We start from the raw sequence: 71,492 nt of genomic DNA, 5'->3' as shown, positions 1-71,492 counted from the left end.
TCAAATACTGGAAACTTTTAAAAACAGAATAAAGGGGGCTCTATTTTTGGCTAAATGTTTTTCTTCTGTTTATCCTCGAGACAGTAGGGTGTCCAAATTCCTGAGGACCCGGCCCACGTAGACCGCGAAGGCGGTTTATCTAATCTAATAACTTTAATCTCAGCCAAACCGATTTACTCACGAACAAATAAAACACTGAAAAAAGCCCAACAATAACATTTTTAGGTTGTCTAAGTGACTTAAAAGTCCGCGGTGATCTGAACATGATGTGCCGGGAGTTGTGCCGTTCTCTGCGGCTTCAGTGACCCTCGAGCTCCCGGCTAGCTGTCGAGCTGGTGGGTAGCAGACGCCTCCGAAAACGTCGAAGCACTTTTGCAAATATGCGATATCTTGATAAACCGAGCAGATATTTGATGTTTACACAGCTACATTCTCGCCTGAAAATATGTTAAAAGTTTATTTTGTGACCCAGAAAAGGTAATAAGAGTAATATTAAAAACTTAGTAGCGGCCGCCATTGTTGGAAACTGGAGTTTGGCTGGGCCGCGCTATGAATTCTGGGATATGGTAGGCCACGAAGGACACACCCGACCCATCCTTCAAATTCGGGGAAAAGGAGGACGCATTTGTCGGCTGCATTCGGAGGAGTCTACGAATTTGGAGAAGCTGAAGGACAGAAGAGTTGATCCATGTCAGCATGCTGCCCATTCAGGACTCCCTGAGAGCGCCCCCTGGGGGAACTGCAGCCAACAGGACCAGCTGTGAACACAGTGCACGTGTTAAATGTGACATCAGGGTCTGCATGTGAACAGAGCTCGTCCTCACGGCCGCGTCACGGCGAGCTGCGCACCAGTTACTGCTCATAAACCGGGGGCATAGTGTGACACATCCACCTGTACAGGTGATTCTCTGCAGTCATGAAAAATGGATTTTGTCACGTTTCCCACAGCCAGGAGGCTCGCTGGGTTTCAGACGAACATCAAAGCTCTTCATTAAAATTTAAATTCAACCCTCGAGTTTCTCCAACAGGAGGGCCCATCCCAGTTTGAACCTTTAAAATGAAATGAAGTGAAACATTCCAGCTTCATTAAAAATAAAACAGTGAGGATGGCGGCGGCGGCTTCGTGGTCATGACTGTGTGAATATCCACGCTTTCACTCCTGTTTCTTTGTGTTAGAACAGCAGCTTCAGCTCGGATCACACCTTTCACGTCCTTGTGATCATTACAACCAGTTTGGTCTCCGAGGCCTTTGATTGGTCCACACCCACTGATCCCCTTCGTGTCCTGCTTCCCACCCAGGATCAGTTCCACTTTGGAGAACCTGCCAGGAGCAGCACAAACGTCTGCTCTGACCCAGAGACTCGGTCGACGTGTGGCTCGCTGACAGCTGAAGAACCACAGACCTGCCGCGTATGACACCAAAACGCTTAAATGTGTCCGAGCAGCTTTCGGGAATGAGACTCGACTGATCAGTCAGAAACGCAGGAGCGTGCGAGAAACGGGGTTTCCCGCAAAACACAGCAGGGGTGCTGACTGTGTTATTTGAAATAAATGATTTTTATCTGCTTCTTTGTGTAAGCTCAGTTGGAAGCACCTCGCCGTGGGCTTTAGCGTTCATGGAGAAACTTTGTCCCAAAATGGCACATTTTCTGTGGGTGTGAGGATGGAGTGATCAAGAGACACAGGTGGGAGTGGAGCACAGGTGGAAACGATAAAGGTGGAGCTGAAAATCCAAAAAAGGAAAAACAGCAACAGGAAGAGCAATTCCCAAAATAAAACAGGAAGCAGAACAAACACAAACAGAAGGCTAAGCTAAAAAAATGCTGCGGCACTTTGCTAGTTTACTCAAACAGGGCTAGTTGCTCAAAGCACATGACAGCGTACGCTCACAGCAGCTGTGGTGTAGATGGGTGACCCTGAGGCAGCCTCTGTTAGTTTTTGTGAGTCATACGACCCATCAGGGAGCGACTACGCCCTCACCAGGCTGAAACAGAGTCAGCAGCTCGCATCAACTTCCTGTTCCAGACGACATAATATACCGTCGCTGTCAGCACGAGATATGAACGTATTAAACGTCATGCACTTTGAAACGATGGCTCCTCCCTTTGTGTCTGCAGTGAACACTACTGCATGCAGGGGGCGCCGATGAGGCCGTACTCTGCCGCTTCGCTCAGAGCTGCAGGCAATTCACGAAACAATAAGACTGACTTTTTAGAAACGTGCGCTCTCCTCCCCTGCAGCCACGGCGCTCTGCGCCTTTGTCTTTCACACGGATGAAACTGAGTCGCCACGGAGACGGCACAGAGACAAACAACAACAACAGCATCACAAACAGAAACGACAGTAGGACACGAGCAGCACTGCTGGCTCCTGTTTGTAGACAGACGGTCTGGTGTGTAACACTCACACACACACACACACACACATTTCTCTGCAGCTCACATTTCCCAGTGTGTGTGTGTGTGTGTGTGTGTGTGTGTGTGACTGTGTGTGTGTGTGTGTGTGTGTGAGCTATAATTGGTGCTGAGTGAGTATGAGGAGGTTTTCTTCACTAAGTCGAGACTTGAGAAAATCTTCCTCGTTGTTGTTTGTCTTGCAGCTGTCAGCGTGCAGCTGCACAGATGTTCAGTTTCCTGGCTGAAAGCGTCCAATCGGCGCCGCCGTTCTTTGCGTTTCTGCAAACCGTCCTCACAGAAAACTCCAGAGTTTGATCGTTGAGCGAGGAGTGTCTGTCATCAGTAATTTACACGTGTAAACGTAAACTGGACCAACACTTCAGTGAACACCTGAACACCTCAGAGCTGAGACTACGGAGTCACATGATCACATTGTAAATGAAAACAGCAAAAACAAGGCAACACACACACACACATGCAGATGGAGGGACTGCCAGACTCACCAGTGGTCGTGTGGCATTGTTGCGTTGCCGACGGTTACTGAGCATCTCACTCAGCTCTCACACACCAGCAGCCCTCCCCTCTCTCTCTCCTGTAACGTCAGGGTCCATTAAGCTTATAGCGCCTTAATCTTTCAGAGAGAGCGAGCGAGAGAGCCAGTAGCAGATGGAGGATGGCGGGGAGGGGAGGGGGGAGGGGCGGAGGGGAGGATGCTCTAACTGGATGTGGTGGAGTTTGAGTCCGGACCGTGAATGTTTGCACATCTCTCCCCCTCATCAGGCTCTGAGCTTCAGCACGTTCAGCCTGAAGTGAAATCCCGATGACCTTAAAGCGTCTCTGTGCAGGTGAGCGTTACAAACACTCGCCATCACTACCGTCAGCTTCCTGTCACACTCACTTCATCCTAGAGTAGTTTACATCGCAGATTACCTGCACTCAGTAAAGGCACAGCCACACGCTGCAGTTCCTCTGGCGTCCAGCAGAGGCTCCAGCGGAAATAAACATGTTGACAGCTTAGAGATAATTTCACACTACGCAACTTTTTAATGACATCATGTGACAAATAACATGGCTTCTGTGAGGTTACTGTACTAACAGGCCAAGAATGAGGCGGAGGTGATGAAGCAGCTCACACACAGACACCGCGCCTCTGCAGGAAGACGATCCACACCACCCAACCAACCAATGAGCTTCTCGGGGTGACGAGCAGCACGTGTGGACGTTGAAGTGCGAACCTGCTGGAGGGAAAACAGCTGTCGGACACGCGGTCACCTTCCCCACAGACGCACAGCGGGCCACATGTGGGCAGACACACGGGAGGAAGACCTCTGACGAAGGACTTACAGGCAGTGCGTGTTATTGGATTATTAAAGACGTGCGTTACGAGAGCTGTCCGCACATTTCTGGCGTTTAAGCTACGTGCTCGTTCTTCAGGTGTACGATGTGCAAAGTGAAGCAGCCAAAACGAGGCATGCACGTGAAGTGAGCGTGCAGACTTGGTGTGACTGCTCATGCATGAGTCACGCACACACCGCCCGATGGTAACGATCCCGTTTACGGAGGCCTGATTGCACCATGTGCTTTTATGGCTGCTCTGTAATATCACTCACTTGTCGGTTGTAACGGCGAGCGTCACCTGTGGAACATGTCCCATGATCCTCTCCAACTCGCTGTGTGGCCGCGCTGCAGACTGACACCTGGGATCAAACCTGTGACCTGCCCTCTCTCTCAGGTTTCGGGCTCAGTCGGGAGCAGCGAGCGACTGCAGCTCCCAGCACTCATCCTTCCGCTCCACCGCAGAGAGCATCTTCATCTTCCAGCTGAAATCAGATCAGTCTTTAGGCTCACAGGAAGACAAAGAGCTTCCAACGTGCTCCGTGTTTTTCTCCTGATGTGAACGTCGGGAGCTAAACCAGCGGACGTCCCAGAGACTAAAGGTTAAAGGTCATCATGACCTTACTGAGCAGGTTTTTGGCATGTCAAACGTTAGTCATGACAAAACGTCACAGAAAGGTCTCACAGGAAGCAATGACATCATGATGACATTTAAGGTCAGCTTCACCGTGACATCGTGACGTTCTGCAGTAACTCTCCTCGTGGCCGTTCTGTGACCGTATGGCAGTAACTCCTGTTCCGGACTCTGCGGTGTGACGTGCGAACGCACCCAAACAAACGTCTCTTTAAAGCTTCCAGGTCAAAGTTTTGTTCGACAAGCTTTGGAGTAAAGCAGCAGTCAGCCTGACTTTAGTCTTCAAACTTCTAGTTGACGGATGTCACAGGTTTTTAAAAAAGCAAGTTTAAGTGGACATGCAGGCTACACAGATGTGGAGGCTCCAGCACGTCAGCACAAGGATTTCACTTTTTCATCCTTGTTCCTGCTAAATGTTCAAAAACAGATCAAACTGATGAAAGAAATAAGCAGAGGAGCATAAACGCAGCGTCCTTATCAGCATTTCCACAGTTCTCAATATTTGGCTCATTAAGAACAGTATAATTGCTTCTTTTGTTCACAGTAATCTGCTTCACCTTTGAAACCAGCTCATATCGATTTCCTCCTGTAAATCCTGCATGAGCTGAGCGGCGCTTCCTTTTCATACTGGAAATATTTGTCTGCATACAAACAGCAGTTAGAAATGTTTTGAGCTCATTAAATCCATAATCAGCATCTGTTAGCGTCTCGCTCGCCTCCAGGTTGTGTGCTCGATCCTCTCTGTGGGCAACAGCAGTCGCCTGAATCTCACCTGGAGTCTTCTCGTGTCTGTAACAACAGCTCGTGTGGATCTGCGTCAAACCGCCGCAGATCTGTGCGCCGCAGTTTGTCAGTCTAATTAAACCATCAGGATCATCAGGACCATCAGAACCATCAGAACCATCAGGACCATCAGAACAATCAGGATCATCAGGATCATCAGAACTATCAGGACCATCAGGACCATCAGAACCATCAGGATCATCAGGATCATCAGAACTATCAGGACCATCAGAACCATCAAAACCATCAGAACCATCAGAACCATCAGGATCATCAGAACCATCAGAACCATCAGAACCATCAAAACCATCAGAACCATCAGGATCATCAGGATCATCAGGACCATCAGAACCATCAGAACAATCAGAACCATCAGAACCATCAAAATCATCAGGATCATCAGAACCATCAGGATCATCAGGACCATCAGAACCATCAGGACCATCAAAACCATCAAAACCATCAGGATCATCAGAACCATCAGAACCATCAGGACCATCAGAACCATCAGGATCATCAGGACCATCAGGATCATCAGGATCGTCAGAACCATCAGGACCATCAGAACCATCAAAACCATCAGGATCATCAGAACCATCAGGACCATCAGGACCATCAGAACAATCAGAACCATCAGAACCATCAAAATCATCAAAACCATCAGAACCATCAGGATCATCAGGATCATCAGGACCATCAGAACCATCAAAACCATCAGGATCATCAGAACCATCAGGACCATCAGAACAATCAGAACCATCAGGATCATCAGAACCATCAGGACCATCAGAACCATCAGGACCATCAAAACCATCAGAACCATCAGGATCATCAGGATCGTCAGGACCATCAGAACCATCAAAACCATCAGGATCATCAGAACCATCAGGACCATCAGAACAATCAGAACAATCAGGACTATCAGAACCATCAGGACCATCGGGATCATCAGAACCATCAGGATCATCAGAACCATCAGGACCATCAGAACCATGAGGATCATCAGAAGCTTCAACAAAGTCACCAGATCACCCACCATCCCTCCTGGGCCTACAGGTGCAGGTCTGGATCCATGGATGGAGGAAGCAGGAAGCAGGGCTTCATTTGCACGGGGTGGACGAGCAAACACAATGGACTAAATATAAAGGAGCTGAAGTGAGCACAACTGGTTTCATTGACAGCTTCGGTTTATGGCCTGATGCTGACTCTGGGCACCACCGAGGGGTTTCACTGCTTTTTGCTGAGCAGCTGTGTAAAGTGACCGGACCAGAGCCGGTTCCAGAGCTTGGTTTAATGGACCGGCACAATAAGGAACCATCCTCTATGAGCAGATTGGCCCTTTAAAAGGAAGAAGCTGCAGATAACAAGCTGTTCTCCAGAGCCTGAAACACAACATGCTAAATCAAACACATCAGAACGATGTTTGGTAGAGTGAAGCTCAGGCTGAGGGAGGTGAAGCTGCTGCTGCTCTTATTTTATTTCTGGCAGTGAAACAACTTGAGTGCGGTCTTCGTGTGATTCAGGGTTGTTACTCACCGAGCTCTCAGAGTGCTGACTGTAGACTTATCAATCCTACAGAGAGAGAGAGAGAGAGAGAGAGACACCGTTAACATGTGGTGCACTGAGCGCGCTCTGATAACAGCAGGAACGTTAGGACGTTGCCGAGGTGGAGGACGAGATTTCTATCTGCATTCTCTATTAACCTCAGTAACCTGAGTGAGGTGTGAGGTTCACAGCAATAAAACCTGTTTATTAAAGTGCTGCAGCGCCACCGAATCAGGCGTGTTTCTGTAATGACGGCTGAAGCGCAATAAAACAGCACAAACCAGCAGACGCATGAACCACTGGATGACTTCACAGAAAGTCATCCAGTGGTAGAAAGTGGGTTCCTGAGGCTACGTCCACACTAAGCCGTTTTGTTTAAAAACACCGTTTTGGCCTCCCGTCCACACTGAGGCGGCGTTTTCCTCAAGGAAAAACGCAGCGTTTTGGAAACGCTCTCGAAAAACAAATACATTTCAAAACGGAGCTGTCCCGTCGCAGTGTGGACACTCGAACACGCAGACTTTCTAAAACGATGACGCATTTTAGTCGTGTGATGCAGTCATGTGACCAATTAAACTAAGACAGCGGAGGGCGTTACACAGCAGTGGTTTTGATTGGTCTCAGCTTTGACAGCCCTGTTACAGATTAATATCAGTCTGTACGTGCTGCAGATTGCTTTCCTTCTAATTCTTTAATCCTCACTGGCTTTTGCGCATGTGCAGGACTGCAACGTAAGTGTTTTGGACCGTTTCAATGTGGACGCACAACTCTTTGAAAACGCTACTGTGGACGCGGAGCGTTTTCAGATGAAAACAGCGTTTTCAAATCTATTTGGGCTGGTGCCTGAGGCACAGAGGTTTTGACGTGACGTATAGGGACAGAACGGGACGTTTGTCTCTCTGTCACCGACTGCGTTTCCATAAGTTCGACCTGAATGGCTGAGCTCCTCAGCCTCTCTCTTTGCCCCACTGCGGGGTGACCCAGGGACTTGTTTGGGCTGAGCACGCCCCCTTTCACCGGGCTCGGTCTCCTGAGCACCACACACAGGTCTGACTGAAGGGTGGAGTCCAAACCACCCAGGGTGTGAAATAACCGCTGTTCATCAGTACCTGCATCACACCTCACTCACACGGTGTCCTTGGAAGTGCTGATGATAAAGCATCCAGACGCTGCAGAGACATGGCTCATGTCTCATGCATGCTGTAACACAGGTCTATCTGTCATACACACCACAGCGCTCGTCACTGATAGACTCTGACACTAGAGCAGGCGACATGACCAAAAATATTTATCACGATATACGTTTGAAAATTTGCGATAACGATATAACTGATGATATAATTGACATGAGACAAAACACAACTCCACAACTTTATTAGTGCAAAAACCCATCAATGTATTTTCACTTAACCCTCCTGTTATGTTGGCTTGAAGGAGCACTGATTACGTTCCTGGTCAATTTAGATTTTTTTCGCTTTCTGTAGTGATGCAGATGACATGTGACATCTCTTCTGTTCTGGGTCAATCTGACCCGCAACATAACAGGAGGGTTAAACAAGCAGCTGTTTTTTTATGTGCATTAAAGTTATACAAAAATGTAACAGTGCAAATTCCTCGCTGACAGTTTAACCAAAAGGCATTTCCACTGGAAACTGGCCGACACATCCTCAGCATAACCATGTATAACATCCACAACACTTAAAAAGAGGTTAAACACACACAACACGGTAACATTATGTTGAAGCACAGCACGTATCACTCCGCGAGGCTCCGCCTACAATAGCTGTAAAGCTCCGACAATCCATCAAGCGGTGCGGCTTCGTAGCTTAGCAAAGTCGTACTGAAACATGTGACAGATTTTCGAGCGCCGTGCACATAAAATCGTTTCCAGGTCAGTAAACACAACCAGAGTTCATACATAAAGCACACGGGATTATAAGGGGCTCTGTCGACTTTCAGAAAATCAAAGGATTGATTTTAAGTGCGCCGCATTTTCCAAACAACACGGTAATAACGACGGCCCGCTAGCATGCGCTACCAAAAATAGTGCTTTGTTGTGTGTCCGACGGACGAAAGCTAAACCAGTTCCACACCAGTGAAGCTGCAGCATTTTTACAAACCAGTTCTGGTTCATCTGTTTCATTCAGCGATCCACTCTCGCTCTTCTCATTCTGCGTCGCCGCCATGTGCGTATGTAAACAAAGGCACTGCGCATGCGCGTTTTACCCAAATTCTATCGCCATATTTCATTTTCCTATCGTTGCCCAACATTACACCGGTATTACCATGAACAGTATGATAGAGCCCAGCCCTACCTGACACAGATGTTAACAACCTCACTGTGACAGGAAACAGCCTGAAAACCACAAGTGAGAGTTAACAGGAGACACAGATCAGGTGACAAGTGTGGAGGAGAGGAGGAGAGGAAAGAAGGAAAGGAGAGGACAGAAGGAGATGAGAGGAGAGCGTGTGGTCGAGCAGAACTTTAAAAGCCTGAGTATGATGACTCTGAGAAAACTCCACTCCCACAGGCCATAAATAACTCATCCAACAACACACACACACACACACACACACACACACACACACACACACACACACACACACACACACACACACACACACACACACAAAGATGGCCGACAGTAGAGAGTGCAGGCATGCTGCTTTATTTTAAAGCACAGGAAACAGTTGCCTGTGTGAGTGTTTGTGCGAGCGTGTGTCTCTGTGTGCGTGTGTGCGTGTGTGTGTTTGCGTGTTTGTGTGTGTTTGTGTGTTTGTTTGTCACCACTGCGCTGAACCAAACTCGTCCCTCCAACCCAACCTGGAAACAAAGCTGACATCGTTCAAACCTGCACTTCCTCCAGCGACCAGCAGAGGCTGCAGCAGCGACTCAGCCCCCCTCCACTCCCACTAACATGAGTTTGTTACACAAACAGCTGATTTCCTGCTTCAGTGAACAAACATGATTCAGCAGATTTCTCACTTTTATTGAGTTTTGCACTTTAAAATCGTCACGTTTAGAGTTCTTTGTTTGAAAATAAAATAATTACAAACTCCTCGAACAATAAAATGTCTTTGATGTCGCTTCAGTCTGACCATCACACTGCTCATCTGGGCTGTGACCTTTGACCTATCCGCTCTCAGACACTGAGTATGGAAACAGCGCTAACAGAGCGACCTAGAAGTCTGAACTAACACGTTAAACCAACATGGCGTCCTCACATAAAGGATAAAACATGTCGGCGTCTCGGGGTGAAGCTCCAGCAGCTGCTGCAGCCACAGGTTTGAGTCCTGTGACTGTTTGTGATGACAGCGACAGTCGAGCCATCAAAGAGAGAACGAGGGTGGAGCAGGATGGGCGGAGCATCCCGGGGTTTGATATAAACGCTCCTGCAGCCGCCCGAGGCCGGTCCTGCATTATTTAATAGTGCAACTCTATTAGTCGTCTTGGTCTAAATGCTGGAGGACAGAGGAACGACGAGGAGGCATGAGGTAATCTGTGAGGGCGTACCATCTGTTATTTTATTATGATGAGACAGAGAGGAAGGAAAGGAGGAGGTGGGGAAGGACAGGAGCTTTTCTTTTTATGTAAGGAAATCATGAGCTATAAAAGGATGAAGAAACAGAGATGGAGGAATCAAGAGTGCATGGAAGGAAACCACAAGGACAGATGGAAAGGAGGAGGTAAACAAAGAAGTAAACAAGGAAAGAAGGAAGCAAAAATGATGCATGAATGAAAGGAATGTGACATACATGAAGGAGGTATAGAAGGACACTGCAGGGAAAAGAAGGTTTGGAAGGATATAAGGACAAACGCAAGGAAAGGACAAAAGGAAGGAGGTATAGAACAAAATGAGGAGAAAGTGTTGAAGGAATTCAACTATTAAAAAAACTAGGAAAGGTATCGCCGAAGGAAACAAGGAAGCAATGAAAGAAGGTGGAAAAGAAGGGGGAAAAGGACACATGTCTGAAAGGACCCAAGGGAGCATAGGAGGAAATAACAACAGAATCAGGAAAGTGTGCAAGGGAAGGGAATATGGAAGCAATATGAAGGAAATGAGCACACAGGAATGTATTTAAGGGCATAAGGAAGTATGAATAATCCCAAAAAGATATTTAATGAAGTAAAGAAAACATAGAGGGAAGGAAAGAAGGACACATGAATGAAACTAGAACAAGGTCTAAAAGAAAACAAGGACAAACACAAGGAAAGGACAGGAAGGAAACATAGAAGGAAGCAACTAATTTGACCTGGAAGGAAGGGATAGAAGGACACAAGGCAATGAAGCAAGAAGACTCCAGGGAAGGAAGGAAGAAGGACAGGAAACACAGAAGTGGACAAGGAAGTATGAAAAGGAAGAAGTATATAGGGAGTGAAAGAAGGAAACATAAAAGGAAATAAGGACAAAAAGTTTTTAAGGACAGAAGGAGGTGTGAAAGGAAATAAAGGCACATGAATGAAAACAGAATCAGAGCAAGGAAACAAGGAAAGAAGGACGAAGAGAAGGAAAGTAGAAAAACAAAACAAGGATGTATAAAAGTAAAGAAGGGGATGTGGAAGGAAACAAGGAGACACAAAAGAAAACAGCAACAGAAAAGAAGGAGGAGAGAGACCGAGGTCTGAGGAGAAGGAAGGATGAAACACCGAGGGGTAAAATGAGAGGAGGTCTGAAGAGGAGGTCTGAGGTGGGGAGGTCGGAGACGAGAAGGAGGTGTGAGGGGAGGAGGTGAATGATTGAAGAGCTTGTGTCCGAGTTTCCACTCGCTGTGAATTCTGGTCACAGACTCAGGCTGAGGTTCACTGAGGCGAGGACGAGAGGACGCAGAGCTGCTGCTGGTTTCCCCTCTGACCTTCACTCCTCCTCCTCCGACCTGCAGCGTTCATTAACCCCACAGACACAAATGATTCTCTCCTGTAAATATTTCACATTTTAGTGTCAAACACAGGCAGCTGTATGGAGGACCAACAGTGACCAATGAAACATGAGTTCTTATGTGAATGTTAATTAATGTTTAAGGAGCTTGCAAAGAAAAGCGTCTGGACTTCTTTAAGTTGCTTGAAGACGTTTCACCTCTCATTCGAGAAGCTTCTTCAGTTCTAAGGTCAAATGGTGGAGAGTCCCAGATATAAACCTAGTGGGAGTTTCCCCCCACAGAGGGACAAAGGACCCCCTGATGATCCTCTACCTAATCACATGAGCCAAGGTGTGAAACTGGGTGTGGGTCACAATCAGACAGGGTTTCGGGTGAGCTCATTGTGAAACCTGGCCCCACCCTATCATGTGATGTCCTGAGGTCAGATGGCCCAGGATGTGAGTGGGCGTTAAGGCGTCTGGGGAGGATCTCAAAACTGGATTATAGATGTCAGACAGTTGGTGTCGTAAACCAGCGCCTCTGTTACGACACCAACTTGGTACCCACACCCAGTTTCACACCTTGGTTTCCATAATTCCATGATGTATTTAATAATAACAATAAACCAATAAAAAGAATAATAATATAACATTTTACATTTTGGATTTTTTTTTATTTAAACAGATATTCAAGAATTTATAAATTAATAATGTTTTTAATACATAATTATTTTAATAATACCGATTAATAGTTGAAGTTTTTATATTATTGTGGTCTAATAATTAAAAAAAATGCCTTTGCCAAGATTTGACTTTTTCAAGCATTTATTACATACATTTAATATTTTATCATGACATACATTTATAAACATTACATATAAATAAATAAAACATTTCTTAAATAATTAATTTATAAAGTATATTACATAAATAATTTGAGTAAATAATAAACTTTTTACTTACATAATAAACTTTCTAACTCATTATTAATATTTAAATATTTCGTACATATTTTGTTGTTTTGTATGTAATTAATAATATATAAATATTATTTATAATATAATGTAATATAATGTGTTTTGGGTCACATTTGTCGTAACCAAGGTTACGCTCTTCTCTGGTCCCAGCATGTGATTTAAGGTCTGTTCAGGGTTTTGGATCCAGATCTGTGTCATTAGCTTTAACCCTTTAAGACCTACCATAGAACCAAGTCCGCTAGAGCTTATATTATATTTTTACATGCCGTGGAGCCATTTTTGGGAGCATTTCAAGTTGCTATACATCAATACAACCATTATAGCCCAGATTTTAATAATATGTCTGCATTAAGTGCATAGTAATTACATAAATTGCAAAAAAGTGCAATAACATATATTTTAACATATATTTCTAGTTAGAGAAATTTAAGAGGTTTATCCCTCAAAACTATAAATACAAAAAAGTTGCACAAAATAGTTTCCCACCACAGGAAATTAATTTTGAGTGTCTTCATAGTTTTATTTTTGAAATACACCAATTTTTATACACTGCAGGAAAAACGAAAATAAATATTATACTGCAAATTTGCAAAAAAGCAGCATATGCATCAAAATTAACTATTTCCAGCAGTGCAATATGAGTCCTCAGCATCCCAGAAAAGACACAGAAAGTCATAAAGTCAAACATGACTTTTAAAAACACCAGTATAGGCTCATGAGGCCCTGATGGTAAAAAAAAACCTACATTTCTGCGAAAAATGACGTCACTTCCGGTTTCGGGCAGGTCATGGCGGACATGCAAAACTTCGCGCTGACGTCTATTCCAACGTAGGAAGTGTTACAAACAGCTGACCGGATCGGCAAAGCGTGTTTCTGGAATATTATGTTTTTGTTCCTGCAAGAGCTTTTTATGCAGTTTTTGCAAAGCTTTATGTGGAAGGAAACTGTGACCGAGGACAAGCTGATGGCATCAGATGTAAGTACAACTCCTCCGGTTTCATATGCAAAAAAAATTATTGCGCTAGCTCACGTGGTTGCAGAGCTACCGGGATTTAAAAATAGTTACGCAAAACAGAGCGTGCCCGCTCCGACCGGCTCTAAAGGGTTAATGCTCCATGTGAAACTTTTACATTTCCAGTCACTGTTTCTTTAAATCTAAAATAAGTAATGAGGTGCTGTGAATATATTTGTGTATAAACTGTGAAATAGAAAATAAATAAGCAGCTTTTAAAATACTTTATTGTTATTTTTGGACTCTGGCAGAGGAGCTTTGAATGTTGTAGCCCATCAGTTTAGCCGCTCTGAAACAAGCTGCTCTGATTGGCCGATTCCAGGAAGCGTGCAGAGGGGCAGACGAGGCATGCATGCACTCACTTCAGGACCTCTGATGATGAAATGACCCATTTTTTGAACTGGATCCTATAAAGCCTGATTCCTTCAGAGTGACCACTTTTTGTTTCAGGTGATGATCGCACGCAGAGGTCAAAGACATGGAACGCGTCAGCTGAGAGTTTAACTACAAAACCACCAACAAGAAGAAGAAGAAAGAAGCAGCTGGGACATCGAATATCAGATTTTCTCATTAAAGAAGGAAAATGTTGCATCTTCATGCACTGTGTGGATGAAGGTGCATAGCTGATAACAGACATGTATTATGTGTTTGCTGTGCTGGGTGTGAGCACGCTGTCCTCTTTGGTGCCGCAGAACAAATGAAGCTGACGAGAAGACAGAAAACGCCTGCAGAGCTAAACTGTCCTTTGGATTCGTCCGAACGCAGAAAGTTGCTGATTAACTCGCCGTCGGTCGACTGGAAACACAGACGACACAGAAAAGCGTCTCACGCTCACAAAGAACGAACTCGCAGAGCCCCGACAACTTTCCCACCAACGTCCATTCAAAAAAGGTCCCATTTTAACTTCGTTAACGTTCAGCTTCCCTCGCCTGATCTAAACAACATTCACAATCCCTCCACGTGAATGTAACAATTTGACTTCACAGCTGATGATGTCAGTGTGATGTCATTCCTTGCAGCTCGAGCTGGAGATGAACTCAAAAACCCGGAGAAAGTGTGCCGGACAGAGCTGCTGAGACCATTCAGCCATTCATCAAAGGGCGAGCACTCTTACCATCCGAAGCCTCCGAACGACACGCTCCTCTTCCTCCTCAGCATGGTGCCTCGCTCGCCCTCCTCCTCTTTGTCTCTCTTTTCTTCTTATTGTGTCTGGGTTTTCCTCCCTCTCTCTCTCTCCCTCTTTGTACCTCTGCCTCCCTCTCCCTCCGCTGTGGCTCTAACTCCTCATCTCTCCTCCTATAAATACTCTCCTCTCTGTCAGACACTCCCGCCGCCTCCCTCTCCTTTTTCCTCCTCCTGTCGGTAACGCTGCTCTCTCGTCTTCCTCTCCCACTTCACTTCACAGCACAGAGCCAGCAGAGAGAGAGAGCGAGGGTAGAGAGACATAGAGGGATAGCAGGAGGAGGTTTACAGGGAGTACCCGCTCTCTGCCAGCCTGATGGAGAGGAGCTGAAAACTTATCATCCATAATAAATGGACATAAATGGATGGAAGCACGTGTCGGTTTACGGGACCTGCTATTATGCAACACGGCTGCAGCTGACGGCAGTTTTTACTCTCATCTGTGAATCCATCAGTTTTAGGAAAACATCACAAAGGAAAAAGAACGAGGAAGGATTTTTATTCAGGAGGGCTTCAGGCGTACCAACATTAACAAACACACACACAGCAGCGCGGAAACCTCGCACACGTTCCTAAATGACCACCTTTGAAACTTTCTCTTCCCATTGTTGATTCACTCAGTGTAGGAAAGTCTGCACTCACTGTCTACTGCACACAAATCCACACCTTCACGTCAGTCTGAAGGCGTAACACTTATGTCTTATTGGAGGTTACGACCCTCCCACTAAAGAAAGCCACGCCCCACTGTTATTGATTGGCTGGCATGGGAGGATCATCAGCCAATGCTGCTCAGCTGTGCCGTCCACTCGACCTGATGTCACTGTGATGTTTGTGTACTGCTCAGGTCAAACCCGAAGGAGCCGGTTGGGGTGTTCTGGGCGTGTCCGCCTGGGACGAGGCCTCGGGGCAGTTCCTGTCAGTACCACATGTTTGTCTCAGAGGTTCAGCCGCACAGGTCCACGCGCACGCAGTGAAACGGACACTGGCTCATTAAAGCTACGGTTCCTCTGATGGCCCATCCTACACTGTGGCAGTTCTAGAGCTCATACGTGCAAATGAGCACTGACCCTCCAGGTGTGCGAGCATTTGTCCCATCCAACGCCCTTTGAGGGCTCTCGATAACCTCGACCTGAATGTCTGGCCTGTCAGCTGTCAGTGGGACATGCCTGCCGTGGTGACCAGGCTAACGGGGAAACAAGGCTCGATTCTTCGGGTCTGTGGGTCAGGAGGCAGAGCAGCTCATCTAATAACTGGAAGGTTGGGGGTTTGATCCCTGAACGCCCAACGCTGAACCCCAGTTTGCTCTCCAACGCAGCCATCAGAGTGAATGTTCAAAAGCACTTTGGCATTGACAGCAGGGCGTCTGTTGTATAAAGGGAATCAGTCCACGTGCCGATGTTCATATGAAGTTTGGACTCCGCCGCCGCGGACAGCCAAGTTAAAAATCTGTGAACCTTTAACTGCTCCGATCATCGCACTGGTCTAAGATGAAGGATTAAGCTTTGTGTATCTTCCTGCTCGTTTGGCCGGATTCTCCATTAACAGCTTTACTTTGTCCTCTGAGTTTGTCTGTCCAACCAAGCCTGTCTGTTTAAGGTGTCTTATTTCATTAGGGTTTTTAAAAAAAATAAGAATCTGTTATTTATTTATTTTCACAGTAAATGACTTGTTGTTCCCCCATGGTACTCCCACAGCTCTCATTGGACCAGGAAACCAGTCCCCAGGAGTGTCTTATACTCGTTTCATTACTAAAAACTCTGAACTGGACTCTTCTCAGAGTGTGTCCTGATTTAAAGCAGACTTTGACTCATCACTGAAAGGACAGACAGGTTTTAACCCTTTAAAGCCGGTCAGCGGAAAATGTAGTTTTTTACCTTCAAGGCCCTTATAAGCCTATACTGGTGTCCTTAAAAGTCATGTTTGACTTTATAACTTTCTGTGTCGTTTCAGAATCAGAATCAGAATCAGAATACTTTATTGATCCCTGGGGGAAATTATTTCAGGGATGCTTAGAACTTAAATCACACTGCTGGAAATAGTTTATTTTGATGCACATGCTGTTTGTTTGGTTTTTTTTGCAAATTTGCATTATAATACTTATTTTAGTTTTTCCTGCAGTATATAATTGGTGTATCTCAACAATAAAACTATGAAGACACTCAAAATAAATTTCTCGTGGTTGGAAACTATTTTGTGCAACTTTTTTGTATTTACAGTTTTGAGGGATAAACCGCTGAAAAACCTCTAACTAGCAATATATGGAAAAAACAAAACAAAAACGATTTTCAATTTTTTTGTAGTTTATTGCACTTTTTTTTTTTGCAATTTATGTAGTTACTATGCACTTAATGCATACATATTATTATAATTTGGGCTATAACAGTTATATTGATGTATAGTAACTTGAAATGCTCCCACAAATGGCACTACAGCATGTAAAAATATAAAGATAAGCTCTAGCGGACTTGGTTCTACGGTAGGTGTTACAGGGTTAAACTGCACTTTCTGCAAACGTTACCAGCTGAGCTGCTGAAAATGTTCCAGCAGTGATGCAAAGGCACATTTTACACATTTAACTGTTTCTTTAGCTCATAACCAGCTGAGAGCGTGTCAGGCTGACATCTTTGTCAATCTTCTCCCGATTCACCTGTCGTGTCTCATCTGAACATGCTTTGACGTCAGACTCTGGCCGTCTGACCTCGGTGATCCTGATGCATGCGTGCAGCCCGGCTAAACTGCATGTAAACACACGCAGAGGCTGCGAGTGTAAAGGCGGTTAATGTATTACCGTGCTGACAGTAGAGCGAACGTTTGTGTGGCAACAAGAGAAAAAGCTCAGTCACTGCTACGATGATTCAGAGGTCGCAGATCAAAATGTAAATGAAGACGCAGCAGCGCAGCGTTCAGAGGGGTTCCTCTAATTTTGGAGTCCTCAGGTTTAATTCTCCATGAAAACCCTCCAGCAGCTGAATACATTTACATCACATTACCACCAATGAAAAGCACCGTTTACACTGCAGAGCTGGAACCAGTTTGTGCACACAAAGCTATTTATAAAACCATATTTTTCATTTTGCACGATGAAGGAGGAATATGATGGAGTCATGCATGTAGCTTAGGTAATTCAATTCATTTCATGAATCTACCCAGTATAATATGACCCTTGAGAGACACAATCTCACACACAGCACAACAAATGTATTAAGAAGAAATATACAAGTACAACCAACATTTATGAGCCGCAAAAGTCATCGTGGAAGAGCCGTGCCGGTAACACGCTGAGCGTTTGGAGCCTGCAGGACATTTAACATCAGTCTGAAGTCAGTCGCCGGAGCAGGCCACACTGAGGAAACTCTGCACTCAAGTTTCAACTTACAAGTACAAATTTTGACCCAATTTTTCTTCCTTTCAGCTGATTGGTCAATGTCATGTCAATCACAAATTTAAATATCCAATCAGAGAACAGATGGGTTTGGCTGTCGAAGGGGCGCTCTTTTGAGCTGTAGGTCATGGAAGAATAAATGCCCTTTCACGTCTCTTATCGCTTAACCGTGAGAGGAGATAAAATCAGAGAGATACATGTTTTGAAACGACAAGGATCAGGTGGATCTAGTACACGTAGAGCGGCCGCTACTAAACGATATACAAGCAGAGCTCAGCAGCCAGCGCAACAAATTCTGGATCCTTTGCTCTTAGTTAGCGGCGAGCACAGCGCATGCGTCCGATGTGAAAAGGCCTGCATAGTGTGACTCATAGCAGCTGTCCCGGGTCAACCCTGATTTTGTGTTAAAGTAACACTAAAGTAATAATGGTGTTTCTGAACACTGGTATACCACAACTGCAGAGGCGGAGCCAGACATCTGAAACACCCGGGGCTTAGCCCAAAAGGGTAGTATGCATGTGGGATTTTTTTTTCCCCTTGGGGGGGGGGGGGTTAGAAATGACTGAAAGATTAATTGGCTCTGTTTTGAGTTTTGTTCAAAAAAGAATGACTTCATATAGGGAAAAATATATATCACATGTGCAGGACACCTTAAACTCGTTTTTTAATTAAGCAGCGAGGCAGAACAAAGTCGGGCTGTATCAAGACACGAGGACTAAACCCCGATTCAACCAGACCCAGAACTGATCCGGCATTAAAACAGGACTACAACAGTTCAAAATCAGGACTACTGAGGACTTAACCAAGACAGAACCAGAATCAGAACTAGATGATAGCAGCACTAAAAATCATCATAGACCTGCACTACACTTATTTTTTAATTCTACCAAAGTACAATATTTAGATTGAGAAAAGTTTATATAATTATTCAGCCTTGTTGTGCAAACAAGCTGCAGAACTTAATAAATATAGAATTTGAAAAATAACAAACCTAAAAAGAAACACTAGGTACGAGATACATGAGGTCCTGTGATACGGTGATACTTTTGGCAAACAACCATGTGACTAACAGGTGTGTCTCACCTGCTCTTGTTCCCTCTCTGTGCTGACAATCATCAAATCTACAGTTGAAACCAGATATTTACTCTTCAGATAAAAACACTTTTTTAATTGTAACATCAAATCAGACTAAATGTTTATTTTTTAGATAAATATAAAAACACATTTGTTAACTTTAAGAGTAAAGAGAGAAACTGTCTGTATTTCTTAATTGTAAATGGCACCAAATTGTATTCAAATTGAGCCACACTTATGGAGCTCCACAGTTCTGTTCCTGCTGTTTTGTTGACATCTCTTGATGTTCCCATGTCACAGAAACAGCCTCTGTGTTTTGCCTTATATGCATCCACAGCTGTGCCACCAGTTTACTCACATGGACTCTACGAACCAATCAGAAGCTTCTTCAGCTCAGAATGGAATCGTCTGCAGTTTCTTATTAATTAACAATAAACTTAGTGTACATGTACTCCTACATTTGATCAAAGTGATAAAAATAGAAGCTCTGTCTCTCTTTATTCTGACATTTAACTCATTCAAAAGATGTTTCAATATTTATCTAAAACAAAAGTTTACTCTAAATTGATGTTGTGCAGTAAAAATGTTTTATGTTTTCTCCCTAAAGTGTAAATATCTGGTTATAAATGTGAATATCCTGCTGTGTACTGAAACCCCTCTTGTTTTGCATAGAAATATACTGAACAACATACAAAGCATAATATATAAAATAACATTTACCTGAGTTTTTTCTTTGAAAGAACCCTCTAATGTCCATTCTTATATTTCAGTACATAACTGAAACCGATTTAGTCGGGAGGGTAAGAACTGAGAATATGAAATAAACACACGTAAGCTAAGACTCTCTATAGAAACAGCATTGTTGTTGTTCGGCTTTTCATTTCGCCATTTGTTGATTCACTTGAAGAGCAAGTAACGTAACATGGGTCAAGTGATCAGTTTGATATCAATCTTTCGTGATGCACCGTCATATTTACATTATTTGTACGGTACAAATGATTTGCTTTGGTACCTGGTCAAACTTAAGCTCTCCTTAGTATGGCTGGCTCCGTTTCTCCAACAGCGCACTCACGGGCAGCAGCTGCCCCGCCCCCTCGCTCAGTCGCTTAGTGCCTGAGCTCGGATCATACCAATATCAGGGGGGATTCACGCACAGTCATAAATTCCCACAGTGTGCACTATGTGCTTCGAATATTGTGTGTACTTTTTGTTTTATACAGTTGTCAGCCAGGCATCTAACTATGAAAAAATTACACTCCAAAAGACCCCGGGCTTCTGACAAAACAACCTGGGCTTAAGCCCAGTAAGCCACCCCCACGCTCCGCCTCTGCACAACTGTATCCTTTCAACGGCTACCAAAAGTTAAAGGACCTAGCTTGTATGAGCCTTATGAGATATTTACCTAAAGATCCTCCAGCGTCAAACTCTATTACCCTTCCATGACCTGCAGCTCAGTAAAGCATCCCTCTGACAGCCAAACCCATCTGTCCTCTGATTGGAAACCTCGAAGCACAGGCCGAGGGGGCGGTGTGGCAGCAATTTTTCACACCAGCCTATTAATCAACCAAAGACCCAGACAGACTTTTAATTCATTTGAAAGCCTTATGCTCAGCCTCGTCCACCCCAGCTGTGAAACACTTACTTGTTATCATCTATCGTCCACCTGGGCCTTACACAGAGTTTCTGTCTGATTTCTCAGACTTTATATCTAATTTAGTTCTGAGCTCAGATAAAATAATTATTGTGGGTGATTTTAACATCCATGTAGATGCTAAAAATGACAGCCTCAACATGGCATTTAATCTGTTATTAGACTCAATTGGCTTCTCTCAAAATGTAAAAGAACCCACCCACCACTTTAATCACACTCTAGATCTTGTTTTAACATATGGCATAGAAACTGAACATTTAACAGTGTTTCCTGAAAACCCTCTCCTGTCTGATCATTTCCTGATAACATTTACATTTACAATAATTGATTACACAGCGGTGGAGAGTAGACTTTATCCCAGTAGATGTCTTTCTGAAAGCGCTGTAACTAAGTTTAAGAATATAATCCACCCACTGTTATCATCTTCAATGCCCTGTACCAACATAGAGCAGAGCAGCTATCTGAACGCTACCCCAACAGAGGTCGATTATCTTGTTAATAATTTCACCTCCTCACTACGTACGACTCTGGATACTGTAGCTCCAGTGAAAACTAAGGTCTCTAATCAGAAGTACCTGACTCCGTGGTATAATTCTCAAACACGTAGCCTAAAGCAGATGACTCGTAATCTGGAGAGGAAATGGCGTGTCACAAATTTAGAGGATCATCATTTAGCCTGGAGAAATAGTTTGCTGCTTTATAAGAAAGCCCTCCGCAAAGCCAGAACATCTTACTATTCATCACTGATTGAAGAAAATAAGAACAACCCCAGGTTTCTCTTCAGCTCTGTAGCCAGGCTGACAAACAGTCAGAGCTCTGTTGAGCCAACCATCCCTTTAACGTTAACTAGTAATGACTTCATGAACTTCTTCACAAATAACATTTTTATCATTAGAGAAAAAATGACCAGTAATCATCCCACAGATGTAATATTATCTACAGCTACTCTTAGTACCATTGATGTTAAGTTAGACTCTTTTTCTCTAATTGATCTTTCTGAGTTAACTTCAATAATTACTTCCTCCAAACCATCAACCTGTCTTTTAGACCCCATTCCTACAAAACTGCTCAAAGAAGTCCTGCCATTAATTAATTCTTCGATCTTAAATATGATCAACCTATCTCTAATAATCAGCTATGCACCACAGGCCTTCAAGCTGGCTGTAGTTAAACCTTTACTCAAAAAGCATCTCTAGACCCAGCAGTCTTAGCTAATTATAGGCCAATCTTCAACCTTCCTTTCATATCAAACATCCTTGAAAGAGTAGTTGTCAAACAGCTAACAGATCATCTGCAGAGGTTTATTTGAAGAGTTTCAGTCAGGTTTCAGAGCTCATCACAGCACAGAAACAGCTTTAGTGAAGGTTACAAATGATCTTCTTATGGCCTCTGACAGTGGACTCATCTCTGTGCTTGTCCTGCTAGACCTCAGTGCAGCGTTCGATACTGTCGACCATAATATCCTATTAGAGCGATTAGAACATGCTGTAGGTATTACAGGTACTGCACTGCAGTGGTTTGTATCATATCAATCTAATAGACTCCAGTTCGTGCATGTAAATGGAGAGTCCTCTGTAATGTATGTTTGCACTGATTGCCGATCACGCTTCAACTGAGTCGTCCTCGGTCAGAAGGAATGGTACTCCACAGTGATGTAGTTCAAATAACTTTAATAAGGAGGTGGCAGATGACATCAACAGGATGTACAGCGTTGGTAGGGAGGCATTACAGTATTCACATGCAGGTAAAGGGGGTGTGAGTGTGTATATGGGTGTGTGTGGTCATCTGTAAACAGGAAGAACAAACATTTGTATTAACCACTATAGATAGCAGTGTACCCCTTCTACAGTACTGTGGGTTTCCAGCGTAATGTTATACAATCTGCCATAACCTCATGGCCACTAGATGGCACCCTAAGACCATAAATGAATTTCTGGCTCGTATACATTGGCAAACCAGACCTCTGCAGATTACAACGCTTCAGAGAATAAACATAGTAAATAGTTACATCCACCTACAACCACAATGCTTGACAGTAAGTCGTATATGGAATGAAATATGGGCTGAACACAAGGCTGCCTGTAGTAGGCCAAAAAACGCATCTTAGCAATAGCAACGGGACTAGCTTCTTACGTACCAAATTACACAGATGAAGTCAAACAAGCATCACTCTCATCTTACAATACTCACATGGTAAGCACGCACACAGTATTAACTCACACAGGAATGCAAATAAATACATTACTCCTCCGACACACCTCTCATCTGTGCAGAACTGCGCTGAACACGTTCCCAACCGGAAGTACAGATACCGAGGTGCATCATGGGTAACGTAGTATAAAACAGTTACAATGAACAAGCGGACTTTTAACATCCTCTTCACACACTGAGGTTAATTATGGAGTTCCACAGGGTTCAGTGCTAGGACCAGTTCTGTTTACATTATACATGCTTCCCTTAGGCAGCATCATTAGAAGACATAGCATACATTTACACTGCTATGCTGATGACACCCAGCTCTATCTGTCCATGAAGCCAGATAACACACACCAATGAGTTAAACTGCAGGAATGTCTTAAAGACATAAAGACCTGGATGGCCGCTAACTTTCTGCTTCTTAATTCAGATCAAACTGAGGTTATTGCCCCAGCCAACATGTATATATGGGCCCCACCTGGTTTTTGCTCGGGCTGGATGGGTACCATGTGGGCATGGGCTCAAACTGGGCTTTTTGTATGGGGCCTACTTGGGTTCTTCACATTAAACCCATATGGGCCATCCCAAGTGAGCACTTTTAGTAGGTCCTAGCTGGGTCAAACATGGGAAACACTTAACTTGGTCCAAAATGGGAAACACATGTAGGACCCACTTGGGTTTTCCACCTGGGATAGACATGGGCAAACACAGTCATTTAAGGATAGGCTGTTGTTGTGTGCCCCAGGTGGGGCAAAGTTAGGTAATCAATATATGTTTTAGTATCGATGACACAGGTGGGCCCCACCTGGTCAAACTAAATGGGTCGCACATGGGCAAATGCAAGTCAGACCCTGAAAACATGTCTATGTGGGCCCCAGGTGGGGCAAAGTGAGGTAATCAATATATTTTTTTAGCACTGATGACATAGGTGGGGCCCACCTGGTCAAACTATATGGGTCGCACATGGGCAAATGCAAGTCAGACCCTGAAACATGTCTATGTGGGCCCCAGGTGGGGCAAAGTTAGGTAATCAATATATTTTTTTAGCACTGATGACATAGGTGGGGCCCACCTGGTCAAACTATATGGGTCACACATGGGCAAATGCAAGTTAGACCCTGAAAACATGTCTATGTAGGCCCCATATGGGTTATGTTAAGTTAATATGGGCATATATTTTATGTGGGCTCAAGATTGTTTAGTATATATGGGACCCACTTGGGTTTCTCACATGAAAGCCATATGGGCAAAACCAAGTGGGAACATATAGTAGGTCCTGGCTGGGTCAAACATGGGAAACACTTCACTTGTTTCAAAATGGGAAACACACGTAGGACCCACTTGGGTTTTTCACCTGGGTTAGACATGGGCAAACACAGTCATTTAAAGAAAAGCGTTTGCTGTGTGCCCCAAGTAGGGCAAAGTTAGGTAATCAGTATATATTTTTTAGTACTGATGACACAGGTGGGGCCTACCTGGCCAAACTATATGGGTCACACATGGGCAAATGCAAGTCAGACCCTGAAAACATGTCTATGTGGGCCCCATATGGGTTATGTTAAGTTAATATGGGCATATATTTTATGTGGGCTCAAGATTGTTTAGTATATATGGGACCCACTTAGGTTTCTCACATTAAAGCCATATGGGCAAAACCGAGTGGAAACATATAGTAGGTCCTGGCTGGGTCAAACATGGGAAACACTTCACTTGTTTCAAAATGGGAAACACACGTAGGACCCACTTGGGTTTTTCACCTGGGTTAGACATGGGCAAACACAGTCATTTAAAGAAAAGCATTTGCTGTGTGCCCCAGGTGGGGCAAAGTGAGGTAATCGGTATATATTTTTTGGTACTGATGACATAGGTGGGGCCCACCTGGTCAAACTATATGTGTCACACATGGGCAAATGCAAGTCAGACCCTGAAAACATGTCTATGTGGGCCCCAAATGGGTTGTGTTAAATTAATATGGGCATATATTTTACATGGGCTCAAGATTGTTTAGTATATATGGGACCCACTTGCGTTTCTAACATCAAATCCATATGGGTGGGCATCCAATGTAGGTCCTAGTTGGGTTAGTGATGGTAAATGTGTACATTGGTTCAAAATGGTAGCACATGCTTATGTGAGGATTCTTCTTCTGTGAAGAGCCTGAGAAAGTGTTATTTGAATAAAGGAGGATTTATTCCAAACAAGCCCATCACAGATTGCGCACAACCCAGGGAGTTCTGAAAGTCAAATTGTAAAAATAATCTCAAAAGAAAGTATGAACATAACTCTCTTTTATAACCTGCAGACGGCACCCATGTGGTACCATTCTCTAAGAAATCACCCTAACTTTAACATATTTGGCACAACCTCAGTCTATCACTTTTGCTACCCTTACGTACAGTCAGATGTTCTTGACCCTTCATTTTTGACCCTCTCAGTATTTAGCCTTGGCTAGCAAATGTACTCAAAGTCCACATTGAGACCTCAAGATGTTATGTGTTATCAGACACTACAACCCAGCTGTCAAGTGAGACTATAGGAACTTTGGTGTTTTTGAACATTCAATGTTACTCAAAACACTCTGCACACTATTCCAAATAACTGGTTTGAAACTGGTTACTTTTTAATTTTAGATTTCATTTTATGTACTTAATGTGAACTCTGCATGGTAGGCTGCATGGTGAGGCTCAGATAAGATAAAATAAGGACTTCATGATTCTTCTTAGGTAAATTCACTTGTCACAGCAGCAATAATAAGTGATTAAAACGGACACAAGAGTAGAAAAAAAGAAAAGCAAAAAATACGAATAAAAAACCTAAGATAAAAGTGAATTACACAGACAAAATCCAGATTTGGCATTTGCAAATTAAGGATTACTGGTTGTTCAAACAATTAAGACTATTTACTTGAGCAAACATGCAGTTGAGGATTTTTAGTAGATCAGACACACTCTACTGTATTAGAGAAAAGACAGTTAGTTACATGGAAGATGGAAGTTTTGGTTAATCAGATCCAGTAAAGCTCCTGAAGTATATTACTGATCTGTTAAAATGTTACTCTTCAAACTTGTGCCCTCAAATTATATAACCAGAAATAATTTATATTTTCTTTGAACTAGTGGAAAGGAGAGGGAATGGGGTCTTTCAAGCAGTCACACTTCAACTGTGAAACTCCCTTGTCCTTATGGTGTATTGACACTATTGAAACTTTTCAAAACCAGTCTAATGTTAGAAGAGCTTTTAGGTAAACTGTTATTCTTCTTCTTATCATTATTATATTTTTATTAATTATATTTTTATTATGATGTTGATTTGGGTGACACTTTTTGATAAATATTATATATTACTTTTTAAAACATATTAACCATCCCTATGCTTAAAAAACTTTTAAAAATAAAATTGTTCTTTTAAACTTGTGCATTGTTTGACTTTTAAAATTTTTGTATCAGGTGTAAAACGACTTTTTAAATAAAGTTGTTTTTAATGTGAGCAGCTCCTATTGGCTCGTTTAAAAAGAGGGAGGAGCAGATTGCACCGCCTAGCGTCTAGTCTTCGCGGTCTTTCGTCTGTTGCGCCTTTTCTCTCCCTGGTGTTTAAGAACGTGGAGGACAAAAGGATACCAAAGAATCGAAAACTATGACAAAGGTAAATACTTAAAGTTTGATACGTTTTCATCAATGGTTATTTTAGTAACTTTCTATAGTCGTCCTAAACGGTATAAGGGGGAGAAGCATAACATCTTTAGCTAGCAGGTAGAACTGGGTTAATTTGCTGCATTGTCTTTGGCAAACATAATTTAAAGTTAATTAAAAAACTCTTACTGCCTATATTCTACTCAATAAAGTTCATCTTATCTTATTCTGTTTTCATTGCACCATTCTCTCTATACAGTTTTTGAATTTACACACTATAACGTACACGGCAGTTTTTTTCTGTGCTTCTGCAACTGTTTCTTGGGTTTTCCTATAAGGTTTTTGTAATTAATTTAAAAAATTTATATTATTTTTTTGGCTTTAGTGGATTCCTGCTCAGCTAACTCGGCCATTATGCACTACCCAGTAAACAAAATGGCTGAACAGTATCTTAAATGTCTGAACATGAGCTAGTCATACCATGTTATGTAATATTCATGTGCAGTGTAGCAAGGTGATTGTTTAAATTACAGGAGTAGATGCCTGCAGCTGAAACGGTTTTCTGATCTGAATACGGTAATGTTACCAGATATGCATTGTACTATGGGAAAACGGTGGTGGATCAGTGTGTAAAAAGCCCCCAAAAGAAACACACAGCGTCTTTAGCTCAAACACTGTCTGATCACTCTCTTAGATACTGTGCTGTTCCATCTAGTTATTGGTTACTGAGAAATGTTAGGTCATTAATTAATTAAGAGAGTGCAGCTGTTCAGATCAGATGGTGAAGTAGGAAAATGCAGAACATGTTATTATAGCTGAATGCTGTGTAAAATACTAGTAATAAATCTAACTCCCATTTATGGCTTTTACTACTGTGGGGCTAAATAAAAAATTACAGACATAATGAAATCTGCTACAATTACAAAGCTTAAGTTTAAAACAATTATTATATATTAAGCATTTTTTTGCTCTTTTTTTTTTTAAATTCTTTTTGCTAATAATGGACTCAATTTTATTATCAACTTCAAAGACCTATTAAACTTTTAAACCATTAAATCCAGGAAATTAGATGCCCGTAAATGTACGAGACCCTCTTTATGTCTAGTATCCCCAAATATTTAATAATCCTTTCTAAAAGTACACAAATTTTGTTCTTTTCAATTAAATATTGCATGTTCAATGTATTCTTGAGCAGGTAAAAATTCCACTAAATTAGTTTTTGCATATTTTTAAGTATAATCAAATTTTTATAGTTTGCGAGTACTTTTAATTTGGAGATTTTGCCACTTGATTTGAAGTTTGGATAGTGCTTTATAGTAATTTGTAAATGTTTTGAACTCATCTGGCTTCTTAATAATTTAATAAAAAATTAACAAGCCATGTAATAATTTGAAAACCACTAGGGACCACTTATAAAAAAGTAATTCCTTTTTTACTTAAAGGAATTTAGGATTTATGTCTGTCAAGTCATTTGTTCTGGCATAAGTCACCATTTTGATATATCTTCCTGTGACTTTAAAGTCTGTCAGCTAGTTAGATACATTTTTGCACTGCTAGTGTTTGCTGCTTGAATTAGTCAGTTTATCATATAAACACATGCAGTGCCTTTCAAACTTTTAATTACACTGTTCATTTTGTGCATTAGTAAGAGAATCTTTTATATTGAATTATCCTGGGAAAAAACAAAAATGTTTGTATTTTCTCATGCACTTTCTTTCATTTCCTTATCACGTTTAGATTCTTCAAGATCACAAGCACCATCTTTGACATGTAAGTAACTTTCATATTATTTGTATTACTTATTATTATTATTATTATTATTTTTGAAAAGTGATGGTCTTTGGGGCATCCTTTTTTTTTTATTGGTATTAAGTATATATATTTATTTAGGCACAGGAGGCAATGATCTATTTTAAAATTTAACATTTATTTAATTTTCATCTTTTATGCTAACAATAATGCCAACAGTGTTCTCTTCACTTGACCCACAACTCTGACAGTTTTGGTCCTCTGCTCTCCTCACAATTGGCTGATTTCCATCTGAGCTGCTACTGTCAACTGCATTAAACTGATTTTACATTGCCTTGTTATTCTAATCTTTATCTGCGTTTTGGACTCCAAACATTCACACCTGCTGTTAGTAACCAGAGCTCACAAGAGTGTAAGGCGTGTAGTTCAATAAAGTGATCGATGTGTTCACTAGCTGATTTCAATAAACCGGTAACTTATCAAATCCATATTTTATAGGAAGTACATTACTGATAAAAGTGGTAATAAACACGGTAACCAATAAAAATTAAAATTTCCTGTTATAAAAAAAAATACTGCTGTGAGCTCGGTTTTCTAACACCAGGTGTGAACATCTACAGTCTTTAAGCGCTGGTAAAGATTTAAAAATAAAAGCATTCAATAACATAACATTAAACAGTAAATTAGTTTGATGGTGTTGACTGCAGCAGCTCAATGTTAATCAGCTGATGGTGATGGAAGCAGATGAGTGTTTTTCATCATGGTTGTTAGTGATGTGTTGGTCAAAACGAAACGGCTCTTTGAAGTGAACGACACAAGCGTGTTTTTTCTCTCTCTCTCACCCGCTCTCTCGCACTTTTTTTCCGCTTCACTCTGCACGCGAGCCTTGTGCTTTGCGCTGGGAAGAGGGGGGAGGGGCGGTTGTTACACACGCAGTAGCACAGTAACAGAGCAGGAGGGAGAGAGAGAGAAAGAGAGCCAGGGACAACAACGTCACATTACAAAGGTATAGTAATCATCCACAACTATTTTCAATTGCGGATGATAAAGGATTCAGAAAGTTTATTCATGCAGGCCCATATGACAGAGAATGTGCATCTTCTGTTTGTTTTCATATTATAATTTATATTTAATTGTGTTGTGGTTTGCAGTGTTTTGTGTTGTTTCACTTTAAATTTGTTTAAAAGGAAAAAGCTGAAAATTTAAATAGTTAAAAGTTGAAATGTAAATAGTTGTTTTTTTTGTATTATATGATTTATTTATTACATTTTATGTGGAGAGAATAAATAAAAGTATATTTACGGTGGCTGCTAGAGACAAAGCACGTACAAACCCCAAAACACGTAAAAACTCCAAAGCACGTACAAAACACAACAGAAGTGCTCCAGGATGCTAGGCACAGTGTTGAGATTTTGTTACCTAGTGGCTACACAAGCCAGGAAGTACCAACGACCGGATTTGGTGTGTGGTAGTAACAGGTAAATGAACAGCTTTTGGAATTTTTTATGAATATATATGAGTGCTTGTGTATAAATACACAAAAAATACACATATGATTTCAATTGTGTAAATTAAGTGATCTAGATAGCTCTGTTTTGGAAGTTCAGTTGACGCTAGAAATGGGTTTTGGAGTTTGTACATGCTTTGTCTCTAGGGGCCACCATATATATTTATATATAAACATATATAAATAAAACCACGTTTCTTTTTTTACATTAGTAATTCCTTTTGTTCATAATTTTATATTGTTGTTAATAATAAATTAATTAAAGCAACAAAACAACCTGAAGAGCCGGTTGGGAGCCGAAAGAGCCGGCTTTCTAAAAAGAGACGAAAATCCCATCACTAGTTGTGTAATATGCTGGTATTGATATGATCAAAAATGAACTGAGTTGTTTCGTATTCTATAGAAATTGTACATCTAATTAATAACAAGGCTTTCTGCTGATGTTATTAATTAAAAATGTATTGTTTTATTTTTAAGCAACAACTTTTTAGCATGCAATCAGTCCATGCTGTACAGGACAGATTTGTAAACTGTGCATACAAAAATAGACTATTTTACAAAATTGCTCTTTCAACAAATGTAAATCACAGCAGATTTTTTTTGTTGTAGGTGCACTGTCACAACTAGAAATGTGGGGGGAAGTCCTCAAAGTTGAAGGCAGAACAGGAAAATACATGGAAATAACAATTTTCCTTTAAATGGTAAATGGCCTGCATTTTTATAGCACTTTTCTAGTCCCTAAGGACCCCAAAGCGCTTCACACTACATTCAGTCATTCACCCATTCACACACACAATCACACACTGGCGATGGCAAGCTACATTGTAGCCACAGCTGCCCTGGGGCGCACTGACAGAGCACATCAGTAAAGGTCGATCTGGATACTTGATAACTGTTGGTATAGGTATGACATGAATTTGAATCTCCATTATCACAGGTTTTAATTGGGAGGGAACATGCAGATATACAGGAGGACTATAAACAGCAATTCCTATTGCATACAACTGTTTTAGAAAATACCAACAACACTGTTAATTTATCACTTGCTGGTCTATAGACTTTACAGTGTGGATGGATGGAAAATCCATCTGGCTCCACTCTGGCTGAATTGGTGCTACAAACAACTCTGCGCTCGGCTTTCCTGGCTGTGTGTGGATTTATACTTACACATCCAAATTTTGACCCTATTTTTCTTCCTTTCAGCTGATTGGTCAATTTCATGTCAATCACCAATTAAACAATCCAATCAGAGAACATCTCCAGAAGTTGATTCTGTTCATCTGGACGTAGCATTTTCAGTGGGAGAAAATGCTGCAAGCGCTACGTCCAGATGAACAGAATCAACTTTTGGAGATTTACTTACCTGGATAATTGAGCATGCATCAAGACAATCAGAGAACAGATAGGTTTGGCTGTTGGAGGGCTGCATTACGGAGCTTCAGGTCCTGGAAGAATAAATTCCCTTTTACATACCAGACCAGCATTTTTCTTCATTAGCACGAAGGAAAACAGTCTGTGCGTGTCAGAGTTCTGTGGTTTTTGTGTCACAGGGCTTATAATATGTGTAAAAATCTGGCCAGGGACCATCACATCACACTGCTATCATATTTTTCTGTTGCTATCATGTTTCTTTTCTGAGATGTTGTTACTTTTATGACAGATGTAACGAGAAATCTTCCAGAAAGTTAAATTTTTTATTCTAATCAAATATTTGATTCTGATAACAGATAAAGATTTTTTTTTTTACTTTTGTTCTGCTATTTCATAGTTTATACAAATTTTGGCCAATTCCTATTTATTTTAACCCTTTAGCCCCCAAAAAGTCGCCAGCGACAGGTTTTTCCAAACCTGTCTCGTCAAACCTGAGCTCTGCCAGGGGCCCAACACGCCTGGACTTTTAGAAGAAAAGAGATGTCCGAAAATAAACCACAGGGTCAAATACTTAATTTTGTTCAGTGTTTTAGAGTTATTAATTTGAATTGACTAATTTAAATATTTTATTCATGTACATTTTGATTGCCTTTAGTAAAAATGGCAAAATTTCAATTTCTTTTTTCTTTCTGTTATTATTCCTTGATTACATTCATATAGTATACAGTAGAGGAAAAAACCTACCAGACCTACCAGTTATCCTGCGTAACATTATTGGGGATAAAGGGTTAAGGAAGCGCAATTAATTTTTTTAGTTTAGCTTGTGTTTACTACCATTTTTTTTTTTATCACCACACAGTAAACATTAAGTAATATGTAAAGTGTCCATTTATCCTCCATTCCGGTCCATTATCTTAAGCTTAGGCTGCTGCCCCTCGACCCAATCCGGTACTAAGTAGAGAGGCCCAGACTTCGCTCTCTCCAGGCACTTGGCCCAGCTCTTCCGGGGGAATCCCAAGGCATTCCCAGGCCAGCCGAAAAACATAGTCCCTCCAGCATGTCCTGGGTGTTCTGGGTCTCTTCCTGGTGGGACGTGCCCAAAACACCTCACCAGGGAGGCATCCTAACCAGATGCCAGTATCTAATCTGTCCTTTTTGTATGTTCCCCTCAGGTTGCCATGGTAGCAGATACAGGGGAAACAAGTGTAGACGATGCCACAAGAAGGATGATGAAATTCCTCATATCACCTGAGCTGGCTGTGGAGTACAACATGCTTGGCCGACATGGGGAAAAAAAGTTCAGAGATTTGCGTCTTTTTAATGTTGTGTATGGTAAGTTAGTTTCACTTGAGACATTTGAACTTTAGAAAACTAAACTTTTTTAATAAAGTGTTTGAAAGTGTAACTGAGATTGGTTATCATGCAATTTGTATATATTTTTTGAGGCAATAAAGTGAAATAAACATTGTTCTTTGAAAATCATCACCAAATGAAGTAAGCTAAGATTAACTTTACTTTGGCTTGCCCGTTTTTCTTCTTCTTCATTTGCAGAGGCACTGAAGAATTATTTAACATCAAAAGTCAACTTGCAAGAAGCAGAGAAGGCTCTGTCCAAGTGGTTCAGTGGAGCTAAAGACAGAGGAGGACCGAGGGCTGCAAGGGTACAAAATAGACTTACGGCTCTGTAAAAAAACAAACCCTGCTGATTCAAGATAAGCTTTTGAGTTTTCCATCTGACTTTTTCCCCATGTTGCTACAGTTCCAAATATCTAAGGAATTTTGCTGTAGTTTGACATTTCTAGTTTTTAAACGTTTACGCACTTTGGAATACAGTTACGTAAAATCACAGTTGTTGGACAAAATAAATGTGAAAAATGTTGTTTTGTGTACCCTCGTGATTTTTGAAATGGTTTTATTTACAAACTAGATTTTGTTTGCGGTCAGCTTTAATATATTTGGTGTCTTTGTGTCACAGAACCCGTATTAGCCGTCTGAAAAATTGATTTTGTGACTGTTTTACTACATGGGGCCCACTCAGTGCCAGAACTTAGTCAATTCAAACTAGAAATAAGATGCAAATACAGAACCCACTGCTAATGCCATTCCAACTTTTTAGCTCATGTTTTCCTCATGTTGTACCCACTAAGAACTTGAAAAATGGGGCCTAGGTGGGTTTCAGTGTACTTTGCCCAGTTGGGGTCCATTTAGTTCCCAGATTTTACCTATATAACACCGAGATGGGCTTATAAAATGGGGCCATTATGGAACCCGCGGACAATCCCACTTAAAACCCACTTTTTAGCCTATGTGGTACTCACATGGTACCCACAAAACAACTTGAAAGGTGGGGCCTGGGTGGGTTTCTTTGTACTTTGCCCAGTTGGGGTCCATTTAGTTCCCAGATTATACCAATATAACACCGAGATGGGCTTACAAAATGGGGCCATTATGGAACCCGCGGACAATCCCACTTAAAACCCACTTTTTAGCCTATGTGGTACTCACATGGTACCCACAAAACAACTTGAAAGGTGGGGCCCGGGTGGGTTTCTGTGTACTTTGCCCAGTTGGGGCCCATTTAGTTCCCAGATTTTACCAATATAACACCGAGATGGGCTTATAAAATGGGGCCATTACGGAACCCGCGGACAATCCCACTTAAAACCCACTTTTTAGCCTATGTGGTGCCCACATGGTACCCACAAAAACTTGAAAGATGGGGCCCGGGTGGGTTTCTGTGTACTTTGCCCAGTTGGGGTCCATCTAGTTCCCAGATTTTACCAATATAACACCGAGATGGGCTTATAAAATGGGGCCATTATGGAACCCGCGGACAATCCCACTTAAAACCCACTTTTTAGCCTATGTGGTGCCTACATGGTACCCACAAAAACTTGAAAGATGGGGCCCAGGTGGGTTTCTGTGTACTTTTCCCAGTTGGGGCCCATTTAGTTCCCAGATTTTCCTAACATAACACCTATATGGGCATTTAATATGGGGCCATTACGGAACCCGCGGACAATCCTATATGGGGCCCATTTTTCAGCCCATTTCCAAACCATATGGGCCCCACATATAAATGTTGGCTGGGTGTACTCGGCCCTGAAAAGCTTAGAAATATGGTCTCTAACCAGATTCTTACTCTGGATGGCATTACCTTGGCCTCCAGTAACGCTGTGAGGAACCTTGGAGTCATTTTTGACCAGGACATGTCCTTCAACGCACATATTAAACAAATATGTAAGACTGCTTTCTTCCATTTGTGCAACATCTCTAAAGTTAGAAATATCCTGTCTCAGAGTGACGCTGAAAAACTAGTTCATGCATTTATTACTTCCAGGCTGGACGACTGTAATTCATTATTATCAGGATGTCCAAAAAACTCACTGAAAAGCCTTCAGCTGATCCAAAATGCTGCAGCAAGAGTCCTGACAGGGACTAGAAAGAGAGAGCAGATTTCTCCTGTAGTGGCTTCCTGTTAAATCCAGAATTCAAAATCCTGCTCCTCACATACAAGGTCTTAAATAATCAGGCCCCATCTTATCTTAATGACCTTGTAGTACCATATCACCCTATTAGAGCACTTCGCTCTCGCTCTGCAGGCCTACTTGTTGTTCCTAGAGTATTTAAAAGTAGAATGGGAGGCAGAGCCTTCAGTTTTCAGGCCCCTCTTCTGTGGAACCAGCTTCCAGTTTGGATTCAGGAGACAGACACTATCTCTACTTTCAAGATTAGGCTTAAAACTTTCCTTTTAGGGCTGGACCAGGTGACCCTGAATCCTCCCTTAGTTATGCTGCAATAGACGTAGGCTGCCGGGGATTCCCATGATGCATTGGGTGCTTCTTCTTCACTCACTATGTATTAACAGACCTCTCTGCACTGAATCATATCTGTTATTAACGTCTGTCTCTCTTCCACAGCATGTCTTTATCCTGTCTTCCTTCTCTCACCCCAATTGGTCGCAGCAGATGGCCCCGCCCCTCCCTGAGCCTGGTTCTGCTGGAGGTTTCTTCCTGTTAAAAGGGAGTTTTTCCTTCCCACTGTCGCCAAAGTGCTGTTCATAGGGGGTCATATGATTGTTGGGTTTTTATCTCTATGCATTATTGTAGGGTCGACCTTACAATATAAAGCGCCTTGAGGAGACTGCCGTTATGATTTGCTGCTGTATAAATAAAATTGATTTGATGCAGTGAGAGTCAGTTTCAGATGATTCCAGGAGGATGGAGCTGCTACCGTGAGCTCCGTTTCTAAATGTAGTGCAAACTTCCAGGACAGGCAGAACAAAGACCGTAACTTCCCAGGCCCCGACAGCAAAGCAAGAGCAGACAAGCACACAGCTGAAAATGGTTTGTCATAAATATCAATCAAAGGGCTCTGAGAACAAGTCCTCAAAAATCTGGAGCCCTGACTGAGACACCAGAGAGTCTGTTAGTCACGTCCAGCATAAAGACAAAGGTCAGAGCAGTCCGAGAGTCACAGCCCTCCCGTACAGAGATGGATGGATTTGATGCGGTGGACAGACACGAGCTCAGAGAAGCAAAAAAGGTTTAAGTAAAAACAACTTCCTTTCTTTGCTGTTAGTGTCTAATTAAGTGTGACAGGGCTCATGTGAGCTAACAGCAGCCTCAGGTTTGCAAACACTGTGTGAGGTCCCAGGAGTGGAGTGTTTCCCAGCTCAGACACACCATCCACCATCACAGCCACACATTCAGCCAGTTTAGGAGCAGTAATTAACCAGTCAGCTCACAGAAAGGCTCAGCTGACCGCTGCACCGACCTCGTCTCGGCCCTCGTCTGCATTTTCTCCTTACTGAGGAGGCAGCCACACTGATGCTTTTTAGGAAACCCTGCCCCCTGGTGGTGAAAGCGTTTGTTACAGTTACACCTGTCCGTTACTTTCAGTTTAAAATAAAGGATTTTACAGAAAAGCTGCTAATAAACATAAAAAAAACACATGTCATATCCTAACAACAATGCTTATGTCTTCATGTCGCAGCAGGGCTGGATGTATTCTCATATTTAGACTCCAGTCTAAGAGTTCAAACCCCGAAGATCCAGCACGGCGTCTTTCATTAGAGCCTCTGCCTCAAGTCTGTGACACAGGCTGCATGAAGGTTAACGCTGGAGGCGTGGACAAATCACGTGATGGGGATGCAGCAGCTTCCTGGCAGCCTGGCAGGGTCGAACTCTGAGCATACGTGTGGAGCTGTGAGATACCTGACCTCTGCCAGCAGGCCTCGTGATGCTGAGAGCAGGCTGAACATTATCTCCCAAACCTGACCTCACCTGAACCGAGGCTTCACCTTACAATTTCATGAATTTCATCACAGCTGCCTGCCAAAAGGGAGGAGTTCTGTCCTTACAGCAGGAGTAGACAACATGTTCACAACACCATGAAGGCTCCTTATCCCAGAGGAAACACAGCTTCACCTCGGTTTGGTGGTATTGGGTGAAAATCATCCTGTCTGTGGTCGTCACACTTACATAAACGCACACTCAGCTTCTCTGTTGCTGTCTGGACCTCAGTTACACGTTCATGCTGTTCTTCTCCATCAGACAAGCAGCAGGAAACATAAAGAAGATCAGACTGAAGGAAAGTGACATCTGACCAATACCCAAAGGTCGAAGCTGTGAGCTGTGATGCTCGTCCTCTAAAAGTCCCCATGGAGGTTTAGGTTCTGCTTACAAGAAGTTCTTCTGTTCAATAAGTCGCTTTCCTGGCAAACCATTCATCAGAACACTCAAAGAGTCAACAGCTTAATATTAATCAAACTGAGGAACGTAGCAGATGAGAGCAGACAGGGTTGGGTTATTGCTCCACCTGGCCAAGGCTGCATCCATCCAAATAACTCAAAGAGAGAAATACCCAGTTCTAGTCACAGAGATCTGCAGCTGAAGTGTTCCTCTCCCACAATCTAACAGTTGGTAGATTGAAACCATCCTGTGCTTATAGTTCCAGTACAGAGAGATGGAAAAATACAAGGACGATGGAAGACCTGCCCCAACTGCTCTGACTGCTGGGAGAAGAAAATAAAGAAGAAAAGGTCCTTCAAAGAAAAGCTGTTGGTGTAACAGGTGTGAAATAACTCCAAACTGACGAGCCTTTGCTCTTTGCTGCTTCTGTGCTACACTAGCTCTCTTGCTAGCATGTGCTCTCTGTGGAACGTGTTGTTGCTGTAGCAGCCGCCTTCAGCTGAAGAATAAGTGGCCCTCATGTGTGGCTACAGCAAATAAGGAGTTTAAAAGAAGAAGCATCATCATCACACAGATGAGTCTGGTGTACTTTGAAATGACTTTGATGACTTTGAAACATTTAATTAATTATTAAATGGTGCATGTAATTAATTCGTTTTGTCACTCCTGGCCCTCCATATGTACATAGGTGTTTATATATAAAGCACTTATGTAGCAGGTTTTGTATAGATGCTCTTCCAGTGACTGACCAAACAGGTTCACAGGTATGTATGTACGAAAACTAGTCGGTTCTGGCTAGAACTTCACTGGAGAAATAGTGAGTGAACCTTAACGTATCAGTTAGAGTTAACTTTAACGCGTGAGGTGAAGTTAACAATGTGCCTCTTAAGGAAAAAAAAAAGAGCATACCGCTGCGAGCAGGGTTCGAACCTGCGCGGGGAGACCCCATTGGATTTCAAGTCCAACGCCTTAACCACTCGGCCATCGCAGCTCACGTCACTTGTGTCCTTCCCAATCATACTTATCCGGTATCAGCGAAAACATCACACGTGAACTGCTGGAGAATGGGTCTTCTTAATATCAGCCAGGTGACATGAACCTTTCACGCGCCTTACCGGCCTGTTTTTCGTCATCATGTTATCAGGTTTTCCGCAACGTTTCATATTTCACTGTCGTCACATGCGTGTATTTAGAGCTCTTTGAGTGTGTTTTCACCGTTTAAACATTTAGAATAGTCATTGTAAGGAAAGCTTCAGATGTTTAACATAACCGAGGAAAATTTAAGTACACCGACCTCCGTTACCAGTAAATACTCCTGTCTGTCCTATGTAATCACACGTGTGGGGATGTAGCTCAGTGGTAGAGCGCATGCTTCGCATGTATGAGGTCCCGGGTTCAATCCCCGGCATCTCCATGTTCGTTTTAGGTTTTAATCGTTTCTTTCTCATCTCACTGTTAAAACACTTGCCACAGCGTGCGACAGATTACAGGTGAACTGGCTCTTCTGGTTTTCATGTCTTTATTCATGTCAACCTTATATTTGTTTTACGAATATTAAACAATAAATAAACAAACTATAAACAATAAAAAACATTGGTTTCGATTTTTACAAATCTGAATCCTTTCCTTTGTGCTACGTTAGAAAAATACGATTTATAGTCTTCGCTTTTATTTTGAAGGTTATCTGTCCAAACCGGATGTTATGCTTCATATCCTTTCGTTTTGTGTGATGACGTTAACCGGCATGTAGTCCGGCAGGTATTAGAATATGTAGCATTTAATCTTCTTGTCGTACAGTTGTTTTGATCAACAGTCACATTGATAACCTAAAAGCAAAAACAATAATGAAAAGTGAGTGGTTCCACTGGGGCTCGAACCCAGGACCTTCTGCGTGTAAAGCAGACGTGATAACCGCTACACTATAGAACCCCACATGTAGCCGTTGTTCATATTTATGTTAATATTTGAAATGATACATGAACAAACGATAGTAAGACATATATTTAGACACTTCATTTTAAATTTAGTATATAATGTTATTTACACGTTTATGTAAATCTTGTTTATTTAAATGCGTCACTTGATTTAGGGTATTTGTTTCTTTTGTAAAGTATCAATTTTAGATAGAATAGAAGAAATGAATGCAATCGTAAAAAATGTTGTAATTATTGTTGTTAATATGTGGTAACACTTTTGTTTTTCTCAGTACTCATCCATAAGTTGATATGTTATATGCTTGTTAAAATGTTTAAATTAATCAGTTTACAAAGGAAACAACGCGGGAAAGCAGTACCTGTTATTCAGGTGTTGTTTTAACCCAATAGGATGTGCCGTTGACTTGATGGGCGGAGCACTAAACAGAGAGCTCGGGTGAGAGAGAGACCCTGGGAGAGAAGCAACTCCTGGGCAGCTCAGCCGGAGCAGAGGAGGCTCACTCTGCAGGTATGTTTACCTGTGTGTTTCTCTCAGCCAGTCAGCTTTTTATTCACATACTTTAGTTTTTCTTAACACACCTGCCTCCGGTGTTTGTCTCCATCCCTTTAACGGCCTTCAGGTGTATACTCTGTTTTGCTTGTTCCCTAATAGTTTCTTTTATGTTCCTGTTTTTCATGCAGAAATCTTCCAGAACATTACCAGAAACCAGAATCTTCTGACAGGTAAACAAACACTTTTGTTTTGTTCATTTTGTGGGAGCAAAATTCCCACTGCAGCAGAGAGACCCCCCCAAACCACCACCACCACCTCTTGGGTGAAGAGGGCAAATTTTTCCTTTAATCTGGCCCACCAGTAGAAGCTGACCTGACCGTCTTTCTGTACCAAAATTTGATTCATTTGCTTCACTCATTCATACAAATCTGACATTAAAAAACAGTCGCTCCAACTTTAATTTGAATCTAAATCTGATATTTTATAAGTTTTATTTTCATTTATTTTATTTAAAAATATACATTTTATTTGATTTTGTCTAATTGTTTTACTCAATGTCAGTTGAGTTTTTGTTATTTATAATTCAGGACAGTAATATATTTCTTCCTCTCATGTAGCAGTTAAATGGCATTCAATATAATATGATCACATTTCCTTTTTAATTAAATTTGTCATTTCAAGTTTTTATTTTTTGTTTTATGTTCAATTAAAATCAAAAGTCCAACGAATACGAGGATTGAGTGAAGACTAAATAAGTGCAGAGTTTATATTGAGTGGATTTTTGCGCTGACTTCTTCATTACGGATTATTTATAGGAAACGAGGCCTGCTACCCAATAAACAAATGATTTGGTTTTTTAAACGTACCCTTGGGTCAGAGCCGCTGTAGATAATGTAACTCGTAGGTTCATCTCTAACATGATAAAATAGGAGGAAACAGGAAAATCAGCAGCCGGTGTTTTTATGGCTGATTTCTGTTTGTAAGCACGGAGCAGGAAGCTTCCTCGTCAGGCTGACAACGTGACCTTTAACAAGAAAGAGAGCAGTGTTTACTGCTTGTGGATCTGTCAGGAGAAGCCAGTGTGTTAGCTGGAAGCCCACGCTAACTGCCCTTCATTTCCAAGGCAAATGTGAGCAAGGTAAACAAATAAGCTGATGTCAGCATCAGCGGGAGTCCTGCACAGCACAAAGACAGAAATGTGTTTGTAAGAGTCGTTTTTGTTTCTGAGATAAATGAAAGCTGAAAGCAACGCAGTTTCACTATGAGTTTCACAGAGACGTAGCGAATTTTTCTCTGTGTCATGGTGCAAAACAAAGACAGCAAACATGGAGAGAAAATAAGAAACTTTCCAACAAAATAATCAAAGTGTAACGTCTTTAAGGGCCTCGCTGTAGCCTTTCTCAACCTTAACGCAGCTCTGATGGTCCTGAGATGATAGTGACACTGACAGTTATGGTGGCGATTCTCATCTTCACAAATAAAACAGGAAGCGTGAGCTTCAGGTGAAACCTCAGTAAAGACTCTTGAAGCGGCCGTTTCACCACGTGAGGCTCTGATCATCCCTCCAGCCAGAGGTGAAGTGTCTTTGTGTCTGTCAGGTGATTCGGCTTAAACAGCTTAACCTCCTCCATCAGTTTCTCCTGAAACAGGTCACAACATGTCTTAAATATTAATTCGCGGGTGAAAGGCTCACAAACCTGCACTCGGGCCAACAGGTGGCGCCGTCCAACTTTGTGCCCATCGTGCCCAACATAATGGCTTCCTGTCAGGAGTTTGAAGTGACCGTTCACACCTCACCTGGCCCCACCTGTGGAACCTTTAGCCACCTGTGGCTTAGCCTGATTGGCTCTGAGGGTGAGACTCCGCCCATCCGTGTGACCGACGGCAACAGTCATCTCCTGCCAGGATCGGTGAGTTTTGAGATTCATTCATTTGTAGCGTTCGCTGGGAGTACTGAAGGGCATGGTTTATGGTCAGTACTTGGAGTTTTATTTTGACGGTGTCTTCCTGTCATGCTCACAGGTGTGTCCAGTCCGGGTTCAGGCCAGCAGTCCTCTGGGTCGCCTGATTCTGGTTCGGCTCCGGCTCGAGGTTCAGACCAGATTTCCAAACCTGGACTGGCACTGCAGCAGAGTGGAGGTCTGCAGGCTGTCTAAAAGTCAGGGGTCAGACTCAGAAACACAGGTGTTCCTGTGCGACAGATGGCTGCGGCCAGCAGATGGCGACGTGGAGCTCCGGAGTGGAAAGTGTGAGTGACGTTTAATGACCGTTAGGAGGAAACAGAGGCATGTGGACCCAAGCACAAAAACCTCTTTATTTCCTCACATCATCCTGCAGGTGTGCCCATGCAAATCATTTCCTTTGAATCTAAAAGCAGTTCTTCCTGTTGTTGGTCCACAGTGTGTTTGCTGGAGGAGGAGACAGAAGAGAAGCTGAAGCAGCAGAGGCTCAGACAGCTGCAACATCAGCAGCAGCTCATCAGGTACCTGATGTCACAGTGTTAGCATGCTGGTTTACCTTTGGTCCTCTTACAGCGCTCTGACTGGCCACATCCTGGAGTCCTGCAGAGGGGCAGCACGCAGTGTTTGTGAGCTGTACTCTGTGGGCGGCCAGTGTCATCCAAACACGATAACATGTTTACAGCACACTGATATCTGACCTTTGATCTATGACCTTGAATGCTAAAATGGGGTATTATATTATCTTTACCCATATGGCTGGAGCAGAACTGGCTGAAATATCTAGAAGATCCTGCCGTTAATTAATGCTTCGATCTTAAATATGATCAACTATCTCTAATAATCTATGTACCACAGGCCTTCAAGCTGGCTGTAGTTAAACCTTTATTCAAAAAGCATCTCTAGACCCAGCAGTCTTAGCTAATTATAGGCCAATCTCCAACCTTCCTTTATATCAAACATCCTTGAAAGAGTAGTTGTCAAACAGCTAACAGATCATCTGCAGAGGAATGGTTTATTTGAAGAGTTTCAGTCAGGTTTCAGAGCTCATCACAGCACAGAAACAGCTTTAGTGAAGGTTACAAATGATCTTCTTATGGCCTCTGACAGTGGACTCAGATGGCCCCGCCCCTCCCTGAGCCTGGTTCTGCCAGAGGTTTCTTCCTGTTAAAAGGAAGTTTTTCCTTCCCCCTGTCACCAAAGTCCTTGCTCACAGGGGGTCATATGATTGTCAGGGCCTTCTCTTACAATATAAAGCACTTTGAGGTGACTGTTGTTGTGATTTGCTGCTGTATAATTAAAACTAAATTGAATATGCTATTTCTGACATCATAGAGTATCATACTGAAAAAAAGAATGTTGCGCAGCGTCTCCATGCCTGTTCGTGTCATATATATATACATATATACAAGAGGCTAAGCATATGTATATATTAGGGGTGCAACGATACTCGTATCGATATTGAACCGTTCGATACAGTGCTTTCGGTTCATACGCATATGTATGAACAATACAAAATTTTTAATTTATTTCATCAACTTTCCTTCTGACGATGCTGTCTGTGTTGAACACTCAGTGGATCTGCGTTTGACTACTCCGCCTAGGCTGCACTGTCGAGCGCAGATCCACTGAGCGCAGCGCAAGCTAGCAAGACAGAAGCTAAGCTCGTTGCAACATGGCAAATTGAACCTCCCCCACCCTCATTCAGATCTGACCTTTGGAACTATTTTCGTTTTCATGTGACGTATGACCCTGAAGGTAAGCGCGTCATGGACAAAAGTAAAACAGTATGTTGGATGTGCCACGCAATGCTCAATTACATTGGTGGGAACTAGTGCGTTAACGCAGTTAGCTAATAGTATAGAAGCGTATAGTATAGCTTTTATTTTGGAAAGAGCCATTTCTCTGTAATACACTCTCTTTTCCAAAGATGAGTGATTTCTCGATCAGATAGATTAATTTTTTTTATTACTTTGTTGTTTCAGCAACATTAAATTTAAAACCTGTACTTTTGAGTTAAATACATATTTATACTTTTAATAAATGACAAATTAAAAAAGCATGAACATTTTTTTGTATCGAAAAAAATATCAAACCGAACCGTGATTTTTTTGTGTATCGTTGCACCCCTAATATATATATATATATATATATATATATATATAAAAAAAAAAAAAAACACCCAGCACGCCCCTGCGGGCGGTTTATCCTTCAAGCTCGGGTCCTCTACCAGAGGCCTGGGAGCTTGAGGGTCCTGCGCAGTATCTTAGCTGTTCCCAGGACTGCGCTCTTCTGGACAGAGATCTCCGATGTTATTCCCGGGATCTGCTGGAGCCACTCGCCTAGCTTGGGAGTCACCGCACCTAGTGCTCCGATTACCACGGGGACCACCGTTACCTTCACCCTCCACATCCTCTCGAGCTCTTCTCTGAGCCCTTGGTATTTCTCCAGCTTCTCGTGTTCCTTCTTCCTGATATTGCTGTCATTCGGAACCGCTACATCGATCACTACGGCCGTCTTCTTCTGTTTGTCTACCACCACTATGTCCGGTTGGTTAGCCACCACCATTTTGTCCGTCTGTATCTGGAAGTCCCACAGGATCTTAGCTCGGTCATTCTCCACCACCCTTGGGGGCATCTCCCATTTTGACCTCGGGACTTCTAGGTTATACTCGGCACAGATGTTCCTGTACACTATGCCGGCCACTTGGTTATGGCGTTCCATGTATGCCTTGCCTGCTAGCATCTTGCACCCTGCTGTTATGTGCTGGATTGTCTCTGGGGCATCTTTACACAGCCTGCACCTGGGGTCTTGCCTGGTGTGATAGACCCCAGCCTCTATGGATCTTGTACTCAGAGCTTGTTCTTGTGCTGCCATGATTAGTGCCTCTGTGCTGTCTTTCAGTCCAGCTTTGTCCAGCCACTGGTAGGATTTCTGGATATCAGCCACCTCCTCTATCTGCCGGTGGTACATACCGTGCAGGGGCCTGTCCTTCCATGATGGTTCCTCGTCTCCCTCCTCTTTCTTGGGTTTCTGCTGCCTGAGGTATTCACTGAGCACTCGGTCAGTTGGGGCCATCTTCCCAATGTATTCTTGGATGTTCCTTGTCTCATCCTGGACTGTGGTGCTGACACTCACCAGTCCCCGGCCCCCTTCCTTCCGCTTAGCGTACAGCCTCAGGGTGCTGGACTTGGGGTGAAACCCTCCATGCATGGTCAGGAGCTTTCTTGTCTTTATGTCAGTGGCTTCTATCTCCTCCTTTGGCCAGCCTATTACCCCAGCAGGGTACCTGATCACGGGCAGGGCGTATGTGTTGATGGCCCGGATCTTGTTCTTACCATTCAGCTGACTCCTCAGGACTTGCCTGACCCTCTGCAGGTACTTGGTGGTTGCAGCCTTTCTAGCGGCCTCTTCATGGTTCCCATTTGCCTGCGGGATCCCCAGGTACTTGTAACTGTCCTCTATGTCTGCAATGTTGCCTTCTGGTAGTTCAATCCCCTCAGTTCTGACTACCTTCCCTCTCTTTGTTACCATCCGACTACACTTCTCCAGTCCGAACGACATTCCAATGTCATTGCTGTATAGCCTGGTAGTGTGGATCAGTGAATCGATGTCTCGTTCACTCTTGGCATACAGCTTGATGTCATCCATGTACAGGAGGTGGCTGACAACTGCTCCGTTCCGTAGTCGGTATCCGTAGCCAGTCTTGTTAATGATCTCACTGAGGGGGTTCAGGCCTATGCAGAACAGCAGTGGGGACAGAGCATCTCCTTGGTAGATCCCGCACTTGATGGTAACTTGTGCTATGGGCTTGGAGTTGGCCTCTAGTGTTGTACGCCACATCCCCATTGAGTTCCTGATGAAGGCTCTTAGGGTCCCATTGATCTTGTACAATTCTAGGCATTCCAGTATCCAGCTGTGGGGCATTGAGTCATAGGCCTTCTTGTAATCAATCCAGGCAGTGCACAGGTTGGTCAGTCTGGTCTTGCAGTCTCGGCTGATTGTTCTGTCTACCAGTAGCTGGTGTTTTGCACCTCTGGTATTCTTGCCAATTCCTTTCTGTGTCCCGCTCATGTATTGACCCATGTGCCTGTTCATCTTAGCCGATATGATGCCTGACAGGAGCTTCCATGTAGTACTGAGGCAGGTTATTGGTCGGTAGTTGGAGGGGACCGGTCCCTTCTTGGGGTCCTTGGGGATCAGGACCGTCCGGCCTTCAGTTAGCCATTCCGGGTGTCTCTCGTTAACTAGCAGCTGGTTCATTTGTGCTGCCAGACGCTCGTGGAGTGCAGTCAGCTTCTTCAGCCAGTAGGCGTGAACCATGTCGGGCCCTGGTGCTGTCCAACTCTTCATACTGGAGACCCTTTCTTGGATATCTGCCACTGTGATGGTTACTGGACCCTGTTCAGGGAGGTCGCTGTGGTCTGCCCTCAGATCCACTAGCCACTGAGCATTGCCGTTATGGGTTGCATCCTTCTCCCATATGCTCTTCCAGTATTGCTCCGTCTCCAGCCTTGGTGGTGCTGTTCTCTTATTGTTCCCTTGCCACTGAGAGTACACCTTTGCTGGTTCTGTGGAGAACAGCTGGTTTATTCTCCTGCCTTCTATCTCTCTGGTGTACCTCCTCAAGCGGCTGGCCAAGGCTGTGAGTCTTTGCTTGGCAGTTTCCAAGGCCTCAGGTATGGACAGCTTGCTGTATTTCTTAGGCACCTTATTTGTCGCACCTTTCTGCAACTCTGTTAGTTGGCTAACCTCCCTCCGTGCTACTTTGATCTTGCCCTCTAGCCTCCTTCTCCATGGAGGGTACTGCCCCTTGTATGTATATATATATATATATATATATATATATATATATATATATATATATATATGTGTGTGTGTTTTCTAGAATGATTCAAAAACACAGAGATGAATGACATGTGCCATTTTTGGTGTCTCCCATCCTACAAAATTTGAAACTGACAGCTTGAAAACTGGTTGTCTCTCGTTCAGGTGGCGAATCTTCATTGATGGCGCTCCGCAGTGCGTTGACGTGAACAGTCTGTTTGAACTCGGGCCAAACCTTCTTTACACGCAGAAGAGGTGAATGCTAACAGTTGGTGCACATTGTGAATGAAATGTGGTCTGAACCAGCTGGCTTGAGCTGTGTTTGTCCCTCTGTCCTCAGTCCGGCTACTAACCTGTACTATCTGAACGGCTTCACCACCCGAGTCGAGTCCTGGAAGAGTTTTTCAGAGCTGGAGATGATTTTCACCTACAGCGCACAACAGAATGGCATCGCCAGTAAGAAACAATGCAGCACATCTCATTCATCTTTGTGTTTTTGAACCTTTCTAGCTACAGGACATCGCTGCAAAGTTTTTATTTCCCCTTGTGGTTATTCTGGGTCTTTATTCTTGTATTTACTGTATCGTTCTTTCATCATTTGTATTTATGTTTTAGTAGTTTTGTGTCTTTTTGATTATTTTGTGCTTTGTTGTAGGTTTCTGTGTTTTGTGAGCATCTGTAATTGTTTTTTTTTAGCGTTGTATCTCTTGTAGTGTGTTTGTGGGTAGTTCTTTGAGCCCGATCGCCTCTTTGGCTCTTGGCGAAGGCGGTCGTACTTTTCTCCTCTCCTCCTCTCCCTTATCTTCCCTGCTTAGCCTCTATGTCCTTGTCTTGTCTCGTTTGTATTACTTTCCCTGGAACACTCTCTCACAGTCTGTTTCTAAAACCTAAAGAGAATTATGGATTTGATCAACTGGTCTCTGAATGCTATTGACACCCTTTTCTCAACGAGAAGTCTGGGCTCGGGTGAGCCTGAGTGCCCTGGAGGGACTTTCCCTGCCGGATACACGATGGACGGGTGGCAGAGGATCGTGTGCCTGGCGGGACTGTGGATCGAGGACGCTGAAGATATCTACCTATGAACCATGGTAACAGGGTTCTGGCTGATCGGAGCTGGCTTGGCCCTGACTTATCGGAGAATTAAGAAAGAGGAACCGGCTGTTCAAACCCCCACAAGGCTGCCCGCTGGGATTGAAATGATGGGACGAGGTGCAGCTTCTCAACATGGGCTCACTGAGTGCAGCATGGTTAAGAGCTTGGAGACGCTTACGGCTGCTGTGAACACTCAGAATAAGACCTCTGAGCGTACATTGGATCACATCTTGGAGCAGCTCACTGTGATCGTGAGTTCTCAGAATCGGCTCTTTGAGCACAAGACTGACAACATCACGGAGCGTAAGTTTGATAACATCATGGCGAAGCTCGCGGCTCTCCAACGGGAGATTGAGAGACCAGTGTTGGACTGTTAGAACTGCTTTGAAATTCTCATGAGTTGTTCGCACTAAAGTAAAAACCACCATGATCATGTGGCTATCCCTTCGGCGCCAGCTGTGGGCTCAAGGCTGGAGCCGAACAACAACACCCTGATAACGACTGTGTTGAGTCTGTTCTTCCCATTCCATGCAAGGCCACCTGTGTTGGCTGGAAGACTGTTTACTTAGCCTGGCAGGACGAAGGACACTGTCTCAGCTGACACACACACACAGACACTGATAAGCACTCATCCCTCCTCCCTTTTCAAACGCCTTCGATGCTTGTTCCCTCCTGGAGGACACGGCGGGTCTGGGCAGGATGGCTGTGTGCGCCCCGGCTTACACCCCCTACCCGACCCTGTTGCTGGTCACGTGCTCTATATTGCTGTGCTGTGGACATTTCTGTGCAGAGGAGTTTTTTTGTTTCCTGTTCTCATGCTGTCCTCCCAGGAGCCCAGCATGAGTAGAGGTCTCTTTTTTCCCCTCCTGGACTTTCCCATTGTAGTCTATATTTCAGTGTTTTTCCGTAATACTACCGGTGTCCGACCTGTCTCCCCATGTGATGTCTGTGTTGTGTATATAATGTCGGGGGGGGGGGCAACTTGCATGTGACAAATAAAGTCTTCTTGCTTCCTGACTCGGCGATCGGGCTCCGTGACAAAGAATAATGAGATGGTTGATTCTGTCTCTCAGGGTTCGTTAAGGCTCATTGGATGGAGGATTGGTATTTTGGCTACCAGTGTCTGAACGGCAGCAACCCTCTCATGCTGCGTGAGACCCGCCACCTCCCTCCAAACCTGTCTGTCACCTCTGACATGCTCCGCCCCTTCCTGCCTGAAGGCTCCTCCCTCGAAAAAGAGCTACAGGTGTGTGCTGTTGTGACTTTCAGCTGTGCGTTATTTGCAGCTGCCCTTTTTAATCAGTGTGTTTGTTCGCTGTGACAGAAAGGCAACATTTACCTGTTGGACTACGAGGTTCTAGACGGTGTTCCAGCCAACGTGATCAATGAAAAGCAGACGTATCTGTCCGCCCCGCTGTGCCTTCTCCACCTGAACCAGCAGGGGCAGCTGCTCCCCATCGCCATCCAGGTTTGCTTGTTATGTAGAAACCTGACTGTGACGATTGTCTTCAGTTGGAATCCTGTTGTCTAAGTTCAGCCCATTCACCCTGGGAATGTGGTCCCGTCCTTCAGCTGCAGCAGAAACCTGGCCCTCAGAACCCGGTCTTCCTGCCCTCTGACTCTGGCTACGATTGGCTGTTGGCTAAGATGTGGGTTCACAGTGCAGACTTCCAGTGCCACCAGCTGATCTCACATTACCTGCGGACTCACATGATGGCAGAGCTGTGCTGCGTGGCCACGCTGCGGCAGCTCCCAGATGCACACCCACTGCACCAGGTAAACCCCGCTCCCCTGCAGCTCGCTCGACTTCACCCACAGGAGATCAGAGAACAGAATTGTTGTATCCAATCATTTCTGCTTTTAAATGGCTTGAGCTGTCTTTTCTCTCATTTCTTTTATGGACAGCTGCTACTGCCACACGTCAAGACATCTTTAAAGATAAACTTCGGGGCCAGAGCGTCGCTGCTGGCCTCCAAAGGACTGTTTGATCAGGTAAAATGCAGGAAGTAACAGGAACCACAAAGAGGAGAACAAACAAGCAAAGTAAGATCTGTTGTGTTCCCTGGTCTCGTCCTTCCAGGCTGTCGGTTCTGGTCTGGCGACATTACCCCTTCTCCTCTCCAGGGGATCGGCCAGGATTTCCTATCGAACCCTGTGCGTCCCCGAAGACTTGAGCGACCGCGGTTTGGACAAACTGCCGCAGAGCTTCTACGCCCAGGACGCTCTGAGGATCTGGGACACAGTGCACAGGTAAACGAGCACACCTGAGAAACACGAACACTCGTGCAAATGTTTTATCCGATGGCAACAGGAGATCCTCTGTGATCTGTGTGTGTTGCAGGTTTGTAACCAGCTGGGTGGAACTGTATTACCATGGAGACGACGTGGTGCAGCGTGACCCCGAGCTCCATGGTTGGCTCACAGACATCAACGCTCACGGCTTCAGTAATGGTTCGTTTTAGCAGTTTCTCCAAATCACTTTGCACCGTTTCAAACGATTCTGTCAGCAAACTGTGTTTACACGTTAAGTTAGTTCACGATAATATAATAATGATAATGACTGCTAGTTGTTCTTAGAGAGAGCTGAGTCTCCTTTCATGCTGCAGTGGAACTGCAAGCGTAAAGTGGAGATGGCTGTAGGTATAGAGGTGTAGGTGGGGGGTGGAGCTCCTGATGGAGAGCTGCACGCACTGGCAGCGCTTCAGTCGGTGGATGTAAGAGTAACAGGTCAGCTCACAGCATCACGGGGCTCTGCAGGGACGAGCAGAGGGACCCGACATCAAACTGTGTCGACCTTTGGATCTGTGCGGAGGAGGATCTGAAAAGTTGCACCAATATAAAATGATACTGAGCAGATGTGTGTTTGACACTGTATGGTATTAAATATTGATAGTTTGATGTAATGATATAATATTAAAAGCAAAACTTTTGGATTTTAGTGGTTAAATAATTAGAGATAAATATGTATGTTATTATATAAAGCTGACCACAGGATAGTTTTCCATGTTCATGTGTTTTTATGTTCATTAACATTTGTTATTTATGTGCTTGGAACACTGAGCAGCTCTTTTTGACTCCGCCCTCGCCCACAGCACACACATGTGCACGCATGCATTCACCTGAACATTGTGACTATGATGCCTCTGCACAGGTTTCCCTCAGCGCTTTCACACCAGAGCAGAAGTGGCCAAGTTTGTCACCGCGCTCATCTACTCCTGCTCTGCTCTGCACGCTGCCGTCAACTTCTCCCAGGTGAGTCGGCCACTGCGAGAGATGGGAAAAGCTCGCGGCTTCCTGCTGAGGATGTCCCGCCGCCTCACGTTTGTCTCCTCTCTCTTGCTGTCCTCCAGCTGGACTTTGCCTTCTGGGTGCCAAACTGTCCGGTCGCCATGTTGCGCCCTCCTCCGCAGGTCAAAGGCGCCGTCACAGAAGATGACATCATGTCCTTCCTGCCAGATGTGAACACGACGTGCCGCGTCCTGATGGCGCTGAATGGGCTGTCGCAGCCAGCCATCGACTTTGTGAGGCTCCGCCCACTCCTCATAAAACATTTACACTCACTTCTTCCTCAACTCCTCCTCTTCAAAATCTTTGTCATCTTCTTCTTTTTCATCATTTACATTTTTTCTTCTTCATAAGCTTTTTCTTTTGTCTTCCTCCTCCTCCTCGGACACCACAGCCAATCACTGCCTCCATCTCCTCCTATCCCACCATCCTCCTGTCACTCCGACCCTCTGCACCTCCTCTGAGGTTCTCTTTCTGATCATTTTCATTTCAAATCATTGTAATGCGTCTCGTTATTTGTCACGTTTTTGAAGATTAAATCTGTGTGTGTCCCCCTGTAGGTTCCTCTCTGTCACTACAAGGAGGCTATTTTCAGGGAGGACGCTCACCGCAGGCTGTTGGAGGAGGTGCAGGCACAGCTCCGGGACATCTCTGACGCCATCGCAGAGCGTAACAGCCAGCTGGAGCTGCCGTATCCGTACCTGAGCCCCGAGCGCATCGAGAACAGCGTGGCCATTTAGTAACTGTCATCGTCCTCACCTGCGATCATCATTTCCAACAGGAAAAAAACCTCTCCATGCACCTACCTAATTATCGATAATCGTTCCTGTTTTTTAAATCTGATCATGTGACGGACTAATCGTTTCTGCTGGGATACTTCTCTTCAAACCGCAACATTTTTCACGTACTAACTTTTTTCTTTTCTTCGAGGTGACTGTAACGCGCCTTAAACTCAGATGTTCTCCGACTCTGGTGAAGGACTCACGATGAAATTAATGTCTTGCTTTGTGAGCTCACCAAATTACTTTGTTTGGCGTCAATGAAGTGACTTGGTGTGAGCTCACACTGTGTTACATGAGTACACGAGTTTAAATATTAGAGTAAGTCTCTATTCTAATGTCTAAGGAGCTTGGAAAGAAATCATCTTGACCTTAAGAAGACGTTTCACCTCTCATCCGAGAAGCTTCTTCAGTTCTAAGGTCAAATGGTGGAGAGTCCCAGATTTAAGCTCAGTGGGAGTTTCCCCCCACAGAGGGACAAAAGGACCCCCTGATGATCCTCTAATCGCCTGAGCCAAGGTGTGAAACTGGGTGTGGGTCCCAATCAGCCAGAGTTTCGGGTGTGTTCATTGTGAAACCTGGCCCCACCTTATCATGTGATTTCCTGAGGTCAGATGGCCCAGGATGTGAGTGGGCGTTAAGGCGTCTGGGAAGGATCTCAGAACTGGATTATAGATGGCAGAGAGTTGATGTCGTAAACCCCGCCTCTGTTCAAAGATGGTCGCTCACAGTGGACATAAATGGCCTCTTTTACTCCTCTTTCAAACCATCTGTCTTCTCTGTCCACAATGTTAACATTGGTGTCCTCAAAGAGTGACCTTTGACCTTTAGATGCAGATGGACAACCAATCACTGCAGATTGCCCCGCCCCTCCCTGAGCCTGGTTCTGCTGGAGGTTTCTTCCTGTTAAAAGGGAGTTTTTCCTTCCCACTGTCGCCAAAGTGCTTGTTCATAGGGGGTCATATGATTGTTGGGTTTTTATCTCTATGCATTACTGTACGATCTACTGTACAATATAAAGCTCCTTGAGGCGACTGTTGTTGTGATTTGGCGCTGTGTAAATAAAATTGAATTGAATGGGCCCCTGAGTCTTGTCTCGTGGAGGTGGCTCTTCCATGTTGTGCCATTTGTTTATGAAGTCTCTCCAATGTAAAGGTCGGAGCATTCCTTGGTGCTCTCTGCTGCATGCACTACGTTGTTAAGTTTGTGTTTAGGACAATCTTGTCGGAGGAAACATCCAGACGCTTTTCTTTCCAAGCTCCTGAGACTACGATGACCTTCACAGGCATCTTTGTCAGCTGGAAATGAAGCTAGTCAGAAACAGAGGAGGCACTGTCAGCTGTACTCCTTCTCATGCGCGTGGCTGAATATTCGACCAATAACGTCAGGCTTTGTGCATTGACTGCCTCGGTGCCTGTTTTTGTCACAGTTAGATTTGTGGATACTCTGAGTTTATTTCTCCTTCAAGTACCAACAGAAACTCAAAGAAAGCTTTGAGTAAAAGTCCTGCTCTCAGAATTATGTCCAGAACTACGAGCATAAGAAAGAACTGAAGGTAACAATCTTTATGTAAAATGAGCCCTTTAAGGATTTTACATGCAGCCTGTTTTATTCTCAGGGGGTTTATATGATGAAAGCCAATCCAAAATAGAAGCTAATAACACATCATATACATTAGGGCTGCCACAAACGATTATTTTGATAGTCGACTAGTCAGCGATTATTTTTGCGATTAGTCACTAATCAGATCATCATCCATACAGCTTATTGCACCAGCAGCATCTGCTCTTATATAACTATCATTAGCTTACAGCTTTAAGTGTTTCAGGTGCTAACTAAAAATAAAGACAAGATGATAGTTTATAAAATTGTAATGAAATTTGCAGATTGTTTCGGTGAAGTTTAATAAACTCCTTCTATCTAAAATATAACAGGACACCGGAGTAAATTCTGGAGCATCTCACACTTCTGATGATCAGCTGTCTGCTTGATGTTTATTCAGCTGTGTAAAAACTTTAATCTCAGCCAAACCGATTTACTCAGGAACAAATAAAATACTAAAAAAAGCCAAACGATAACATGTTTAAGTTATCTAAGTGACTCATATATCATGTTTAACCTGAGTAGCGAAAGACAGCGGTGGGTTTGAAAACGATTAGCCGGGAGTCCGGTGTTCTCACGGCTCTAGTTAGCCTAGCCCCCGGCTAGCTATCGAGCTAGTGGGTAACAGACGTCTCCGAAAACGTCGGAGCGCTTTTGAAAATATGCGGTGTCCTGATAAACTGAGCAGATATTTGAGGTTTACACAGCTACATTCTCATCTGAAAATATGTTAAACGTTTATTTTGTGACCCAGAAAGAATAATAAGAGTAATATTAAAACTAACCAGCTGCCGCCATTGTTGGAAACTGAGCTGGGCCGCGCTATGAATTCTGGGACACAGCTGCTTCTTCTTCGGGGTTTAACGGCAGCTGGCATCCTTGTACATGCAGTGCTGCCATCTTCTGTTTCAGTCCGTTATTACACTCTTAAATCCTGCTACTTATTCCTGCGGCTTTTGTGATCTTACAAAGCTTCAAACGACGCGTCGACTATTAAATCAGTCGTCGACGGTTTTGATAGTCGACGTAATCGTGACTAGTCGACTAATCGTGGCAGCCCTAGTATACATGCTGTTACAGGTCATGACGTCGGGCTTCACACTGCTCTAAAACTCAGGTTTCACTTTTTTCACTGTCAGCTCTGTATGATGTCACAAAGAGCGGCGCTCCACTGAGGCTCTGTACAAATAAGGATTACTTTGAACTATGAGTCATGAAACTCTACTCTCGTCCAATCAGAGAATAAAGGCGTGGACTTTAAGGATCCACGTCCTGTTTTTGTAATCGATCTTCTGAAAACCAAAACCATCCACAGACCTGATGTTTCACTCATGTATTAAACACACTGTTCAAACTTTGCTGATGCTTTTCCACTTTTGTCTATCTTTACCCTGTGTATCTTTGTGTGTGGTGGCGGTCAGTACTGAGTGTCCCTGCAGGACGTCCACTGGTCTAAAGTCTTACTGCACGTAAAGGGAAGGCTTTTGTTTTAGTTAGTCTGTCGTCCATCACTGGAAGTCACAAGCTTTGCAGATTCTGGTGAATTCGATGGAAACTATCACACAGAACATGAAGCAGCAACAAGTACTAAGAAACAGCTTTTATCTCTTTTTGTTTGCATTATTTTCCTGTTTCAAACAGGCAAACGTGTGGTGTGAAGTGACATTAGTGTAACAGCCAATCATCACAATGATGTCCTAACTGAATACAAATAGATAAAATTGTCAAACTTGGAACCAGAAGGGAAACAGAAGGAACACATGTAAAGAAACACGTGGTTATCCCAACGGGGCTTTCATCAAATCAGCAAAGACGCACAGAAAACAAGATCAAACACCAACGAAGGAGGATCAGAAACAAACTGAACAATACTGTCAACCCCTAAACCAGGGGTGTCAAACTCAAACACACAGTGGGCCAAAATTCAAAACTGGAACAAAGTCGCGGGCTAACATTAATATTTATTGAAACAAAATCTTCCTCCAGATATAAGAATGAATCTTTTCTTATGGACTCAAACACGTTTTGCTGGAAAACTGAATATGGAACAAGCAAAGCTTAATACTAAACAATATATATATTAGCTGTATAATAGCAGTAGGCCAGCTCTGATAGTAATTTGGTGTGGCTTCGCGGGCCAAATGTAATTAGGCTGCGGGCCAAATTTGGCCCGCGGGCCAGAGTTTGACACCTATGCCCTAAACCATCTGCATCTAAAGGTCAAAGGTCACTCTTTGAGGATGCCAATGTCCACATGTTGGACAGAGAAGACAGAGGAGTGAAAGAAGCATCAAAGGCTGTATCCCAATTCAGGGTCTGCAGCCTTAACGTCCACAAGCACCACGTACTCAAAGACCGCTAAGGCCGGAAGTGCGAGGCTTGTGAAATGGGACGGTCTAGCCTCTGTCGCGCTGCCCAGGTTGCCTAGCAACCATGATACTAACAGCTGGAAACGTGTCATACAGCTGTGTTTGACAGAAATGAAGGAGACAATCTTTTGTTCATTTGTTTGTTTCTACATGAGCTTTGATCATTCTGTGATTAAGCTCAGCTATTGAACGGCGTGTATTTTGAAGTAAAGGCTTTAAAACCAAGTTAGTACAAACGTCACTAACGTCACATGACTTTGCCGACATGTGGCCAACAGTAATGTTTAATGTTCTTCGTTATTAAACATTTGCACATAAATAAGTGACAAAATATTCAGTACTTACTTAAAGTTTACTCTTCGGGCGCCCCTCATCCACCGTTTTTTTTCAGCAAAATTATCCATACCCACGCTATGCATTCTGGGATATGTTGGGCCACGAAGTCTACACCGCCATGTCCTTAAAATTCAGGGAAATGAAGGACGCATTTGAGGGCCGCATTTCAAGCAGCCTTTGAATTGGGACAGCCTTCGTCTGTCGCAGTTACGTAATTAAAATGCGGCCTTTCAGGCTGCAGACCCTCGGCTGCATCCTTCAGAGGACCCGGCCTTCTTAGTCTACGTGGGCCGGGTCCTGCAAAGACCAAGGAGGCCGGAAGTGCGAGGCTGTGAAATGGGACGGTCTAGCCTTCAGATTTGCGTCACCGCTGTCTCGGTGGAGTTTAATAAACTCTGCCTCTGCTCCTTGCTGTCTAACAGGACACTGGTGTAAACTCTCGACCGTCTCACACTTCTGTTTAATCAGTTTTCTGTTTCACGTTTATTCAGCTGTGAGAAAAGCCCAGAGGAACCAACCCGATGGATTAATAGAGTTGTATTTAATCTAATAACTTTGATCTCAGCAGAACCGATTTACTCCGGAACAAATAAAACAGAAAAAAAGGCTAATAATTACATTTTTAAGTTATCCGAGTGACTTATATCATATATAACCTGAGTAGCAAAAGAGCGGGGGTCTGAAAACGATGAAGCCGGGAGTCCGCTGCTCTCGCCAGCTGGAGTGACCATTGAACCCCCCGGCTCGCTATCGAGCGGGTGGGTAACAGACGTCTCCGAAAACGTCGAAGCACTTTGGCAAATATGTGGTGTCTTGATAAACCGAGCAGATATTTGAAGTTTACACAGATACACTCTCACCTTAATATATGTTAAAAGTTTATTTTGTGACCCAGAAAGATTAATAAGAGTAATTTTAAAACTTAGTAGCGGCCGCCATTGTTGGCAGCTGAAATTTGGCTGGGCCGCGCTATGAATTCTGGGATATGGTGGGCCACGAAGGACACACCCGACCCATCCTTCGAATTCGGGGAAATGAAGGACGCATTTGAAGGAGTCTACGAATTTGGACAGCCTTTGTCGTCTGGCTGTGACGTAATCGGCCTTCAAATGCGGCCTCCGGGGGATGCAGCCGACGTTTTGGGACACAGCTACAGCCTATGTCCACTGTGAACGGCCATCTTTGAACGGAGGCGGGGCTAGTGACGCCAACTGTCTGCAGTCCAGTTTTGAGATCCTTCCTGATCTGCAAAAGCTTCTTGGATGAAATGTCTTCAAGAACGTAGAAGTACACAGAGAACAGAGCAGAGCCAATCAAATGCCTGGGTGCATCATGTGACCTCTGACGTTAAAGAAACGCTCATTTCTTCTCATGTGTTGATTTTTATCAGTGACAGCAGATACACTCTGGCTACATCTGTGTCCTCGCTGGTAGCTTATTGTTTCACTAATGATAAACCAAGAACTGCGATAAATTAACGCAATGATGGTCCCTGTTATTACCTGGAGTGGGAGGAGCTACCGCTGACACAGTAGCCCCTCCCCTAAAAACATCAAGTATAGCCAAAACCAGAAAAAAACTGTTTTCCCAGGTTGAGTGCTGGAGATTCCTGCCTGCATCCCAGCTGAATTCCCGAGTTTTCATGAGTTTGTCTTGCTAATGTGCACCAGTTAATAACCAGGATGAACCAGAACACCGTGAGCAAGGCGGCAGACTCGTGCTGCTCTTTAATAAAAGGCTGAGTGTCCTCAGAGGGACGCTGTGAGGGAGCTCCGGGTGTCTGCAGACTCACAACAACAGCCTGGACCATTACATTCATTTTATTAGCAACATTCTGCTGAAGTTACCGTTTGTGACGCGATGGAGGAAATAACACTGAAAGAAAACGTTAACTGTGACTGTCCTCAGGTTAATACGTTTTTAACCTGTAATGTCTTTTACCCTGAAAATAACACAGAAGTAAAAAGCTAACACTTTATTTTGCAGGTTTGGCACTTTCCAGCTCATTTCCTGGAAACTTTACTAAACAATGTAAAATAAATTCTCAGTTCTTCAGCTCTTTGTGGAGCTGAGCTGCGTGTTTGCAGCTTTCATCCTGTAAAACACACCTGGAGCATAAAACGATTCAGTGGCTCCATCTGGACGATGCTTTAAAGATAAATATAAGATAAAACTTTAAAGAACGCTTCCAGGAAACGAGCTGGAAAACCCAACGTGTCTTTAAATACAATAAAACATGAAATATTTCAGCTGAAGGATGAACTTCTTCCTCGTTGTTCTGATTGGTCAGCTGATCAAACACAGGGGTGTTTCCTGCAGTAACATGAAGTCAGCTTCTTTGTCATCTCTTCTCGTGAGCGTTTCTCTATCAAAATAAAAGCCTCTCCTCTCGCTGCCTAGCTGACAGGATCCACCACCAGGACTTTGCACTCCCTCTTGGCGATCTTGTCCAGCGACAGCAGCGACTTGTCCTGCGGCGGCAGGTAGAGCGGCCGACCGACCGGAGAGCCAACGGGAGGCGTGATGGCCCGTCGCTCCATGGCGCTGCCCGTCCTGTCGCACACAGATAAGATTAAACGACATACTCGATGTGATATGAAGCTGAAGTTACTAAAGTTACCTCATGATGTGGGACCGAGACGGCTGCTGGTGGGAGAAGGACTGAGAGCGCCCCAGACTGGCCTGGTGTCGGTCCAGGAGGTCTCGAACCGCCGGGCTGGACGGGCTGTTTTTACCTGGATGGTTTTCGACACGACACAGAAATCAGAACAGACGCAGGTCAAAGCCTTTTGTGTTTGTTTCCTGCTCAGAGCTTACGTGACAGGGGCCGGGCGTCGGGTGGAGGGTTGGACACCGACGCTGTGAACTGGAGCTTTAACTTCATGTGCTGACTCAGCTGCAGAGACAGGAGAAAACATGACGTCCCGTGTGAGCGGGCGAGATAAGGAAGCAGGCGCTCAAAGCTCGGCGTACCTCGTACAGTCCTGGTTTGAGGATCTGGAAGGCCACGCTGAACGACAGAGTGCTTCCTTTGCGGCAGTGACCCAGGTTACTGAGAGGGGTGTGACAGACCACGGCAGACAGCGCTGCGTCTTCCCCCTGACCTCGACCTGAGCGAGCAAGCAAACAACACATTACTCGGTCTGAACCACGACTGACAGAGAGCGGCGCGATTCTCCTGAAACTGGTCCAGAGAACCGTCTCCATCCACGAGGAGAACACAACCAGAACCAGCTGGACAAAGCACCATCAGCCTGCACTCCCCCTAACGTCCACTAGAGGCTGAGTCCCCACAGACTGCCATGCGTCCCAGAAACAAACCCGCTCACAGGTTTCCTTTCAAACAGCTGCAGGGTGGATTTTTTCAAAAAATCAAACATGAATCAAAATACTCGCTGACCCTCTGGAGTCCAGACGAGCCGCACAGCCAGGAAGTCCTGCAGGTTGTTGAGAAGAACGTATTTGACCTTGAAGTGCTCCTTCACCCTGACGGTGCTCGGACAGCTGGCCATCATGACGAAGCGCGGCCGGTCCAGACGGATACTGGGCAACCTGAGTGGAGGGGAGGGAGGACGGCGGGTCATTTAGAGAAGCAGCAGGAAAAACACTAAACGCTGTGTCGTCCTGCTGCTGGACAGGAAATACACTCAACAAAAATATAAACGCAACACCTTTGTTACTGCTCCCATTCCCCATGGGATGGACATAGAGACCTAAAATTCATTCCAGATACACAATATAACCATCCCTCCCAAACAGTGGTCACAAATCAGTCCAAATGTGTGGTAGTGGGCACATCTGCTATATTGAGATAATCCATCCCACCTCACAGGTGTGCCACATCAGGATGCTGATCTGACATCATGAGTAGTGCACAGGTGTACCTCAGACTGCCCACAACAAAAGGCCACCCTGGAATGTGCAGTTTTTTGCGCTATTGGGGGTCTGGGGACCCAGAACCGGTCAGTATCTGGTGTGACCACCATTTGCCTCATGCAGTGCAACACATCGTCGCATGGAGTCTATCAGATTGTCAATTGTGGCCTGTGGAATGTTGGTCCACTCCACTTCAATGGCTGTGCGAGGTTGTTGGATATTCGTGGGAACTGGTACACGCTGTCGTATACGCCGGTCAAGCACATCCCGAACATGCTCAATGGGTGACATGTCCGGTGAGTATGCTGGCCATGCAAGAACTGGGACATTCTCAGCTGCCATCTGCCCTGAACAATGTGAACCATGATTCATCCGTGAAGCGCACACCTCTCCAACGTGCCAGACGCCATCGAATGTGAGCATTTGCCCACACAAGTCTGTTACGGCGACGAGCTGGAGTCAGGTCAAGACCCCGATGAGGACGACGGGCATGCAGTTGAGCGTCCCTGAGACGGTTTCTGACAGTTTGTGCAGAAATTGTTTGGTTGTGCAAACCAATTGTTCCAGCAGCTGTCTGGGTGGCTGGTCTCAGACGATCTTGGAGGTGAACCTGCTGGATGTGGAGGTCCTGGGCTGGTGTGGTTACACGAGGTCTGCGGTTGTGAGGCCGGTTGGATGTGCTGCCATATTCTCTGAAACGCCTGTGGAGACGGCTTATGGTTGAGAAATGAACATTCAATGCACGGGCGACAGATCTGGTTGACATTCCTGCTGTCAGCATGCCAGTTGCACGCTCCCTCATTGCTTGTGGCATCTGTGGCATTTTGCTGTGAGACAAAACTGCACATTCCAGGGTGGCCTTTTGTTGTGGGCAGTCTGAGGTACACCTGTGCACTACTCATGATGTCAGATCAGCATCCTGATGTGGCACACCTGTGAGGTGGGATGGATTATCTCAATATAGCAGATGTGCCCACTACCACACATTTGGACTGATTTGTGACCACTGTTTGGGAGGGATGGTTATATTGTGTATCTGGAATGAATTTTAGGTCTCTACGTCCATCCCATGGGGAATGGGAGCAGTAACAAAGGTGTTGCGTTTATATTTTTGTTCAGTGTATGTCCGGATGCACGGAGATGTTTCCCGTCGCTCCTGGTGGCCACAGCAGAGGTCTGCAGCCCCGAGCCTGGATATCTCTTACCAAGACTAACACAGCACGTGTGGAGCGTTTCATCCAGCCTTACCTGTAGTGGGTGTAGATGCAGTTGGTGAAAGGCATCTTGGAAGTTGACCACTGCAGCACAGCGACCAGAGGAACCTCCAGCCCCTGAACACAAGCACACACATGCTGACAGCAGCGAAATAAGTAAAGGACGCATTAATGCAGGAACGACCGTCGCGTCACAGCTGCTCTACAGTGTGTCCGTCCTCAAAGTCCTAATAAATCCTGCGCTGACACAGCCGTTCACAGAAACACGTCGTTTACTTTTCCTTCTTCAGGAAATCACGAGGAGAACACAAACTGTCACGTCACCAGAGCGCACTGTGCACCAAACTATAAAACACACAACGCAACACGAACGCACCTCACTGGAGTCGTCCTGCGGCATGTCGTTGAGGTGCAGCTGGAACAGGAAGTCGTGCTCCTCCAAAGCGCTGAGCATGCTGGGAAGACGGCAGGCCAGGCTGTCCACCCGGCAGAAGGACGCCATGCCGACCTCACCGGACTGATGACTGCAGAGCGAAGAACAACAAATACAGACATTCAGGAGCATCGCACAAACACACAATCTGACTGCACAACAACTCGTTTTACGAACAAAGTCCCAGAAACTCAAAGTAATTGAGTATAACACAAAGTAGCATCATTACTAAAAACTATCTGCAATGATACAAATGATAAAAATCCAACACAGTGTAACAAGGTATACACAACACTGTCATTAAATACAATGTAACAAACACAAAGTCATAACTAACACGCAGAGACAGCAGCAGCCACGGCGGCGCCTTCTGAACTCTGGGCACAAACCATTTGAACGGGTCGTATACGCACCACACGTTGTCCACCAGCAGCACGGAGCCGTCGGGCATCACGGGAAGGTAGGAGGCGTTGAGGTTCGGTAAAATGCGAACATCCCGAACACTCACTTCCTCCTGAGAAGACTCGTTCAGCACTGACAGCGGGACAGGAAACAGAATCACAGTTGGAATCAAACCACTGCAACCAAGCAACTGAATCGATTTTATTTTATTTACGGATTCATTTCGGCCTTTAATTAACGAGGATTTAAAAAACAGCGCCCTCTGCTGGTGCTTTTAGATTAAATACCAAAATATTCCTACATCATCCTGCTGATCAGAGTCACAACCACGGAGCAGAGACTCGACCGTTTCACGGGGCTCAGCGACGCCTCGGCGTGCCGGCGGTGCGCTGGCATGCTGGACGTCAGGTTAAAGGAGGTGATGCATCTATTGCTGATCGCCGCCCTGTTCAGCTTCATGTCGCAGCACACAGCTGGGTTTATGTCGCTTAGCTTGGAGGCTTCCCTGACATGCAAGCATCGGTCACCACAGTGACATCACAGTGATGATGAAGAGCGTTCTGTACCTTTTAAGACCGCGAGGTGTTTTCCAGAAACAGTCATCTGCTTGCAGCGGACGGTTGGAGGCGGCAGGACGGTCAGGGTGGTGCTCACTGTGGATCAGAAGCTGTGTTAAACCTCCCAGAGGACAACGTGACATCTTATAAAATCATTAAAATTCTGTTTATCAGGATAAAACAGTCCCGCCCTCAGTGTGGGAACCTCAGCGAGGCTCTCAGAGGCGAGGACGGAGCAGGAAATGGGTCCCACCCCATCTCAGGCGACTCAGGAGCCGAGGAGGCCGGAAGTGAAGGAGCTGATTTAACTCCTGACTGATCAATGAAACTGATCATATGTCCATAACTGACCTCCGTCATTGATTGTTTTTTACTGTTACAGCATTTATCTTGATTTACTGAAATCTAGACGGATGCTCTGCTAACGACTCAGGTGGTGTCACCTCGAGCAGCTGTCAGGCAGAGCCTACAATAACACCCCCCCACACTCACGTGACCCCCTGCTGTGGAAGAGAGCCAGACATCAAAAATAAATAATGATTAAATGTCTCGTCATCCCGTTACTTTGATTCATAATTGTTCAGTACTTCCTGTTTTATTTTGAAGGTTACTTTCCTGTTGCATCTTGTTTGTTCTCATCGTCACCTGTGTGAGTCACTGTCAGGTGCGCGCTGTTCCCACCTGCTTCCTCTCAGCCCCGGCTGTGGCTCATGTTCAACCCTTTAAGACCGACCATAGAACCAAGTCCACCAAAGCTTATATCATATTTTTACCTGCTGTGGAGCCATTTTTGGGAGCATTTCAAGTTGCTATACATCAATACAACCATTATAGCCCAGATTTTAATAATATGTCTGCATTAAGTGCATAGTAATTACATAAATTGCAAAAAAGTGCAATAACATATATTTTAACATATATTTCTAGTTAGAGAAATTTAAGAGTCTTATCCCTCAAAACTGTAAATACAAAAAAGTTGCACAAAATAGTTTCCCACCACAGGAAATTTATTTTGAGTGTCTTCATAGTTTTCTTTTTGAAATACACCAATTTTTATACACTGCAGGAAAAAAAATATTATAAAGAAAATTTGCAAAAAAGCAGCATGTGCATCAAAATAAACTATTTCCAGCAGTGCAATATGAGTCCTCAGCATCCCAGAAAAGACACAGAAAGTTATAAAGTCAAAGATAACTTTTAAAAAGAGCAGTATAGGCTCATGAGGCCCTGATGGTAAAAAAAAAACAACTACATTTCCGCAAAAATGACGTCACTTCCGGTTTCGGGCAGGTAATGGCGGACATGCAAAAGTTCGCGCTGACGTCTATTCCAACGTAGGAAGTGTTACGAACAGCTGATCGGATCGGCAAAGCGTGTTTCTGGAATATTATGTTTTAGTTCCTGCAAGAGCTTTTTATGCAGTTTTTGCAAAGCTTTATGTGGAAGGAAACTGTGACCGAGGACAAGCTGATGGCATCAGATGTAAGTACAACTCCTCCGGTTTCATATGCAAAAAAAATTATTGTGCTAGCTCACGTGGTTGCAGAGCTACCGGGATTTAAAAATAGTTACGTAAAACAGAGCGTGCCCGCTCCGACCGGCTCTAAAGGGTTAATGGAGCGGTCTGTCTACCCGCGGCGTTCCCATGAAGCATTCAGTGCCTACCCTGAGCCTTGAAGGTGTTCAGGTCGTGTCTGAAGGTGTGCGTCGGCTCTCTCTGCTGCAGCACGCTCAGGTAGCCGAGTTCCTGCACCTCCACTTTCTCCGCCTCCTTCTTCCACACCGTGACCATCACCTGAATGCACATGGAGCAAAATTACTGCGCGAAGCAGCTACGACTCAAAGTCTTCACACAACACCAGATATCTGCGTCCAGAAGAAGGCGGACCTTGACTTTAAGGGTGCTGACGGGCAGTTTGTCCAGAGAGACGGTGAGCGGGAAGATGACCTCATCCGTCAGGACCACTGGCTCATCTAGAGGAGACTGACAGGGAGGAGCAAACACATCATGGCGCCTGAGAGGAAAGCATCGCCTCTGAGGATCTTAATCTAACAGCTGGAGAGAGGAGCGCCGTATCAAAGACAGGTAAAGGTGCGCGTCTACCTGGACGGGCGCCCTGCGGAACTCCCTCGACGCCGTCCCAGAGGAGTTGTGGATGAGCAGAGGTTTGCAGTCCCTGAAGCTCCGGCACCGGGAGTCCACCCTGCTGCCCAGCGCAGCGATGGCGGCCTCGGCCGCCGCGATGTAGTCCTCTTCGCCGTCCTCGTTGGCCTCGTCCCCGCTGCTCTGGTAGTCGTGGTGATGCTGATGGTGGTTGCCTCGGTGACGACTGCTCTCACCCGGACTCACGCTCGCCACGGCGCACAGAGATCCGGCCAGCTCCCTCCACGCCCGGCTGCTGGCCGATTCCGTCCCAAAACCTGCCGCGGTGCCATCAGCGCCCCCTGCTGGAAGAGACAGCTCTGCTCCAGACTTAAGGAAGCCTTTTTACACCCAAAGAAACATTTTTAAGTACAAAAGTCTGAAGAGTTTGACTCTGTAACTCAGACTTCTGAGAAAATGACTAACAAAGTTAAGCGAAAACAAATTCCCCAAACGGTTCTTTGTTTCAGTGGCAGCGCTCACTCTTTGAACCTTCACATCTTTTCCTGTTTCAGTGCTGCAGCCGTGTTGGAGCTGTGGGATTTCATCCCTGCAGGTGGAGCTGCGGTCCTACAGTAGCTCGTGTTTGCGGCCCCATCTGTGCAGGTGTTTAAGGCAGGTATGGTCCTGTTTCATACGATATTTTATTCTATTTAAATGTGTTTTACTGCATCTTTTTGCTGCTTCGTTTCCCAGTAACTGAACTTGCTTTTTGCACAGTAGCATTTCAGCCCTGCGTTGATCCATCATGGCTGCTGGGATTTTACCGTCTCAGCTCCAGTTTGCTGGGTACTGAGCGATGTTCTGGTCCTGGATCAGTACGGGTCCCCCGGCCGGATCATCTCAGGAGTTTAACTCTGGTTCATTGTATGTGAGTCCCGCTCTGCACCTACATGGTTTCGTTTGAAGCTCGTATCTACTGCTGGCCAAGCGCAGGTTTAATGAATGCATTTGTCTGGATGTGTTAGTTTCTCGTGCTCTGTTACCGCAGACGTTGAGCCTGCTTTGACCTAAACTGCGCGGCCATAACAGTCAGGTGGAGGTTTCTGGGTGGTGCAGGTATGACCTCCATAAATGCAGACAAAGGGTTAACCGTGAGTGTGCGGCCGTTACTGCTGAGGCTTTGTTGTTTGTTCCTGACTAACGTGACTCATGCATATAAATACACGTGACGTATGTAAGACGGCATAACGAGGATATCCTGTGCACACCTGCGGGACACGTCACGAAAACATCCTAACGTTACAGGAGGAGCCTCAGCAGGTTTCTGTGACAGCTGCTCCCACACCAGACTCTGTCTCCGTGTTTTCATGTTCACGTCTGTCTGACTATCACAGGCTCGTACACTCATCTCTCCTCGGCCCTCCCTCACGTACCCGGGCCGTGCTCGGTCGGCGTCGCTCCGGCTTCCCTGCAGCGCAGCACCAGCAGGAAGCGGACGGTCTCGCCCAGGTACAGGTGGCTCCTGCGGGGCAGCGTGCGGTACCGGGCCGGGTCGGACAGGTCCGTGATCGGCACCGCCGGGAAATACATGAAATACTCGCACTGCGACTCCATCATCTGCACCATGGCGACGACGGGAGGAGGCTGAGCGGCAGCAGGACCACAGTCAACACGCTCTAACAATGAAACGCGCACTTCCTGTTGCGACTTTCAAAGTAAAAGCACGGACACCTGCCGAATGGGGGGAAATGAGACCGTTAGCGCCCCATAGTGGACGTCCATGGTACTACGACACCAAGTTTCTCGCCGTTGCCAAACTCACATGAAATTGAAAATAATAAGCACCGAGAGGAGCGTCTGGGTTTTATTTAGCTGTTATTTAAGTGCAGCTATCTGGACCTTTTACATGATTTATTGCACTTAAGTGTGGCTCTGATTAGAAACGAGATAAATTCACATCCATGTACCGATGCAGACATGTTTGCTTTGCTTTTTGACGTTTTGAGTTCACACACACGTGTTTACTTATGTGTGTGCATGTGTGTGTGTGTGTCTCTGTGTGCATGTGTGTGTCTCTCTGTGTGTGTGTGAGGGTGTGTGTGCATTGAATAGTCCATTTTCTCGGTCCTCCATGTGAGTGAAACTGCAGTCGCACCTTCCTTAAATCAAACAAAATTGATGTCAAACATTTTTGTTTGTGCTGATTTTGTTTTAGAGATTTCAATAAAAGTTTTCTATAGCAGTGATAACAAGTAGTCCCCTGCAACAATTTTGATGTATTAATATCTGATTCAAACTTTGTGCACATACCACTGATCGACATCTCCGACCGTTATTGTTCATAAAGCCTGGAGAGAAGAAGAGGGACTCGCCTTGGAGACAAAGGAATGATTAGTATTTAAGTACAGTGGTGTGAACTGGTGATTGTAGAATTGTCAGTCACTTAACGCTTACTGCAGATTTTTCTCTTTTCGCCAGCTGTGGCAGTTGTTTAGGGAAGTGAGCGCTAGCTCAGTAGGTAAAGTGGTCGCCCCATGATCGAAAGGTCGGCGGTTCGAATCCACTTAACGGCTACCCTGAGGTACCCCTGAACAAGGTACCTCCCTACACACTGCTCCCCGGGCGCCTGCTTAGTGGGCAGCCCATTGCTTCACTGAGTGAATGGGTCAAATGCAGAGAAAAACAAGTAATTTCCCCATGGGGATCAATAAAGTATCCATTATTATTATTATTATTATTATTATTCCCCCTGGAGGCTCGTCCACGCGGCTCTCGACTCACCCGTGCTTGATTGCTCTGCCAGCTGCTTCTAATCAGCCTTCATCCTACGCCAAACTGGTAGCGTTAGCAAACTGAGAGTGTGGGAGATTGTTGGTTAAGAAGTCAGCTAACCGTGTATTTGGTCTCAGGTTCCCCTAGGTTATTTGGACGGAAAGGAGAATCGGGACACACTAGTCGCTCACGGGATTGCACGGATGAAGCAGCACTTGGGAGTTTGAAAGGGAGCACCTTTGGACACTGTAAATAAACACACTGTTCACCAGAGCTCTGCATTTAGCTTCTTTTTTCCCTGCATCCCAGACACTTGGATTATGCATCTTTTTAGAAATGATGAAAAATTCCTGACTTCTATTTAAAATCACTTTCTCAGATGTGTGCTGAGTTTCACTGTTACTGTTATGGAAATAAAAAACAAAAGCAAGCTGCAAACCCTTGGTGAGAGTCTTTGAAGTGGTTTAATCAAACGTTGCAACATTGAGAAATTGGTCCCTGACCATGTCTGCCGCCCTCTCATCTTAGACAAAGATATTCCACAACTCTTACATGTTGGCCCATGTCACAGGGTGTAAAGCATAAATATACATTTGTGATGCTATTCTACATGCATATAACTATTACTGAAGTGATATTGTTAAAATATGCCATCAATATGTAATAGAGTAATATCCCATCACAGAACTCACTGGCCTGATGAAAGCAGCTAACGTAAGGGGGGGAGACAGTATTGGTCAGTAACATTTTTGACCATTATTGTGTCATTTGGAATCTTTGTTTCAGAAACCCCACAACAAATATAGTTTTAAATGTTTTAAAGTAAAAAAATGCTCTGAGGACACACCAAAGAAAAAAAAGAGATGCCAGACTTAAATAACCTTGAGCTGTAAGCATGCTAAGTTTAAATATCTCTGAAATATTTGTTTCAGTTTTTAAGATATCACCTTAGCCATTAAATCTCCACGTTCTGTTAATAAACATAGCCAGCTGCATAAAGTATCGTGTTTTATTAATCTATGATTTTGCATGTTTTGGACAAAGCAGTCAGAGACACATCAGAGTGGTTCCTGCTACAATTCTTTGAAGTTTGCTTAACGTCCGGCTGGAGGCTACATCGTTCCCACCGTCTGACAAATTTTATGTCATGTAAACCCAAGCATGCCCCACTAAATTCATAGACACAAACCAACACGCCTAGTATGAACTCATACATCACATTTAATGTTTGTTTTTTTCTAAATTACCCCTCCCCTTGATTCTCAAGTTGAATAAATGGGTGTTTGTCAAGAAATCACACTGATTAAGTGATGAGAATGACTTCAATTGAGACTCTTCAGAGGAAAGGTTGACATTTCCACTGACATCTGAGATTGAGCATGAGGACAGGTCTGATGGTGCGGTCTCTGAGACCATAGATGAAAGAACTCAGGCATCTGGGAAGGATGATAATACAAAGATAAATAACAACCCGGATGCGCACAACTATGACACTGTCCACAGTTTTGTAAATAAAGACAAATATTGGGTTATGTATAGTTGAGGAGACACTAAGACCAAGCTGCACCAAATGCAACACCAGTGTCTTACGAGCCTTTTCAGCTGAAGCTTTGTCTGTAGAGGCCGACTGGGCTACTACAGTCACACCAATATAAGAAAAAATGAATGCCCCTGCAGCTAAAACAAACAGAAAATAACTGAAGGCTTTGGCATAGAGATCAGATATCGGATCAAGAGTCAGTTTCTCCTTGTTACAGGAATATTCCATCTGAAGGTGCAGCAGATCCTGGAATCGGACACGTAACATCAGAACAACTTCTATTAAAACATTTAGCAAACTTAGTGTCCAAACCACACAAACAGCCAGCGCTGTGTTTCTGACGGTGATGATCGTAGCATGTCTCAGTGGGTAGCACACAGCTACATATCTCTCCAGAGACATCGCCACCAGTGTGAGAGGAGAGATTAAAGTCAATAGAGTGGCAAGTGACACTAGCACACCACATATCGGATACAGCAACGTTATTCTACAAGCAGACAGTAAAAACATGAGCTGACTCTGTGCCATCTGTAGAGTATCTGCAAACAGAAGGTTGTAGAGAAGAATGTAACGAGAGGTTTGACCAAACACGGGTTTACTTCTTAGAGTAAACAACATGGTTGCATTAATAAAAAGAAATACACAGCATGTTAGTGTTGTGACAATGCAAGAAAACACTATCTCGAGAAATAGCTGATTCTGCTGCCCGACAGTGATATTTGTCAGAGTTTCATTTGTGAAGAACATGTTAAACAAACATTAAAAACATGTTAAATTAGCACACAGCAAAATTAATGTTTTAGCTTTGAGGGATTTTGATCTTTGGAGCAGAGAAAGAAGCCAAAATACTTCCTTGCAGAACTTTAACAGATAATCTTTCCACATGACCACAGTTGATCTGCAGTTTTTGCCATCTGGTCACGTACTGTTTATGACACCTCATTGACGTCAAAAACATGTGATGTCACATCATGTGATACTCATACTGACAGATTTCTACCCCTTTCTTTTTTTGTTCTCTTTTCTTCCACAAGTCACCTGTGGGATTGTTACACTACACATATATAAAAATATTGGCTAACAAGAGCAGCCGATGTTCAGTTTCTAGGGCCCCTTTTGGCAAAGCAAATGTGTTTTTTGCAACACCAGAGCTGCCAGATGGGACCGATTTGAAGCAATCAAACAAGTGAACAATCTTACTGTTAGAACACCCAGAGATTGTGCTGTGAGACTGTTGTAGAAGTTTTGGTTAGTCTGAATCCTTTCGTACTATATCCACTCTGTTCTACTTGGTCTACTACAAGTCATTGTTTTGGTAATAGAGCCCAGATGACTCCTGTATATGAGATTCTGGACTGTCTCTTCTCTGGACTTTGTCTTCATTTGAAGGACTCACCAGACACTAGTGCAAGGCTCTGGTAGGAGGATACCTGTGTCATGGTCCGGGTGAGTGCTGGGTTTTCCTGCATGCCAGTAAATCCATCACTGGGCAGAGTCACCACACCCCTCGTTTGTGGCACCTGTGTGTAATTTGCTGGGAGGCTCTTAAGACCAGCGTTCTCAAACATTGCTCGCTGTGATACAAATTGTAAACTCAATGTCTGTCCCATACTCTGGAACAGTAGGAGGCAGTAATGCTCCTTTACGTTGGTTGCTAACCGCCGTTAAACGAAGAAGAAGACATTCCTCGCTGGAATGTCAGCTAACCCACGTTAGTGAGAGTCCTAGCTCAGTAAACCCTGTCTACTTGCCTCTGCAGCTTCACAGTGGATTGGATCTTGCTGCCTGTAACCACTCAACTCCCCGTCGCTGGCCTGCTACTATTCTCGACCCTATTCACCTGCCTGCCTCCCTGCCCTGCACTTCACAGTGAGTGTACACGAACTGGTTTAGCCTCACTCGGACCACTAATCCCCTCCTAGCCTCGCCGTCAACCCAGACAAGTAAGACTATGTATTTTGTTGCCACCACTTCTTGGAGTGCTGTGTGAGGCACGCATTGACTCTACACTCCTTTCATTACAGTGACTCAGAGAAACCCTGTGACCCTGCACCTTGTATGCCTGCTCCGGAAAATCCCAAATAACGTGCCCAGCCCGATAAAGAGACTATTTCCTTCTGGCTTCGCTGCTGCACACGCGGTGCGAATCTTGTTTATTGGTTTAAAAATTATTTTGGAGATGGTCTAGCCAAGACTTGTTTACTTTCTCAGCATTCCTGGTAACAGCTTATCTGCTAGCCCTTGCTAATCAGTGTGTTTGTAGCTACAGATACTTAGTACCATAATCAGAAACTTTATGTTAGTAGGTAGCCAATGTTCAGAGGTCTATGTTTTCCCTCTCGTCATTAGTTCCCGTATAGCATTTTTGTTTCTTTTACCTCTGTTACGTTTCGGTGTTGTCAGTGTTTTGTTTTTGCGTGACTGTCATGTGTTTCCTGTTTTACTTTGAAGGTCTGTTGTTATCTTAGTGTGTTCAGTTTACGTTTCCTTGTCTCGTCAGGTCTAATTTGCCCCAGCTGTGTTTCCCTCCTGTGGTCCATTCCCTGATTGCTCCTATGTATTTAAGCCCTGTGTGTCAGTTGGTCATGGTTGCGATCTCCCCCGTGTTGTAAATAGATTTGTCGATACTTTAGTTTTGGGATTTTGGTGGAGAGCTGTAGTTTTTTTCTCGTGTGTTTTTTCCTTTATTTTAATTTTTTTCGTGTTGCACTCCGGTTGCCTAGGCCGGGGTGTAACAACCTCCATGGTGTGCCATTTTTTGAGTGCCAAATAAATTGTTCGTTTGCACTACACCTCCGAGCCTCCATGTGGTGTCTGCATTTGAGTCCACTTACCTGTGTCTGGCCACCTGGTCGTGACAGCCTGTTGTTGCGGCTCCCTATGTTTGTCAGGTTCTTTAGATATTTTAGTGTCTCTGTCTTTCTTTTTAAACTCCATCCATCCATTCACTTCCGCTTCTCCTTTT

At 44.2% G+C, this 71,492-nt stretch overlaps 3 protein-coding genes, 1 long non-coding RNA gene and 3 other non-coding genes across 8 annotated transcripts in view; 3 read left to right on the top strand and 4 right to left on the bottom strand.

The window, feature by feature from the left end:
* Positions 1-26,080: 26,080 nt before the first annotated feature.
* LOC146624859 (uncharacterized) lies at positions 26,081-33,697 on the top strand. The gene is made up of 4 exons (XR_014906538.1): positions 26,081-26,665; positions 28,390-28,422; positions 32,452-32,611; positions 32,831-33,697. It is a non-coding gene; the product is annotated as an uncharacterized LOC146624859 (long non-coding RNA).
* Positions 33,698-37,881: 4,184 nt separating this feature from the next.
* Positions 37,882-37,963, bottom strand: trnas-uga (transfer RNA serine (anticodon UGA)). The gene has a single exon. It is a non-coding gene; the product is annotated as a tRNA-Ser (tRNA).
* A 351-nt stretch (positions 37,964-38,314) lies between these two features.
* Positions 38,315-38,386, top strand: trnaa-cgc (transfer RNA alanine (anticodon CGC)). The gene has a single exon. It is a non-coding gene; the product is annotated as a tRNA-Ala (tRNA).
* A 442-nt stretch (positions 38,387-38,828) lies between these two features.
* trnav-uac (transfer RNA valine (anticodon UAC)) lies at positions 38,829-38,901 on the bottom strand. Its single transcript has one exon. It is a non-coding gene; the product is annotated as a tRNA-Val (tRNA).
* A 2,252-nt stretch (positions 38,902-41,153) lies between these two features.
* On the top strand, positions 41,154-51,301 carry LOC146624855 (hydroperoxide isomerase ALOXE3). The gene is made up of 14 exons (XM_085364183.1): positions 41,154-41,309; positions 41,422-41,647; positions 41,800-41,881; positions 46,350-46,439; positions 46,525-46,640; positions 48,350-48,522; positions 48,601-48,744; positions 48,849-49,052; positions 49,182-49,268; positions 49,357-49,526; positions 49,618-49,727; positions 50,428-50,528; positions 50,627-50,797; positions 51,122-51,301. Exons 1-14 carry the CDS (start codon positions 41,154-41,156, stop codon positions 51,299-51,301), a joined length of 2,010 nt encoding a protein of 669 aa, XP_085220309.1.
* Positions 51,302-58,043: 6,742 nt separating this feature from the next.
* Positions 58,044-65,841, bottom strand: LOC146624854 (trafficking protein particle complex subunit 14-like). 2 transcript variants are annotated; one of them, XM_085364181.1, is made up of 13 exons: positions 65,649-65,841; positions 64,234-64,577; positions 64,018-64,113; positions 63,795-63,924; positions 62,139-62,225; positions 61,584-61,704; positions 61,114-61,261; positions 60,772-60,854; positions 59,048-59,199; positions 58,621-58,757; positions 58,465-58,543; positions 58,268-58,382; positions 58,044-58,200 (listed from the first exon to the last, which is right to left on the bottom strand). In XM_085364181.1, the coding sequence occupies exons 1-13, from the start codon at positions 65,839-65,841 to the stop codon at positions 58,044-58,046; spliced, it is 1,842 nt and encodes a 613-aa protein (XP_085220307.1). The 2 variants fall into 2 exon arrangements, with proteins under 2 accessions (XP_085220307.1, XP_085220308.1); XM_085364182.1 differs by having other exon boundaries at positions 64,234-64,574.
* A 2,482-nt stretch (positions 65,842-68,323) lies between these two features.
* The window catches only part of LOC146624853 (odorant receptor 131-2-like), a 13,009-nt gene continuing 9,840 nt past the window's right edge, over positions 68,324-71,492 (bottom strand). The window contains exon 2 of the mRNA XM_085363486.1: positions 68,324-69,066. Within this exon, the coding sequence (XP_085219612.1) occupies positions 68,324-69,066 (743 nt within the window). The remainder of the gene's footprint in view (positions 69,067-71,492) is intronic.

This window comes from Diplotaxodon limnothrissa, linkage group LG10 (genome assembly GCF_057381915.1).
Source record: "Diplotaxodon limnothrissa isolate DT_005_m linkage group LG10, D_limnothrissa_male_GT1.1, whole genome shotgun sequence".
In the NCBI taxonomy this organism is placed as follows: Eukaryota; Metazoa; Chordata; class Actinopteri; order Cichliformes; family Cichlidae; genus Diplotaxodon; species Diplotaxodon limnothrissa.
This window is presented reverse-complemented; position numbering and strand designations above follow the sequence as displayed.

Excerpts from the sequence above, each read along its gene's own strand:
- LOC146624854 (XM_085364181.1), bottom strand. The coding sequence starts at position 65,841 with ATGGTGCAGATGATGGAGTCGCAGTGCGAGTATTTCATGTATTTCCCG. Across the intron at positions 60,855-61,113 it reads CGCAGGACGACTCCAGTGAG|GGGCTGGAGGTTCCTCTGGT; the intron begins GTGCGTTCGTGT and ends GCTTGTGTTCAG. Across the intron at positions 58,383-58,464 it reads CGACGCCCGGCCCCTGTCAC|GTAAAAACAGCCCGTCCAGC; the intron begins GTAAGCTCTGAG and ends AAAACCATCCAG.
- LOC146624855 (XM_085364183.1), top strand. The coding sequence starts at position 41,154 with ATGGCTTCCTGTCAGGAGTTTGAAGTGACCGTTCACACCTCACCTGGC. Across the intron at positions 46,440-46,524 it reads CTTCTTTACACGCAGAAGAG|TCCGGCTACTAACCTGTACT; the intron begins GTGAATGCTAAC and ends CTCTGTCCTCAG. Across the intron at positions 48,523-48,600 it reads CCCTCGAAAAAGAGCTACAG|AAAGGCAACATTTACCTGTT; the intron begins GTGTGTGCTGTT and ends TCGCTGTGACAG.